General features: G+C 48.1%; 1 pseudogene; it reads left to right on the forward strand.

Annotated features, from left to right (window-relative positions):
• Positions 1-579: 579 nt before the first annotated feature.
• LOC134937743 (5S ribosomal RNA) lies at positions 580-698 on the forward strand (annotated as a pseudogene).
• Positions 699-72,089: the final 71,391 nt, after the last annotated feature.

Genomic DNA, 72,089 nt, shown 5'->3' on the forward strand with positions numbered 1-72,089 from the left:
TATTTGTGTTATAGGCGTTTATATGATTTCCTCACTGCCTATTTCATTTATTTGAGTAACCAGAGGGTGACTTCACTTTTGATATATTACATGTCTATACTTGACTTAGGCAGTATGCCCTATTAAATGTGTGTGCTGGGCTAACTGTCATTACCTATCCCCTCAATTCAACTCATACTTATTGAACACAGCACTTCTCATCAGAAGCAATTTTTTTCACCTATAATTATTTTAGGTTTCTTTTTCTGCCATATACTCATGTTCTATATATGCTAAGAATGTACAGTCATTTTTGTATCTTACTTACTTTTGACCCATTTTCCTTATTATTGGACATTTGTTCCCAAAATATTAAAACGGTCAATTAACCTTACAAATTCTAATCTGTAACTCTATCTTTCCTCCCTATCTGGCTAGCATTCAGTGGACTCTCATCCCCGATCCAGGGTACACGGCGCCACTAAGTGACGGCTGTCTTACCCTGCCTAACGGGGAAAGTAGATCCACGTATAACTTATCCTATCTTTTCTATTATTCTTAATTTTCATATATAGGTGCACTCTCATTGGTAGATATCCTCCCTACTATCATACCACGCTGCCCATGCCCGATCTTGTCCGATCTTGGAAGCTAAACAGCATTGGGCTGGGTCAGTACCGGGAGGGGAGACTCCCTGGGAATACCCGGTGTTGTACGACAGGAACTATTCCCATTCTCCTGAAGGGTGGACACCAACAGCAGTATCACCACTAATCTGTATTTTTTCTGCTCCCTTTCCTATATCTTTTTCCTTAGTAGGACCTTTTGACATACATTCCGTATGCATGCCTGGTGGAACTAGTGGTAATCAGGAAAGTGCATAGTAATTGACCTAATTCAGTGGTCTCTCTATGTTGAAATATGTACACTGACCTCCCCTTTGGGTCCCATTAATACAGAATATCTGTACTGGTCAGGAGAAACGGTTGTCAGACTATCCAGTGTCTGCAATCCTTCTAATCTCTCTCTCACGATTTAATGACCAGAACATTTTTAAAATTTTTCAATATATTTTTCTGTATACTAAAAAATTCTTTTTTGGATCGTAGATGGGTATTTTGTTTTAATTCAAAAGTAATGGAACTTGTCAAGAAAGTGAATCTAAAGCTAAACAAGGACAAATGTGAATTTGGCGTGAATACACTTACCTTTATGGGCGACGTGGTCTCGGATCAAGGTGTAAAACCAGACCCAAGGAAAATATCAGCCATAGTGAACATGGAACATCCTAACAACAAAGACGACGTCAGAAGATTCCTAGGAATGATTACTTACTTATTTATTATTACCAGTTATTTATATTAGTGATGAGCGGGTTCGGTTCCTCGGAATCCGAACCCCCCCGAACTTCAGCCTTTTTACACGGGTCCGAGGCAGACTCGGATCTTCCCGCCTTGCTCGGTTAACCCGAGCGCGCCCGAACGTCATCATCCCGCTGTCGGATTCTCGCGAGGCTCGGATTCTATCGCGAGACTCGGATTCTATATAAGGAGCCACGCGTCGCCGCCATTTTCACACGTGCATTGAGATTGATAGGGAGAGGACGTGGCTGGCGTCCTCTCCGTTTAGAATAGAAATAGATAGAGAGTGAGAGTGAGACACTTGATTTACTGGAGCTTAGGAGTACTCAGAGAGTGCAGAGTTTACTAGTGACTGACCAGTGACCACCAGTGCAGTTTTATTATTATTTAATATAATCCGTTCTCTGCCTGAAAAAAAACGATACACAGTGACACAGTATACCATATCTGTGCTCAGCCTCAGTATGCTGCATCATCTATGTATATCTGACTGTGCTGAGTGCTCACTGCTCACACAGCTTAATTGTGGGTGAGACTGGGGAGCAGTTATAGCAGGAGTACATTAACAGTGCACACTTTTGCTGCCAGAGTGCCACTGCCAGTGTGACTGACCAGTGACCACTGACCACCAGTATATTGTGATTGTCTGCCTGAAAAAGTTAAACACTCGTCGTGTGGTGTTTTTATTCTATAAACGCATTCTGCTGACAGTGTCCAGCAGGTCCGTCATTATATAATATATACCTGTCCGGCTGCAGTAGTGATATATATATATTTTTTATATCATTATCATCCAGTCTATATTAGCAGCAGACGCAGTACGGTAGTCCACGGCTGTAGCTACCTCTGTGTCGGCAGTCGCTCGTCCATCCATAATTGTATGCCACCTACCTGTGGTGTTTTTTTTTTTCTATCTTCTTGATACTAGTAGCTTACTTTAGGAGTCTGCAGTGCTGACAGTGTCCAGCAGGTCCGTCATTATATAATATAAACCTGTCCGGCTGCAGTAGTGATATATATATATTTTATATCATTATCATCCAGTCTATATTAGCAGCAGACGCAGTACGGTAGTCCACGGCTGTAGCTACCTCTGTGTCGGCAGTCGCTCGTCCATCCATAATTGTATACCACCTACCTGTTGTGTTTTTTTTCTTTCTATCTTCTTGATACTAGTAGCTTACTTTAGGAGTCTGCAGTGCTGACAGTGTCCAGCAGGTCCGTCATTATATAATATATACCTGTCCGGCTGCAGTAGTGATATATATATATATTTTATATCATTATCATCCAGTCTATATTAGCAGCAGACGCAGTACGGTAGTCCACGGCTGTAGCTACCTCTGTGTCGGCAGTCGCTCGTCCATCCATAATTGTATACCACCTACCTGTTGTGTTTTTTTTCTCTATCTTCTTGATACTAGTAGCTTACTTTAGGAGTCTGCAGTGCTGACAGTGTCCAGCAGGTCCGTCATTTTATAATATATACCTGTCCGGCTGCAGTAGTGATATATATATATTTTTTATATCATTATCATCCAGTCTATATTAGCAGCAGACGCAGTACGGTAGTCCACGGCTGTAGCTACCTCTCTGTCAGCAGTCGCTCGTCCATCCATAATTGTATACCACCTACCTGTGGTGTTTTTTTTTTTTTCTATCTTCTTGATACTAGTAGCTTACTTTAGGAGTCTGCAGTGCTGACAGTGTCCAGCAGGTCCGTCATTATATAATATATACCTGTCCGGCTGCAGTAGTGATATATATATATTTTTTATATCATTATCATCCAGTCTATATTAGCAGCAGACGCAGTACGGTAGTCCACGGCTGTAGCTACCTCTGTGTCGGCAGTCGCTCATCCATCCATAATTGTATACCACCTACCTGTTGTGCTTTTTTTTTTTCTATCTTCTTGATACTAGTAGCTTACTTTAGGAGTCTGCAGTGCTGACAGTGTCCAGCAGGTCCGTCATTATATAATATATACCTGTCCGGCTGCAGTAGTGATATATATATATTTTTTATATCATTATCATCCAGTCTATATTAGCAGCAGACACAGTACGGTAGTCCACGGCTGTAGCTACCTCTGTGTCGGCAGTCGCTCATCCATCCATAATTGTATACCACCTACCTGTTGTGTTTTTTTTTTTTCTATCTTCTTGATACTAGTAGCTTACTTTAGGAGTCTGCAGTGCTGACAGTGTCCAGCAGGTCCGTCATTATATAATATATACCTGTCCGGCTGCAGTAGTGATATATATATATTTTATATCATTATCATCCAGTCTATATTAGCAGCAGACGCAGTACGGTAGTCCACGGCTGTAGCTACCTCTGTGTCGGCAGTCGCTCGTCCATCCATAATTGTATACCACCTACCTGTTGTGGTTTTTTTTTCTCTATCTTCTTGATACTAGTAGCTTACTTTAGGAGTCTGCAGTGCTGACAGTGTCCAGCAGGTCCGTCATTTTATAATATTTACCTGTCCGGCTGCAGTAGTGATATATATATATTTTTTATATCATTATCATCCAGTCTATATTAGCAGCAGACGCAGTACGGTAGTCCACGGCTGTAGCTACCTCTGTGTCGGCAGTCGCTCGTCCATCCATAATTGTATACCACCTACCTGTGGTGTTTTTTTCTTTCTATCTTCTTGATACTAGTAGCTTACTTTAGGAGTCTGCAGTGCTGACAGTGTCCAGCAGGTCCGTCATTATATAATATATACCTGTCCGGCTGCAGTAGTGATATATATATATTTTTTATATCATTATCATCCAGTCTATATTAGCAGCAGACGCAGTACGGTAGTCCACGGCTGTAGCTACCTCTGTGTCGGCAGTCGCTCGTCCATCCATAATTATATACCACCTACCTGTTGTGTTTTTTTTTTCTATCTTCTTGAAACTAGTAGCTTACTTTAGGAGTCTGCAGTGCTGACAGTGTCCAGCAGGTCCGTCATTATATAATATAAACCTGTCCGGCTGCAGTAGTGATATATATATATTTTTTATATCATTATCATCCAGTCTATATTAGCAGCAGATGCAGTACGGTAGTCCACGGCTGTAGCTACCTCTGTGTCGGCAGTCGCTCGTCCATCCATAATTGTATACCACCTACCTGTGGTGTTTTTTTTTTTCTATCTTCTTGATACTAGTAGCTTACTTTAGGAGTCTGCAGTGCTGACAGTGTCCAGCAGGTCCGTCATTTTATAATATATACCTGTCCGGCTGCAGTAGTGATATATATATATATTTTTTATATCATTATCATCCAGTCTATATTAGCAGCAGACGCAGTACGGTAGTCCACGGCTGTAGCTACCTCTGTGTCGGCAGTCGCTCGTCCATCCATAAGTATACTAGTATCCATCCATCTCCATTGTTTACCTGAGGTGCCTTTTAGTTGTGCCTATTAAAATATGGAGAACAAAAATGTTGAGGTTCCAAAAATAGGGAAAGATCAAGATCGACTTCCACCTCGTGCTGAAGCTGCTGCCACTATTCATGGCCGAGACGATGAAATGCCATCAACGTCGTCTGCCAAGGCCGATGCCCAATGTCATAGTACAGAGCATGTAAAATCCAAAACACCAAATATCAGTAAAAAAAGGACTCAAAAATCTAAAATAAAATTGTCGGAGGAGAAGCGTAAACTTGCCAATATGCCATTTACCACACGGAGTGGCAAGAACGGCTGAGGCCCTGGCCTATGTTCATGGCTAGTGGTTCAGCTTCACATGAGGATGGAAGCACTCAGCCTCTCGCTAGAAAAATGAAAAGACTCAAGCTGGCAAAAGCACAGCAAAGAACTGTGCGTTCTTCGAAATCACAAATCCACAAGGAGAGTCCAATTGTGTCGTTTGCGATGCCTGACCTTCCCAACACTGGACGTGAAGAGCATGCGCCTTCCACCATTTGCACGCCCCCTGCAAGTGCTGGAAGGAGCACCCGCAGTCCAGTTCCTGATAGTCAGATTGAAGATGTCAGTGTTGAAGTACACCAGGATGAGGAGGATATGGGTGTTGCTGGCGCTGGGTAGGAAATTGACCAGGAGGATTCTGATGGTGAGGTGGTTTGTTTAAGTCAGGCACCCGGGGAGACACCTGTTGTCCGTGGGAGGAATAGGGCCATTGACATGCCTGGTGAAAATACCAAAAAAATCAGCTCTTCGGTGTGGAAGTATTTCAACAGAAATGCGGACAACATTTGTCAAGCCGTGTGTTGCCTTTGTCAAGCTGTAATAAGTAGGGGTAAGGACGTTAACCACCTCGGAACATCCTCCCTTATACGTCACCTGCAGCGCATTCATCAAAAGTCAGTGACAAGTTCAAAAACTTTGGGCGACAGCGGAAGCAGTCCACTGACCAGTAAATCCCTTCCTCTTGTAACCAAGCTCACGCAAACCACCCCACCAACTCCCTCAGTGTCAATTTCCTCCTTCCCCAGGAATGCCAATAGTCCTGCAGGCCATGTCACTGGCAATTCTGACGAGTCCTCTCCTGCCTGGGATTCCTCCGATGCATCCTTGCGTGTAACGCCTACTGCTGCTGGCGCTGCTGTTGTTGCTGCTGGGAGTCGATGGTCATCCCAGAGGGGAAGTCGTAAGACCACTTTTACTACTTCCACCAAGCAATTGACTGTCCAACAGTCCTTTGCGAGGAAGATGAAATATCACAGCAGTCATCCTGCTGCAAAGCGGATAACTGAGGCCTTGGCATCCTGGGCGGTGAGAAACGTGGTTCCGGTATCCATCATTACTGCAGAGCCAACTAGAGACTTGTTGGAGGTACTGTGTCCCCGGTACCAAATACCATCTAGGTTCCATTTCTCTAGGCAGGCGATACCGAAAATGTACACAGACCTCAGAAAAAGACTCACCAGTGTCCTAAAAAATGCAGTTGTACCCAATGTCCACTTAACCACGGACATGTGGACAAGTGGAGCAGGGCAGGCTCAGGACTATATGACTGTGACAGCCCACTGGGTAGATGTATGGACTCCCGCCGCAAGAACAGCAGCGGCGGCACCAGTAGCAGCATCTCGCAAACACCAACTCTTTCCTAGGCAGGCTACGCTTTGTATCACCGCTTTCCAGAATACGCACACAGCTGAAAACCTCTTACGGCAACTGAGGAAGATCATCGCGGAATGGCTTACCCCAATTGGACTCTCCTGTGGATTTGTGGCCTCGGACAACGCCAGCAATATTGTGTGTGCATTAAATCTGGGCAAATTCCAGCACGTCCCATGTTTTGCACATACCTTGAATTTGGTGGTGCAGAATTATTTAAAAAACGAGAGGGGCGTGCAAGAGATGCTGTCGGTGGCCAGAAGAATTGCGGGACACTTTCGGCGTACAGGCACCACGTACAGAAGACTGGAGCACCACCAAAAACGCCTGAACCTGCCCTGCCATCATCTGAAGCAAGAAGTGGTAACGAGGTGGAATTCAACCCTCTATATGCTTCAGAGGTTGGAGGAGCAGCAAAAGGCCATTCAAGCCTATACAACTGAGCACGATATAGGAGGTGGAATGCACCTGTCTCAAGCGCAGTGGAGAATGATTTCAACGTTGTGCAAGGTTCTGCAACCTTTTGAACTTGCCACACGTGAAGTCAGTTCAGACACTGCCAGCCTGAGTCAGGTCATTCCCCTCATCAGGCTTTTGCAGAAGAAGCTGGAGACATTGAAGAAGGAGCTAACACAGAGCGATTCCGCTAGGCATGTGGGACTTGTGGATGGAGCCCTTAATTCGCTTAACAAGGATTCACGGGTGGTCAATCTGTTGAAATCAGAGCACTACATTTTGGCCACCGTGCTCGATCCTAGATTTAAAACCTACCTTGGATCTCTCTTTCCGGCAGACACAAGTCTGCTGGGGTTCAAAGAACTGCTGGTGACAAAATTGTCAAGTCAAGCGGAACGCGACCTGTCAACATCTCCTCCTTCACATTCTCCCGCAACTAGGGGTGCGAGGAAAAGGCTCAGAATTCCGAGCCCACCCGCTGGCGGTGATGCAGGGCAGTCTGGAGCGACTGCTGATGCTGACATCTGGTCCGGACTGAAGGACCTGACAACGATTACGGACATGTCGTCTACTGTCACTGCATATGATTCTCTCCCCATTGAAAGAATGGTGGAGGATTATATGAGTGACCGCATCCAAGTAGGCACGTCAGACAGTCCGTACTTATACTGGCAGGAAAAAGAGGCAATTTGGAGGCCCTTGCACAAACTGGCTTTATTCTACCTAAGTTGCCCTCCCACAAGTGTGTACTCCGAAAGAGTGTTTAGTGCCGCCGCTCACCTTGTCAGCAATCGGCGTACGAGGTTACATCCAGAAAATGTGGAGAAGATGATGTTCATTAAAATGAATTATAATCAATTCCTCCGTGGAGACATTGACCAGCAGCAATTGCCTCCACAAAGTACACAGGGAGCTGAGATGGTGGATTCCAGTGGGGACGAATTGATAATCTGTGAGGAGGGGGATGTACACGGTGATATATCGGAGGATGATGATGAGGTGTCTGTAGAGCCAGTTTGTGCAAGGAGAGATTAATTGCTTCTTTTTTGGTGGGGGTCCAAACCAACCCGTCATTTCAGTCACAGTCGTGTGGCAGACCCTGTCACTGAAATGATGGGTTGGTTAAAGTGTGCATGTCCTGTTTATACAACATAAGGGTGGGTGGGAGGGCCCAAGGACAATTCCATCTTGCACCTCTTTTTTCTTTCATTTTTCTTTGCGTCATGTGCTGTTTGGGGAGTAGTTTTTGGAAGGGCCATCCTGCGTGACACTGCAGTGCCACTCCTAGATGGGCCAGATGTTTGTGTCGGCCACTTGGGTCGCTTATCTTAGTCACACAGCTACCTCATTGCGCATCTTTTTTTTCTTCTTTGCGTCATGTGCTGTTTGGGGAGTAGTTTTTTGAAGGGCCATCCTGCGTGACACTGCAGTGCCACTCCTAGATGGGCCAGGTGTTTGTGTCGGCCACTAGGGTCGCTTAGCTTAGTCACACAGCTACCTCATTGCGCCTCTTTTTTTCTTTGCGTCATGTGCTGTTTGGGGGGTGTTTTTTGGAAGGGCCATCTTGCGTGACACTGCAGTGCCACTCCTAGATGGGCCAGGTGTTTGTGTCGGCCACTTGGGTCGCTTATCTTAGTCACACAGCTACCTCATTGCGCCTCTTTTTTTCTTTGCGTCATGTGCTGTTTGGGGGGTGTTTTTTGGAAGGGCCATCCTGCGTGACACTGCAGTGCCACTCCTAGGTGGGCCAGGTGTTTGTGTCGGCCACTAGGGTCGCTTAGCTTACTCACACAGCTACCTCATTGCGCCTCTTTTTTTTCTTCTTTGCGTCATGTGCTGTTTGGGGAGTAGTTTTTGGAAGGGCCATCCTGCGTGACACTGCAGTGCCACTCCTAGATGGGCCAGGTGTTTGTGTCGGCCACTTGGGTCGCTTATCTTAGTCACACAGCTACCTCATTGCGCCTCTTTTTTTCTTTGCGTCATGTGCTGTTTGGGGGGTGTTTTTTGGAAGGGCCATCCTGCGTGACACTGCAGTGCCACTCCTAGATGGTCCAGGTGTTTGTGTCGGCCACTTGGGTCGCTTATCTTAGTCACACAGCTACCTCATTGCGCATCTTTTTTTTCTTCTTTGCGTCATGTGCTGTTTGGGGAGTAGTTTTTTGAAGGGCCATCCTGCGTGACACTGCAGTGCCACTCCTAGATGGGCCAGGTGTTTGTGTCGGCCACTAGGGTCGATTAGCTTAGTCACACAGCTACCTCATTGCACCTCTTTTTTTCTTTGCGTCATGTGCTGTTTGGGGGGTGTTTTTTGGAAGGGCCATCCTGCGTGACACTACAGTGCCACTCCTGGATGGGCCAGGTGTTTGTGTCGGCCACTTGGGTCGCTTAGCTTAGCCACACAGCTACCTCATTGCACCTCTTTTTTTCTTTGCGTCATGTGCTGTTTGGGGAGTAGTTTTTTGAAGGGCCATCCTGCGTGACACTGCAGTGCCACTCCTAGATGGGCCAGGTGTTTGTGTCGGCCACTTGGGTCGCTGAGCTTAGTCATCCAGCGACCTCGGTGCAAATTTTAGGACTAAAAATAATATTGTGAGGTGTTCAGAATAGACTGAAAATGAGTGGAAATTATGGTTATTGAGGTTAATAATACTTTGGGATCAAAATGACCCCCAAATTCTATGATTTAAGCTGTTTTTTAGGGTTTTTTGAAAAAAACACCCGAATCCAAAACACACCCGAATCCGACAAAAAAAATTCGGTGAGGTTTTGCCAAAACGCGTTCGAACCCAAAACACGGACGCGGAAACGAACCCAAAACCAAAACCCGAAAAATTTCCGGTGCTCATCACTAATTTATATAGCGCACACATATTCCGCAGCGCTTTACAGAGAATATTTGGTCATTCACATCAGTCCCTGCCCCAGTGGAGCTTACAATCTATATTCCCTATCACATGTACACGCACACACAGTCATGCTAGGGTTAATTTTTGTTGGAAGCCAATTAACCTACCAGTATATTTTTGGATTGTGGGAGGAAACTGGAGTACCCGGAGGAAACCCACGCAAGTACGGGGAGAATATACAAACTCCACACAGTTAGGGATATGGTGGAAATTGAACCCATGACCTCAGTGCTGTGAGGCAGTAATGCTAACCATTACACCATCCGTACTGCCCAACTTAGGAAAGTTTATTTCTCAACTCTCTGAACGAACAGCCTCTCTTAGATGGTTGTTGGACAAAGATAACGAGTGGATGTGGTCACATGAACAAGAAGAAAGTTGGCAAAACTTGAAACAGATCATTACAGAGCAACCAGTGCTAAAATTCTTTGATCCTGCGAAAAGAATAAGAATTTCAGCAGATGCTTCGCAATTTGGCCTAGGCTCAGTGCTGTTACAAGATCATGAGGATACATGGCAACCAGTAATCTATGCATCAAGAGCACTGACAAGTACTGAATCAAGGTATGCTCAGATAGAAAAAGAACTTCTAGCGATCACATATGCATGTGAGCGATTTCATCAGTTTGTGTATGGTCAAACATTTACAGTGGAAACTGACCACAAGCCATTGGTAGCTATAATGACTAAATCATTACATGACTGTCCCATGAGAATTCAACGAATGCTTATCAGACTACAGAAATATGATGTACACTTGCTGTACTGTCTTGGCAAATACATGTACATTGCTGATACACTTTCTCGTACTGTGGACAAAAGTGAATGTTCCAAAAGTCTGATGGATGAAGAGATAGAAGCCTATGTTAATTTGATCATAGCTTCTCTACCAGTGTCTCTTGCAAAACAAGAACAGATTAGGAAAGAAACTGAGACAGATGACACAATGAAAGTGTTGAAAGATATCATTCTGAAAGGTTGGGCAGCAGAAAAACATGCGTGCCCGCTGTCTATCCATGATTATTGGATGTACCGCAGTGACCTTACAGTTGTCGATGGTATTATTTGCAATGGCAATAGGTTTGTCATACCTGCACGACTAAGAAAAACTATGCTGTGTAAGATACATGAAGGCCACTTAGGATAAGAAAAATGTAAGCGGAGAGCGCGTGAAGTTATGTATTGGCCAAGAATGAACCAAGACATAGCACAGACTACAGCTACATGTGAATTATGTCTTACGTATAGACCGAAACAACAAGTCGAGTCACTGAGTCCTCACACAGTGCCAGAGAGACCGTACCAGAAAGTTGGCGCAGATTTGTTTGATTGTAATGGGAAAACGTACATTGTTGTGACTGTTTATTACTCTAACTACCCTGAGGTGAAGACACTACATACAATTACTAGTAAAGCCGTAATCAATTACATAAAGTGAATCTTTGCAAGGCATGGTATTCCTATGGAAGTGTTCACCGACAATGGTCCTCAGTTTTCCATTGCTGAATTTAGACAAATTGCTGATGAGTGGGAATTTGTCCATACTACGTCAAGTCCCCACTATCCACGCTCAAATGGGTTGGTGGAAAGTTCAGTAAAAACTGTAAAGAGTTTCATGAAAAAAGCTCAAGAAGGTAAAGAAGATTTCTACAAAAGTCTTTTAATCTACCGCAGTACACCTTTACAGAATGGACTTTCTCCTGCACAAATGGTGATGGGAAGGAGGATTATAGCAAATCTCCCAATACATGATGAACTGCTTAATACACATAACTCAGCGTTGGTCAGACTGAGTAAGGAACGTCAACAGGCGAAACAAACTGTTCCATGACAGGTGAGCAAAAATCTTATCTGATCTAAAATCGGGTGACCAAGTCCGTCTCAGAGATCACGAGAAAGGTATTTGTGTGCATAAAGGTATTGTGCAAGCACAAGTAGCACCAAGATCTTATACTATACGTACAGAGCGTGGAACGGAAGTAAGAAGAAATTGGGTGGATTTAAGATCTCAACCTAACCATAAAGAAGACAACATGACTGAAGAATACCCTTCATCTGACATGTATGATGATCCTGATAATGGTGAACAAACCACGATTCTAGAAAGGTCCAACATGGTCGATGAAACACAGACTGTGTATGAAAGACCCAAAAGGGAACTATGCAGACCTGAGAGACTCATTGAAATGTGTTAGATGATGTTCTTAATATGACGTTGTTAATTGTTGCATTGAAGCGTACAGGGCTTATCTTTACAGAAAAGAGGATGTGATGTTAGTGTATTAGAATGCTTAATATTTGTAGACACTCCCTTACTAATGTGTGTAAGCCTGAATCTTCAGTGATGGTCCCTGAGACCAGGGGGATGCTGGGAAGTGGGTGGTCCAGTGTGCAGTGTGCCTGCAGTTGGTGATGGAATAAAAACAGCACAGCAGTGAACTCACGTCTCTGTGTCCTGATGACTGGATTTACAAACATATGAACAAAACATGCCCGACAGTCCATGCGGGGGAGCTGACGGTCCAGGTGTAGGATGGTTTAAAGTGTCCCGAAGCTCCGGGGGAAAGGTGATGTGGGTGATAGTGTTGTCTGATGGGTAGGGTGGGGGGGGGGGGGGGATGGTAGCGGCGGCCAGCACCTGATGGTCCATGGAAGGGAGGGGGGATGGTAGTGGGGGCCAGTGGTTTGAGGGGGTTTCCATGGAGAGGGCTCAGAAGATCAGCCCCGTGGAGAGCGCTCACCCAGCAGCACTTCCAAGCAGATGGTAGCGGCTTCCAGAAAAGCCAACGACTGGATTAGGGTAGGATAGTTATATATCTGGATTTATGGGATGCAGTTAATATACTGGCTGTGGGATCCCAGTGTTCAGGATACCAACACTGGAATCCTGACAGCTGGTGAAATGCCGGCGGTCTGAATCCCGAGGACAGCCCCATATTCCCACTTGGGTGGTGGGTCCACGCCGCCACCCGAGTGGGAATAAAACCCGAAGCATGGCGAATTACATATGTATTCCAGATTTACTTGCTATATAAATACGGGAAGCACCACGCTTGTTAAAAAAAATTAGCATCTTTTAATATATTTCTTTCTAATATATGTTTATCACTACAACTAGTCTGATGTATATAATAGAGTGCTTTCATTGTATTGTATATAGTAGAACGGGTGTGGTATGGAAGGTCGACAGTAACTAGGTCGACAGGGTGTCTAGGTCGACAGGGTCTTTAGGTCGACATGTTCTAGGTCGACAGGTCAAAAGGTCGACATGAGTTTTTTATGTTAGTTTGGTGTCGTTTACTCCGTAGAGTGACCGGGAGCCCCAATTAGTGCACCGCGTCCCCTCGCATGGCTCGCTTCGCTCGCCATGCTTAGTGCATGGTGCCTTCGCTCCGCTACTGCTTCGCTCGGCACAGATTACCGTTACAATCATAGTCCATGTGGATCGTTAAGTTCGAAAAGGTTCAAAAAAAGATTTAAAAAAAAAACCTCATGTCGACCTTTTGACCAGTCGACCTAGAACATGTCGACCTAAAGACCCTGTCGACCTAGACACCCTGTCGACCTAGTTACTGTCGACCAATAGTGGTCGACCTAGACATTGTCGACCTAGTTACTGTCGACTTAGAGACCGGATCCCAGTAGAACATCCTGCCCATTTGCAAAAGTTTTTTTTCTCTACTGCTTAAGGTTGGACAAAATGAGTCTACAGCTACCTCCCCACTCTCCTAATACTGCCAATAAACCTGGGTATACACTAAACGATATGTCACCCTATCCCACAGATAGCAGCGATATATCGGTTACATTGTCTAGTGTGTACCCATAATATGCATGCTCCAGTGGCTCGCTAGCAATATCCTCCGTCCACCCTGCAACAGGGCTGACGGGGATATCGCTAGCGATGACATGCGGCTCCCTCCGTCGGACCTGGCATTCTGGGTCCCATCATCCACAATGTTGTGCTGGTTACACATCATTTAGTGTGTACCCAGCTTTAAAACACTGTGTGCACTGTGCAGTGTTGGGTGGAGAGTGCCAGTAGTATGCATCCAGTAATGTGGAATAGGAGAGCATGAATTAGCACAATCCAGGCTTGCCGACTTTCGACAGGTCGACTGAACAGGGCCAGGGGCATGGAGACACTTTCATAACCACATCCCCCACCATGCAGTGCCCACTTAACCAACACTGGAAATCGGGCCCAAGATCGTCCACTTTCAAGGGTGCTGCTGCCGGCTCTAGGAGGCTTGCCTACCTTTCCGGGGGAGGGGGTTCTAAATTTATATTATTTTGTAAAGGAAGTCCTTTGTCGCTTGTCTTTCAGGGTAACAGGTGCAGTAATGGTGCATACACACTGGAGGTAATTCCAAGTTGATCGCAGCAGGAATTCTGTTAGCAGTTGGGCAAAACCATGGCCCTCATTCCGAGTTGTTCGCTCGCAAGCTGCTTTTAGCAGCATTGCACACGCTAAGCCGCCGTCTACTGGGAGTGAATCTTAGCTTAGCAAAATTGCGAACGAAAGATTCTCTAAATTGCGAATAGAAATTTCTTAGCAGTTTCTGAGTAGCTCGATACTTACTCTGCCACTGCGATCAGTTCAGTCAGTTTCGTTCCTGGTTTGACGACACAAACACACCCAGCGTTCGCCCAGACACTCCCCCGTTTCTCCAGCCACTCCCGCGTTTTTCCCAGAAACGGCAGCGTTTTTTCACACACACCCATAAAACGGCCAGTTTCCGCCCAGAAACACCCACTTCCTCTCAATCACACTCCGATCACCAGAACGAAGAAAAAACCTCGTAATGCCGTGAGTAAAATACCAAACTTCTTAGCAAATTTACTTGGCGCAGTCGCAGTGCGAACATTGCGCATGCGCAATTAGCGGAAAATCGCTGCGATGCGAAGAAAATTACCGAGCGAACAACTCGGAATGAGGGCCCATGTGCACTGCAGGGGGGGCAGATATAACATGTGCAGAGAGAGTTAGATTTGGGTGGGGTGAGTTCAATCTGCAATCTAAATTGCAGTGTAAAAATAAAGCAGCCAGTATTTATCCTGCACAGAAACAAAATAACCCACCCAAATCTAACTCTCTCTGCAAATGTTATATCTGCCCCCCCCTGCAGTGCACATGGTTTTGCCCAACTGCTAAAAAATTTCCTGCTGCGATCAACTTGGAATTACCGCCACTATGCGATTCGCTCCAGGAGCGATATCGCATAGTGTTTCCACTCCTGGTCCGGGCCACCGATATAGTTCATACACACTGTGCGTTATTGCTAGCGATATCGCACAGTGATGTCATGGCCGTGCTACGTATGCAGCTTTAGAGGTGACACAGGAATACGAAAACAATGCAGTATACACACTGGGTGATAATGTAAACGATATCACTCAGGAGGGTAAAAATGTGTGTATGCACCTTAAGTCTCTGCTGTCACTCTCTCATTCAGTGCAGGGGCGCTATTTGCTATAATGTATTTGTGAATCCTTGTTTGATCTTTGTCACTGTGTAAGAGGGTGGCGGTGCGGTGTGGAGCCTGCTGCCGTGCAGGTGTAGTTTCCCTACTCACCAGGCGCTGCACTCTCTCATCTTCAGGTACCGGAATCTTCAACAGACCTGGAAATCTTCATTCGGATCCGGACACGGCGATTCCCTCTCGGAGCTGACGGACGAACGAGCTGAGGAGAAAATAGACTACCTTAAGGGGGGTATCAACCCTTCTTCCACCGAAAAAAAGGGATACCCCAGGGGTGACGGCGACCTTCACCGGTTGGCTGAAAGGTCATCACAGGCACAAAGCCTCAGCCACCCAGAATTCACACACTCGCACTCTCGTGCGTAGTGTGATGAAGAGGTTCTCACGTCCCTGAGCAAACCCCTATACCGGCACTCGGGGACAGACAAAGGGACAAACGTACACAGATGCTACTCACCGTCAGTTCCACACTGCAAACGTCTTCTCCTCTTACAGGTCCCTGTAAGGAGGCAAACAAACAAACAGCCGTGCAGGGCCTAACTCCAACCTAGTGTAACACCCCTATACTAACTACAACGGCAGAGCCCTCAAACTAGCTCTGTGGGTGTGGTGCACAAAACTAAACACAGACTTAAACTTACACCTTGCCCTGCACGGTAGCACACATATCCAATCACAATCACAGTGCAAGCAACTACCATGGTGCTGTCCCTTTGATCACTTATATACCTTCTCTCTGGGGAGTGGGCGCCGTACAGCTCACCCACCTCCCGTACACTGTCTTTCCAGGGGCTCAGGCCGAGCGGACCTGCCTACCTAAACACCTCGGGGTGGACTGGACCTAGCGCCCAGTGCCACCTGTATTCACCTTCGGGGGAACCTCTCATTGATTGGGCCTAGTGCCCCCTATTTGCGCACAGGTCAGAGGCCCGACATCACCCACGGGCCTAGCGCCCGCCTAACTCATCACTCGTTGGGTGACCTGGGCCTAGTACCCAGGGTCACCTTATATTAGAGATGTGCACTTGAAATTTTTCGGGTTTTGTGTTTTGGTTTTGGGTTCGGTTCCGCGGCCGTGTTTTGGGTTCGACCGCGTTTTGGCAAAACCTCACCGAATTTTTTTTGTCGGATTCGGGTGTGTTTTGGATTCGGGTGTTTTTTTCAAAAAACACTAAAAAACAGCTTAAATCATAGAATTTGGGGGTCATTTTGATCCCAAAGTATTATTAACCTCAAAAACCATAATTTCCACTCATTTTCAGTCTATTCTGAATACCTTACACCTCACAATATTATTTTTAGTCCTAAAATTTGCACCGAGGTCGCTGGATGACTAAGCTAAGCGACCCTAGTGGCCGACACAAACACCTGGCCCATCTAGGAGTGGCACTGCAGTGTCACGCAGGATGGCCCTTCCAAAAAACCCTCCCCAAACAGCACATGACGCAAATAAAAAAAGAGGCGCAATGAGGTAGCTGTGTGAGTAAGATAAGCGACCCTAGTGGCCGACACAAACACCTGGCCCATCTAGGAGTGGCACTGCAGTGTCACGCAGGATGGCCCTTCCAAAAAACACTCCCCAAACAGCACATGACGCAAAGAAAAAAAGAGGCGCAATGAGGTAGCTGTGTGAGTAAGATAAGCGACCCTAGTGGCCGACACAAACACCTGGCCCATCTAGGAGTGGCACTGCAGTGTCACGCAGGATGGCCCTTCCAAAAAACACTCCCCAAACAGCACATGACGCAAATAAAAATGAAAGAAAAAAGAGGTGCAAGATGGAATTGTCCTTGGGCCCTCCCACCCACCCTTATGTTGTATAAACAGGACATGCACACTTTAACCAACCCATCATTTCAGTGACAGGGTCTGCCACACGACTGTGACTGAAATGACGGGTTGGTTTGGACCCCCACCGAAAAAGAAGCAATTAATCTCTCCTTGCACAAACTGGCTCTACAGAGGCAAGATGTCCACCTCATCATCATCCTCCGATATATCACCGTGTACATCCCGCTCCTCACAGATTATCAATTCGTCCCCACTGGAATCCACCATCTCAGCTCCCTGTGTACTTTGTGGAGGCAATTGCTGCTGGTCAATGTCTCCACGGAGGAATTGATTATAATTCATTTTAATGAACATCATCTTCTCCACATTTTCTGGAAGTAACCTCGTACGCCGATTGCTGACAAGGTGAGCGGCGGCACTAAACACTCTTTCGGAGTACACACTTGTGGGAGGGCAACTTAGGTAGAATAAAGCCAGTTTGTGCAAGGGCCTCCAAATTGCCTCTTTTTCCTGCCAGTATAAGTACGGACTGTGAGACGTGCCTACTTGGATGCGGTCACTCATATAATCCTCCACCATTCTTTCAATGGGGAGAGAATCATATGCAGTGACAGAAGACGACATGTCCGTAATCGTTGTCAGGTCCTTCAGTCCGGACCAGATGTCAGCATCAGCAGTCGCTCCAGACTGCCCTGCATCACCGCCAGCGGGTGGGCTCGGAATTCTGAGCCTTTTCCTCGCACCCCCAGTTGCGGGAGAATGTGAAGGAGGAGATGTTGACAGGTCGCGTTCCGCTTGACTTGACAATTTTGTCACCAGCAGGTCTTTGAACCCCAGCAGACTTGTGTCTGCCGGAAAGAGAGATCCAAGGTAGGTTTTAAATCTAGGATCGAGCACGGTGGCCAAAATGTAGTGCTCTGATTTCAACAGATTGACCACCCGTGAATCCTTGTTAAGCGAATTAAGGGCTCCATCCACAAGTCCCACATGCCTAGCGGAATCGCTCCCTTTTAGCTCCTCCTTCAATGCCTCCAGCTTCTTCTGCAAAAGCCTGATGAGGGGAATGACCTGACTCAGGCTGGCAGTGTCTGAACTGACTTCACGTGTGGCAAGTTCAAAAGGTTGCAGAACCTTGCACAACGTTGAAATCATTCTCCACTGCGCTTGAGACAGGTACATTCCACCTCCTATATCGTGCTCAATTGTATAGGCTTGAATGGCCTTTTGCTGCTCCTCCAACCTCTGAAGCATATATAGGGTTGAATTCCACCTCGTTACCACTTCTTGCTTCAGATGATGGCAGGGCAGGTTCAGGCGTTTTTGGTGGTGCTCCAGTCTTCTGTACGTGGTGCCTGTACGCCGAAAGTGTCCCGCAATTCTTCTGGCCACCGACAGCATCTCTTGCACGCCCCTGTCATTTTTTAAAAAATTCTGCACCACCAAATTCAAGGTATGTGCAAAACATGGGACGTGCTGGAATTTGCCCAGATTTAATGCACACACAATATTGCTGGTGTTGTCCGATGCCACAAATCCACAGGAGAGTCCAATTGGGGTAAGCCATTCCGCGATGATCTTCCTCAGTTGCCGTAAGAGGTTTTCAGCTGTGTGCGTATTCTGGAAACCGGTGATACAAAGCGTAGCCTGCCTAGGAAAGAGTTGGCGTTTGCGAGATGCTGCTACTGGTGCCGCCGCTGCTGTTCTTGCGGCGGGAGTCCATACATCTACCCAGTGGGCTGTCACAGTCATATAGTCCTGACCCTGCCCTGCTCCACTTGTCCACATGTCCGTGGTTAAGTGGACATTGGGTACAACTGCATTTTTTAGGACACTGGTGAGTCTTTTTCTGACGTCCGTGTACATTCTCGGTATCGCCTGCCTAGAGAAGTGGAACCTAGATGGTATTTGGTAACGGGGGCACACTACCTCAAGAAATTGTCTAGTTCCCTGTGAACTAACGGCTGATACCGGACGCACGTCTAACACCAACATAGTTGTCAAGGCCTCAGTTATCCGCTTTGCAACAGGATGACTGCTGTGATATTTCATCTTCCTCGCAAAGGACTGTTGGACAGTCAATTGCTTGGTGGAAGTAGTAAAAGTGGGCTTACGACTTCCCCTCTGGGATGACCATCGACTCCCAGCAGCAACAACAGCAGCGCCAGCAGCAGTAGGCGTTACACGCAAGGATGCATCGGAGGAATCCCAGGCAGGAGAGGACTCGTCAGAATTGCCAGTGACATGGCCTGCAGGACTATTGGCATTCCTGGGGAAGGAGGAAATTGACACTGAGGGAGTTGGTGGGGTGGTTTGCGTGAGCTTGGTTACAAGAGGAAGGGATTTACTGGTCAGTGGACTGCTTCCGCTGTCGCCCAAAGTTTTTGAACTTGTCACTGACTTATTATGAATGCGCTGCAGGTGACGTATAATAGAGGATGTTCCGAGGTGGTTAACATCCTTACCCCTACTTATTACAGCTTGACAAAGGCAACACACGGCTTGACAAATGTTGTCCGCATTTCTGGTGAAATACTTCCACACCGAAGAGCTGATTTTTTTGGTATTTTCACCAGGCATGTCAACGGCCCTATTCCTCCCACGGACAACAGGTGTCTCCCCGGGTGCCTGACTTAAACAAACCACCTCACCATCAGAATCCTCCTTGTCAATTTCCTCCCCAGCGCCAGCAACACCCATATCCTCCTCATCCTGGTGTTGTCACAACTGAGGGCCTGAGCTGACGGGAGGCAGCCTCAGTTGTAGGGGCTGAGATGTAACGGAACCTGGGAGGTTGTATCAGACCCCTAGACATGTAAGTAACATGTAGAATAACTGCCCGAAGGCGTGACCACGACAACCAGGATAAAAGTCAATGATGTTTATTATGACAAACTCCGTAACACAGCAGCAGTAAAAGGAAACATAAAAGTCAACAGAGGATAAATACAATTCCTGGGTACTACAGGGTGGCAAGGGCCACAGGCACTGGTAGTGTGAGACAGTTCTTATAATCTTCTAGTTGGAAAGTCCTTACCAGGCCTGACTGTAGCAATGGAGAGAACCCAGGATCGTACCAGCTGATGTTCCAGGAAAGGCTGGGCTGCTGAAGGTAAAACGGCTGCTGTGGATACTGGCTGGAACCAGACTGTTGTTGGTACGGAGTGGATACTGGCTGGAACCAGTTAAATAATAAACGAACTTGAGAGCGATGAAATAATAATGAAGTTTGGAGTTTGAGAGCGGTGATATAATAATACCGGTGGAGAGTGGTAAACTGCAGAAAAGGACACCGGCCCTTTAAGAGAAGCTATACACTGCTGGAAGCTGGGCTGGAAGCAGGTGATTGTTTGAGAGCGGTGAAATAATAATACCGGTGGAGAGTGGTAAACTGCAGAAAGGACACCGGCCCTTTAAGAGAAGCTGTACACTGCTGGAAGCTGGGCTGGAAGCAGGTGATTGTTGTAGCTGGAAACAGGTGAGTCCAGAATGGATCGGAGAGTCAGGCTACACCGCAGATGGAATGCTGGTGCGGGTCTCTATAGCAGAAGTCTGGAGACAGGAGCTGGAACCTGGAAGACAACCACAGGAGAGAGACAAACTGGAACTAGGTTAGACAACCAAAGCACTGACGCCTTCCTTGCTCAGGCACAGCATACTTATACCTGCAGCAAGGAAGGGGTTGGCTAGGCAATTATGCAAATCAACAATACAGACAGCAGATTGGTGGAAATAATCAGATGACAAAATCCAAGATGGCTGCGCCCATGCAGACACTTGGAGGGAAGTTTGGTTTGTAATCCATGTGAGAATTGAAACAGTAATGGCGACGCCGGCCACAGGAGACAGGAGACGCCAGACTGACAAGCGCACATTTAACCACGCGGGCACAGCGGAGGCCGCGGCTGATGAAATCACCACTCTGACATTCTGCATGTGGAAACTCAGGAACAGCGGGATCCGGTCCTGGAACGCTGAGCCAGCCTTAGGAGGCATCTGAAGGGTAAGTAATGGCGTCCAGATACCCGGATCGTGACAGCACCCCCCCCTTTAGGAGTGGCCCCAGGACACTTCTTAGGCTTTAAAGGAAACTTTGCGTGGAAATTTCGGACCAAGGCAGGAGCATGGACGTCTGAGGCATTGGTCCAAGAGCGTTCTTCAGGACCATAGCCCTTCCAGTCAATGAGGTATTGTAACTGACCGTAACAGAAACGTGAGTCCAAAATCTTGGCCACCTCGTACTCGACTCCCCGTTGAGTCTGAACTTTGGGAGCTGGAGGAAGTGCGGAATGAAACCGATTCAGGATCAGCGGTTTCAACAAAGAAACATGAAATGTCCTGGGTATTTTCAAGAAGGATGGTAACTGTAACCTGTAGGCAACAGGATTGATGACTTGTTCAATCTTGAAGGGTCCGATGTAGCGAGGTGCAAATTTCATGCTGGGAACTCTCAACCTCAAATTCTTCGTGGACAGCCACACACGATCACCCACCTTGAGAGCAGGAACCGCTCTACGCTTCCTATCGGCAAACTTCTTATACCTGAATGAGGCTTTAAGCAGGGCTGCGCGGACGTTCCTCCAGTTATTTGAAAACTGACGCAAGGTGACATCCACTGCTGGAACAGAAGTTGCGGGAAGCAGTTGGAATTCTGGGACTTTAGGGTGGAATCCATAATTAATGAAGAATGGTGTAGAAGAAGATGAGGAATGGTATTGATTGTTGTGGCTGAACTCGGCCCAAGGAAGGAGTTGAACCCAGTCATCTTGAGAGGAAGACACATATATACGGAGGAAGGCCTCCAAGTCCTGATTCACCCTCTCGGTTTGACCATTGGTCTGAGGATGGTAAGCCGTGGAAAACTTTAACTTGACTTGGAGGGCTTGACACAAACTTCGCCAAAATTTGGCTACAAATTGTACTCCACGATCCGAGATGATCTCTTCAGGAAGACCGTGAAGTCGGAAGATCTCTTGTATAAACACTTGAGCCAACTTGGAAGCTGACGGAAGACCGGTGAGAGGGATGAAATGTGCCATCTTGGTGAACCGGTCAACTACCACCCAGATGGTATTAAACTTGTTGCAGATAGGTAGATCGGAAACAAAGTCCATCGACAAATGGGTCCAAGGTCGACGGGGAACAGATAATGGAACCAGTTGCCCCGCAGGCGACTGGCGGGAGACTTTGTGTTGGGCACACTTTGGGCAGGAGGCAATAAATTCCATAACGTCCTTCTTCAGAGTTGGCCACCAGTAGGACCTAGAAATAAATTCAAGGGTTTTCTGAATGCCTGTATGTCCAGCAAAACGGGAAGCATGGGCCCAATGCATGAGCTTCTTCCTTAGAACTGGCTTAACAAAACTTTTCCCTGGTGGAGGCGTAGAGTCCATCCCTACCGTGGAGAATGCCAACGGATTAATAATAGGATGCTTGTCTGCAGACTCGGACTCATTTTCTTGCTCCCATGAGCGGGAAAGGGCATCGGCCTTACGATTCTGAGAACCCGGACAGAACTGGAGTTTAAAGTCAAACCTAGAGAAGAAAAGTGCCCATCTGGCCTGACGAGGATTCAGACATTGTGCGCCTTTGAGATATAAAAGATTTTTGTGGTCGGTAAGTATGGTGATTGAGTGGGAAGCTCCCTCCAACAGGTATCTCCACTCCTCCAGAGCGAGCTTGATGGCTAGCAACTCCTGATCGCCAATGGCATAGTTGCGCTCAGCTGGGGAGAACTTCCGGGAGAAGAAACTGCAAGGATGTAGATGTCCATCTTTGGCCCTCTGGGATAACACTGCTCCTACTCCAACGGAGGAGGCATCTACCTCTAAGATAAAAGGAGAGTCGGTGTCGGGCTGTTTCAGAACTGGTGCAGAGATGAACCGTTGCTTCAGAAGGTGAAAGGCCTGTGTAGCTTCCTCGGACCACTTGGACGGATTAGCACCTTTCTTGGTTAATGCAGTGATAGGCGCCACGATGGTGGAAAAGTCTCGTATAAATTTTCTATAATAATTGGCGAACCCTAAGAACCTCTGGACCCCTTTGAGGCTTAAGGGTATAGGCCAATTCTGGATTGCTTGGAGTTTCTCAGGATCCATCTCTAGTCCGGAACCGGACACAATGTAACCTAGAAACGGAATGGTTTTAACTTCAAACACACACTTCTCCAATTTACAATAGAGGTGATTGACACGGAGACGGGAAAGAACCTCTTTTACCCAGAAACGATGATCTTCGAGATTATTAGCAAAGATGAGGATGTCGTCTAGATAAACCACGACATGGCGGTACAAGATGTCCCTGAAAATCTCATTCACGAAGTTCTGGAAGACTGCTGGAGCGTTGCTCAATCCGAAGGGCATGACAAGGTACTCATAATGTCCGTCACGGGTGTTAAAGGCGGTCTTCCACTCGTCACCCTCACGGATTCGGATGAGATTGTAGGCACCCCTCAAGTCCAGCTTTGTGAAAATAGTTGCACCACTAACTATCAAAGAGCTCGGTAATCAGGGGTAAAGGGTATCGGTTCTTGACGGTAATGTCGTTCAGACCTCTGTAGTCGATGCACGGACGCCGACCACCGTCTTTCTTCTTAACGAAGAAGAAGCCTGCGCCGGCTGGAGAAGAAGATGGTCGGATGAAACCCTTCGCCAGGTTCTCTTTGATGTACTCTTCCATGGAGTGTGTCTCAGGCAGAGACAACGGATAAGTTCGGCCTCGCGGTGGAACCTTCCCTGGAATGAGGTCGATTGGGCAGTCCCATTCTCTATGAGGAGGAAGGATATCAGCAGAGGCTTTACTGAACACGTCCGTGAAGTCTTGATATGGAGGAGGCGGAACATCAGATGACCTGGGGAAGGAAGAACAAACAGGAAGAACTTTGGCTAAACAAGTCTCAGCACAGGAGGGACCCCATGCCAGTATTTGCGTAGTCGTCCAGTCAATTGATGGGTTGTGGAGACGGAGCCATGGAAGGCCTAAAACCACTGGATGTGTGGCTCTTGGAATCACTAAAAAAGAAATATACTCAGAATGAAGAACTCCCACTCTCAGACGAACTGGAAGAGTCCTTAAGGAAATGACTGCGTCAAAAATCTTGCTGCCATCCACGGCAGTCAAAGAGATGGACGAGGACAGTCTCTCGGTGGGTAGGGACCACCGTTTAACATAAGCTTCGGTTATGAAATTCCCAGCTGCTCCGGAATCAAGGAGGGCAATGACGTTCCTGTAACGTTGAGCAATTTGGAGCGACACTGGGAGGTTACAGTCATGAGGAGATGGAGAGGAGATCATTACTCCTAGCCGGCCCTCTCCTTGGCGAGCTAGGATCTGGAGTTTCCCGGACGTTTGGGACAGGCATTGATAGTGTGCGACGGAGCTGCACAGTAGAGACAGAGAGACTCAGAGAGACGTCTTCGGCGCTCAGCGGGAGATAGACGGGAACGACTAATTTGCATAGGCTCATCCTTGGATGGAGATGGTTGACGAGGAGGAGGAGCAGAAGATTTAGGAGTAGATGATCTTCCTCGCTCGGTTGCTCTCTCTCTGAAACGTAGATCAACCTTCGTGCAAAGAGAAATTAGCTCATCCAACTTAGAGGGCAAGTCTCTGGTAGCTAACTCATCCTTCATGCGTTCTGATAAGCCATGCCAGAATGCAGCATACAGGGCCTCGTCGTTCCATGCCAGTTCGGATGCCAGGATTTTAAACTGTATAAGATACTGTCCCACAGTACGTGTTCCCTGGCGTAAACGGAGAATCTCAGATGAAGCAGATGTTATCCGGCCTGGCTCGTCGAAGATGCGCCTGAATGTAGCTACAAAGTCAGTATAGGAGGATAGCAGGGGATCAGACTTCTCCCATAAAGGTGATGCCCAGTCAAGGGCTGAGCCACTGAGAAGGGAGATGATATAGGCAATTTTGGTACGGTCACTGAAGAAATTGCCAGGTAGAAGCTCAAAGTGGATTTCACATTGATTGAGAAATCCCCTGCAGAACCTTGGAGATCCATCAAATTTTGCTGGCGTTGGAAGATGAAGATGTGGACTGGAAATGGGTAAGGTGGGTGGGGTTACAGCTGGTGTTACTGTAGTGGACGCACCGGACGTGCCAGGTCCACGGAGGGTCGTTTGAATCCCATCCAGCCGTGTAGAGAGATCCTGGAGACAGCGGATGATGTGGCCCTGTGCAGCCTCCTGATGTTCAAGTCGGGCTGCCAGTTCTTGCATCGGCCTGGCCGCTTGATCCTGGTCTCCGGCTGGATTCATTAGGTCAGTGCTTACTGTCACAACTGAGGGCCTGAGCTGACGGGAGGCAGCCTCAGTTGTAGGGGCTGAGATGTAACGGAACCTGGGAGGTTGTATCAGACCCCTAGACATGTAAGTAACATGTAGAATAACTGCCCGAAGGCGTGACCACGACAACCAGGATAAAAGTCAATGATGTTTATTATGACAAACTCCGTAACACAGCAGCAGTAAAAGGAAACATAAAAGTCAACAGAGGATAAATACAATTCCTGGGTTCTACTGGGTGGCAAGGGCCACAGGCAATGGTAGTGTGAGACAGTTCTTATAATCTTCTAGTTGGAAAGTCCTTACCAGGCCTGACTGTAGCAATGGAGAGAACCCAGGATCGTACCAGCTGATGTTCCAGGAAAGGCTGGGCTGCTGAAGGTAAAACGGCTGCTGTGGATACTGGCTGGAACCAGACTGTTGTTGGTACGGAGTGGATACTGGCTGGAACCAGTTAAATAATAAACGAACTTGAGAGCGATGAAATAATAATGAAGTTTGGAGTTTGAGAGCGGTGAAATAATAATACCGATGGAGAGTGGTAAACTGCAGAAAAGGACACCGGCCCTTTAAGAGAAGCTATACACTGCTGGAAGCTGGGCTGGAAGCAGGTGATTGTTTGAGAGCGGTGAAATAATAATACCGGTGGAGAGTGGTAAACTGCAGAAAGGACACCGGCCCTTTAAGAGAAGCTGTACACTGCTGGAAGCTGGGCTGGAAGCAGGTGATTGTTGTAGCTGGAAACAGGTGAGTCCAGAATGGATCGGAGAGTCAGGCTACACCGCAGATGGAATGCTGGTGCGGGTCTCTATAGCAGAAGTCTGGAGACAGGAGCTGGAACCTGGAAGACAACCACAGGAGAGAGACAAACTGGAACTAGGTTAGACAACCAAAGCACTGACGCCTTCCTTGCTCAGGCACAGCATACTTATACCTGCAGCAAGGAAGGGGTTGGCTAGGCAATTATGCAAATCAACAATACAGACAGCAGATTGGTGGAAATAATCAGATGACAAAATCCAAGATGGCTGCACCCATGCAGACACTTGGAGGGAAGTTTGGTTTGTAATCCATGTGAGAATTGAAACAGTAATGGCGACGCCGGCCACAGGAGACAGGAGACGCCAGACTGACAAGCGCACATTTAACCACGCGGGCACAGCGGAGGCCGCGGCTGATGAAATCACCACTCTGACATTCTGCATGTGGAAACTCAGGAACAGCGGGATCCGGTCCTGGAACGCTGAGCCAGCCTTAGGAGGCATCTGAAGGGTAAGTAATGGCGTCCAGATACCCGGATCGTGACAGGTGTACTTCAACACTGACATCTTCAATCTGACTATCAGGAACTGGACTGCGGGTGCTCCTTCCAGCACTTGCAGGGGGCGTGCAAATGGTGGAAGGCGCATGCTCTTCACGTCCAGTGTTGGGAAGGTCAGGCATCGCAACCGACACAATTGGACTCTCCTTGTGGATTTGGGATTTCGAAGAACGCACAGTTCTTTGCGGTGCTTTTGCCAGCTTGAGTCTTTTCATTTTTCTAGCGAGAGGCTGAGTGCTTCCATCCTCATGTGAAGCTGAACCACTAGCCATGAACATAGGCCAGGGCCTCAGCCGTTCCTTGCCACTCCGTGTGGTAAATGGCATATTGGCAAGTTTACGCTTCTCCTCCGACAATTTTATTTTAGATTTTTGGAGTCCTTTTTTTACTGATATTTGGTGTTTTGGATTTTACATGCTCTGTACTATGACATTGGGCATCGGCCTTGGCAGACGACGTTGCTGGCATTTCATCGTCTTGGCCATGACTAGTGGCAGCAGCTTCAGCACGAGGTGGAAGTGGATCTTGATCTTTCCCTAATTTTGGAACCTCAACATTTTTGTTCTCCATATTTTAATAGGCATAACTAAAAGGCACCTCAGGTAAACAATGGAGATGGATGGATACTAGTATACTTATGGATGGACCAGCGACTGCCGACACAGAGGTAGCTACAGCTGTGGACTACCGTACTGTGTCTGCTGCTAATATAGACTGGATGATAATGAGATGAAATTAATATATATATATATATAATATCACTAGTACTGCAGCCGGACAGGTATATATATTTATTATGTAATGACTGATGACGGACCTGCTGGACACTGTCAGCTCAGCAGCACCGCAGACTGCTACAGTAAGCTACTATAGTACTATGTATCAAGAAGAAAAAAAAAAAAAAAAAACACGGGTAGGTGGTATACAATTATGGATGGACCAGCGACTGCCGACACAGAGGTAGCTACAGCCGTGGACTACCGTACTGTGTCTGCTGCTAATATAGACTGGATGATAATGAGATGAAATTAATATATATATATATATAATATCACTAGTACTGCAGCCGGACAGGTATATATATTTGTTATGTAATGACTGATGACGGACCTGCTGGACACTGTCAGCTCAGCAGCACCGCAGACTGCTACAGTAAGCTACTATAGTAGTATGTATCAAGAAGAAAGAAAAAAAAAAACCACGGGTAGGTGGTATACAATTATGGATGGACGAGCAACTGCCGACACAGAGGTAGCTACAGCCGTGGACTACCATACTGTGTCTGCTGCTAATATAGACTGGATGATAATGAGATGAAATCAATATATATTATATCACACTAGTACTGCAGCCGGACAGGTAGATATATTTATTATGTAATGACTGATGACGGACCTGCTGGACACAGTCAGCTCAGCAGCACCGCAGACTGCTACAGTAAGCTACTATAGTAGTATGTATAAAGAAGAAAGAAAAAGAAAAAAAACACGGGTAGGTGGTATACAATATTATATATATATTATATACAATTATATATATATATATATATATATATATTAAACTGGTGGTGACTGGTGGTCAGGTCACTGGTCACACTATCAGCAACTTGCAAGTAGTACTCCTAAGCAGACAATCACAATATATATTATACTGGTGGTCAGTGTGGTCACAATGGCAGTGTGGCACTCTGGCAGCAAAAGTGTGCACTGTACGTTATATGTACTCCTGGGTCATGCTCTCTGACTCTAACTGCTCCCCACTGTCAGTGTCTCCCCCACAAGTCAGATAATATACAGTCACACTATCTATCACTTCAGCAAGTAACTAGTACTCCTCCTAATGCTCCCCAAAATTACTACTGTGTCTCTCTCTACTGTCTCACTCTCTTCTCTATAAACGGAGAGGACGCCAGCCACGTCCTCTCCCTATGAATCTCAATGCACGTGTGAAAATGGCGGCGACGCGCGGCTCCTTATATAGAATCCGAGTCTCGCGATAGAATCCGAGCCTCGCGAGAATCCGACAGCGGGATGATGACGTTCGGGCGCGCTCGGGTTAACCGAGCAAGGCGGGAAGATCCGAGTCGCTCGGACCCGTGTAAAAAAACATGAAGTTCGGGCGGGTTCGGATTCCGAGGAACCGAACCCGCTCATCCCTACCTTATATCCACCTAATTTGCCAAAATGAACTAGAGCCTAATGCCCTCTAATGCCCCACAGGCCTATTGCCTGATATGCCCCTCGGGCCTACTGCCCGCCTACTACGCCGCTAAGGTGGCTTGGGCCTAACGCTCAAACCACCAAATCAAATGGTGACCCCAAACTCCTATCGGCGCCACAGGCCTAGTGCCTGAACTGTGCCCCCGGGCCTAATGCCCGTCCCTGATCGTCTAGGGAGGAAAGGGAAGGGGGGTGGAAGTTGCCTCACTGAGGCCTCACCTGCACCGGGGGTCTCCGGCGCCCTCTTCTGCCGCTGACCCGTCCTGGCCAGTGGCGCCACCTCCGCTCTTCAGCGTCCAGCCGCCGCTGGACATCTTCCTTCCGCAGCCCGACGTCTTCTGGCCTCTTCAGCGGCCACCGGAGCTCTTCACCGCTCTTCAGCGCGGCCTCCCGTCTTCTCCTGGCGGCGTCCTCTTCTTCAGCGCTCCTGCGCGCGGCTGTCCCATTCGGCTCCCGCCCGGCGTCTTCTGCGCTCTTCCGCGTGCTTCCTTTCTTCGGCTCCCGCCCGGCGTCTGACGTCAGATGCCGGGGGCGGGGCCTAAGACGCGGCGAGCGCCGATTGGCTTGCCACGCCCTCTGCTGATTGGCGGCGCTGGGTTTGAAAGGCCACGGGCAGCGCTTTTCATTGGCGGCCAGATTGGCGCCAAGTTCAAAGCGCCGCTGCCGCACCGCTACCCACCGCCTTTGACAATCTGGTGCAGGGAAACGTCTGATCCCTGCACCAGACACCCGCTGCTGCAATACGCCGACAGGCGCTGGGGACAGACAAGCTGCCCCAGCGCTACCCACAGCTAGGGTCTGCATCTCTCAGACAGCCTTGAAGTGCCGCCCGTTTATTTTTTAAAGTGTTAAATGGGTTACTGTGTGTGTGTGTGTGTGTGTGTGTGTGTGTGTGTGTGTGTGTGTGTGTGTGTGTTTCTATGTAAAGAGGTGTCAGTAATGTAGTGTAGGGTATAGAAGGGTCAGTAATGTAGTGTGAGGTATAGAGGGGTCAGTATTGTATTGGTAGGTACAATGGGGTCAGTGTTGTAGTGCAGGGTGTACTATAGAGGGGTCAGTAATGTAATGGTGAGCATTTAATACTGTAGTAAAGAGTATAAGGATATATGAACTGGGGGTATTATTATGTTGTTCATGCCCCTTTCCCAGGAAAAAATGTCCCTTTTCTCTTACGTCCTAGAGGATGCTGGGGACTCCAAAAGGACCATGGGGTATAGACGGGTTCCGCAGGAGACATGGGCACTTTAAGACTTTAAATGGGTGTGAACTGGCTCCTCCCTTTATGCCCCTCCTCCAGACCTCAGTTAGATTCTGTGCCCAGAGAGACTGGACACTAACAGGGGAGCTCTCCTGAGTTTCTCTGTAAAAAGACTTTTTGTTAGGTTTTTTTGTGTTCAGGGAGCACTGCTGGCAACAGGCTCCCTGCAGCGTGGGACTGAGGGGAGAGAAGCAGACCTACTTCTGTGAGTTCAAAGGCTCTGCTTCTTAGGCCACTGGACACCATTAGCTCCAGGAGGGTCCGATCACTTGGTGCGCCTAGCTGCTCGTTCCCGGACCCGCGCCGTCACCCCCCTCACAGAGCCAGAAGAAAGAAGCCGGGTGAGTATTAGTGCAGGGCGCAGGGGGTGCGCCCTGGGCAGCATGTTTACTGAAGTTTTTACAATAACACTGGCTAAAATATATATGTTTAGGCACTAGATATAGCCCCTGCCAGTATAAATATTTTACATTTGAGCGGGACTACAGCGTGCCAGTGAGGGGGCATGGCTAAGCCCTCACAGCTTACCAGCGCCATTTACTCTTCACAGGATGCAGAGATGCGGGCCCGGACCTCCACACTCCTGCACAAGTAACAGGGTGAAAAACGGGGGGGGGGGCACAGTAAATTGGTGCGATTATCCATTGATAAAAACAGCGCAAACAGGTCTGAGGCAGTGTGTATTTGCTCTCAGTACCGGGATGGGCGCTGAGGTGTGAGCTGGTAAACTCCCTCTGTGTGTCTCTAACAGTCTTTCTGTGGGTCTGTCTCCTATAGCCAGTGTGTTTGTGCGTGTCGGTATGTGTGTGTCGACATATCTGAGGGTGAGTTCTCCTCCCCGGAGGAGGTTACTGTGGGGGCGGATAAGGCACTGGGAGTGACTCTGGCGGCACCGCCGACTGCTGACTGGGTGGATATGTTGAGTATATTGAATGCAAATGTGGCGTTATTGACTAAAAGGCTGGATAAATCTGATTCTCAGACACAAACATGGAGGAAATCCATGGAGGACGCCTTGTCTCAGGTCCAGACCCCCTCAGGGTCACAAAAGCGTTCATTTTCCCAGATGGCGGATACTGATACCGACACGGACTCTGATTCCAGTGTCGACTATAGTGAGGCCAGTTTAAATCCGAAACTGGTTAAGAGTATTCAGTACATGATTGTGGCAATAAAAGACATTTTGCATATTTCAGAAGAACCTACTGTTCCTGATACAAGGGTTTGTTTGTATAAGGGTAAAAAGCCTGAGGTGACGTTTCCCCCCTCTCATGAGCTGAACACTCTTTCTGAAAAAGCTTGGGAATCTCCAGACAAAAGGTGGCAGATTCCCAAGAGAATTCTAATGGCATATCCTTTCCCCTCTGACGACAGGGAAAAGTCGGAGCCATCTCCTAATGTGGACAAGGCTCTATCACGACTGTCCAAAAGGTGGTGCTTCCGTCTCCTGACACAGCTGCCCTAAAGGACCCTGCGGATTGTAGGCAGGAAACTACCTTAAAATCCATTTATGCCACTACGGGTGCGCTGCTCAGACCTGCCGTGGCGTCGGCATGGGTGAGTAGTGCTATTGGTAAGTGGGCAGATAATTTGGCGTCTGACATGGATACCCTGGATAGGGATAGCATTCTTTTGACTCTTGGTTATATCAGGGACGCTGCAGCTTACCTAAAGGATTCGGTGAGGGATATTGGCCTCTTGGGATCAAGGGCCAATGCCATGGTCGTCTCGGCCAGGAGAGCGCTGTGGCTCCATCAATGGAATGCTGATGCCGACTCTAAGAAAGCTATGGATGCTCTCCCGTATAAAGGTGGTGTCTTGTTTGGTGACGGCCTCGCTGATCTGGTGTCTACAGCTACAGCGGGTAAGTCATAATTTCTTCGTTATGTTCCTGCACAACAGAAAAAGATGCCGCATTATCAGATGCAGTCCTTTCGGCCTAATAAATACAAAACAGGAAGAGGGTCATCCTTCTTTGCCTTAAAGGGTAGAGGAAGGGGAAAAAGGTCGCCTGCTGTGCCAGGTTCCCAGAAGCAGAAGTCCTCCCCGGCTTCTGCCAAGTCCACCGCATGACGCTGGTGCTCCTCTACGGGAGTCCGTACCAGTGGGGACACGTCTCCGACTCTTCAGTCAGGTCTGGTTTCACTCGGGCCTGGATCATTGGGTGTTAGAAATAGTGTCCCAAGGGTACAAACTGGAGTTTCAAGACGTGCCCCCCCACCGATTGTTCAAATCAGCCTTGCCAGTTTCTCTCCCAGAAAGGGAAGTAGTGTGCGCTGCGATACAAAAGCTGTGTCAACAGAGTGTCATTGTCACGGTACCCCCGTCTCAATGGGGAGAAGGGTTTTATTCAAGCCTGTTTGTCGTACCAAAGCCGGATGGGTCGGTCAGACCGATCCTGAACCTAAAATCCGTCAATCTATATTTGAAAAGTTTTAAGTTCAAGATGGAATCTCTTCGAGCAGTGATCTCCAGTCTGGAAGGGGGGGGATTTTATGGCGTCAGTCGACATAAAAGATGCCTACTTACATGTCCCAATATATACTCCGCATCAAGCTTTCCTGAGGTTTGCAGTTCAGGATTGTCATTACCAATTTCAGACGTTGCCGTTTGGTCTTTCCACGGCTCCGAGAGTCTTCACCAAAGTAATGGCGGAAATGATGGTACTCCTACGCAAGCAGGGTGTCACAATTATCCCGTACTTGGACGATCTCCTGATAAAGGCGAGATCAAAGGAGCAGTTGCTAAGAAACGTGGTGCTCTCCCTGACAGTTCTGCAACAACATGGTTGGATCCTAAATTTGCCAAAGTCACAGTTGATGCCGATGACACGGCTGTCTTTCTTGGGCATGATCCTGGACACGGAACTACAGAGAGTGTTTCTCCCAACGGAAAAAGCTCTGGAAATCCAGAACATGGTCAAGGAAATACTGAAACCGGCAAGAGTGTCGATTCATCAATGCACTCGGGTGTTGGCGAAGATGGTTGCAGCCTACGAAGCCATTCCGTTCAGCAGGTTTCATGCCTGGGTGTTTCAGTGGGACCTGTTAGACAAGTGGTCCGCGTCTGCACATGCACCGGAAAATAAGCCTATCTTCCAGGACCAGAATATCTCTCCTGTGGTGGCTTCAAAGTTTTCACCTCCTAGAGGGACGCAGGTTTGGGATCCAGGATTGGGTCCTGGTGACCACGGATGCAAGTCTCCGAGGCTGGGGAGCAGTCACACAGGGAAAAAATTTCCAGGGAAAATGGTCAAGCTAGGAAGCTTGTCTACACATAAACGTTCTGGAATTAAGAGCCATCTACAATGGCCTTCTACAAGCGGAACACTTTCTTCGAGGTCTACCTGTCCTGATTCAGTCGGACAACGTAACAGCAGTGGCGTACATAAACCGCCAGGGCGGAACAAAGAGCAGAGCGGTGATGGCGGAGGCCACAAAAGTTCTCCGCTGGGTGGAAAAGCATGTAAGCGCTCTGTCAGTGGTCTTCCTTCCGGGCGTGGACAACTGGGAAGCAGATTTCCTCAGCAGACACGATCTCCATCCAGGAGAGTGGGGTCTTCATCAAGAGGTCTTTGCAGAAGTGACAAGTCGTTGGGGAATTCCTCAAATAGACATGATGGTGTCTCGCCTCCACAAGAAGCTTCAGAGATATTGTTCCAGGTCGAGGGACCCTCAAGCCAGTGCAGTGGACGCCCTAGTAACTCCCTGGGTGTTTCAGTCGGTATATGTGTTTCCTCCACTTCCAATCATTCCAAGAGTGATAAGGATCATAAGAAGAACAAGAGTTCAGGCGATACTCATTGTTCCAGATTGGCCATGGAGGGCCTGGTATCCGGATCTTCAGGAATTACTCATAGAAGATCCCTGGTCTCTTCCTCTCAGAGAGGATCTGTTACTGCAGGGGCCGTGCGTCTTCCAGGACTTACCGCGGTTGCGTTTGACGGTGTGGAGGTTGAACGCCAAATCCTAGCTCGAAAGGGTATTCCCGGGGAAGTCATCCCCACTCTGCTTAAGGCTAGAAAGGAGGTTACGGCGAAGCATTATCACCGTATTTGGAGAAAGTATGTGTCTTGGTGTGAATCCAAGAAGGCTCCTACGGAAGAGTTTCAGCTGGGTCGTTTCCTCCATTTTTTGCAGGCAGGTGTGGATGCAGGCCTAAAATTAGGTTCCATTAAAGTGCAGATTTCGGCCTTATTTATTTTCTTTCAAAAATAATTGGCCGCCCTTCCAGAGGTTCAGACTTTCGTGAAGTGTGTACTCCACCCTTCACGCATCCTCTACGGACTAGGAGAAAAGGATTTACCGGTAGGTATTAAAATCCAATTTTCTCTTACGTCCTAGAGGATGCTGGGGACTCCAAAAGGACCATGGGGTCTATACCAAAGCTCCAGAGCGGGCGGGAGAGTGCGGACGACTCTGCAGCACCGATTGAGCAAACATGAGGTCCTCATCAGCCAGGGTATCAAACTTGTAGAATCTAGCAAAAGTGTTTGAACCCGACCATGTAGCTGCTCGGCAAAGTTGAAGTGCCGAGACCCCTCGGGCAGCCGCCCAAGAAGAGCCCACCTTCCTGGCAGAATGGGCCTTTACTGACTTCGGCAACGGCAACCCAGCCGAAGAATGAGCGTGCTGAATCGTATTACAAATCCAGCGTGCAATAGTCTGCTTGGAAGCAGGATTTCTAATCTTGTTGGAAGTATACAGGATAAACAGAGCTTCCGTTTTCCTAACCAGAGCCGTTCTGGCGACATAAATTTTCAAAGCTCTTACGACATCAAGAGATTTTGGAACTGCCACAGCATCCATAGCCACAGGCACCACAATAGGTTGATTTATGTGAAACGAAGAAACCACCTTCGGCAGAAATTGTTGACGAGTCCTCAATTCCGCTCTATCGACATGAAAAATCAAATATGGGCTTTTGTGAGACAAAGCCGCCAATTCTGACACTCGTCTGGCAGACGCCAAGGCCAAAAGCATGTCCACTTTCCAAGTGAGAAACTTTAACTCAACCTTACGCAAAGGTTCAAACCAGTGAGACATAAGAAACTGTAACACCACTTCAAGATCCCACGGTGCCACGGGTGGCACAAACGGAGGATGGATATGCAGCACTCCCTTCACGAAAGTCTGAACCTCAGGAAGGGCGGCCAATTCTTTTTGAAAGAAAATAAATATAAAGCCAAAATCTGCACCTTGATGGAACCCAATTTCAGGCCTGCATCCACGCCTGCCTGCAAAAAGTGGAGGAAACGACCCAAGTGAAACTCCTCCGCAGGAGCTGCTTTGGTTTCACACCAAGACACATATTTTCTCCAAATACGGTGATAATGTTTCACCGTGACCTCCTTCCTAGCCTTAAGGAAAGTGGGGATGACCTCCCCGGGAATACCCTTCCGGGCTAGGATCTGGCGTTCAACTTCCACGCCGTCAAACGCAGCCACGGTAAGTCCAAGAACACGCATGGCCCCTGGAGTAACAGGTCCTCTCTTAGAGGAAGCAGCCAGGGATCTTCCACTAGTAATTCCTGAAGATCCGGATACCAGGCCCTCCGAGGCCAATCTGGAGCGACGAGTATAGCCTGAACCCTTGTTCGTCTTATGATCCTCAACACCCTGGGAATGAGAGGAAGCCGAGGGAACACATACACCGACCAAAACACCCACGGAGTTACTAGGGTGTCCACCGCACAGGCTTGAGGATTCCTCGACCTGGAACAATAATTCGGAAGCTTCTTGTTGAGGCGAGGCGCCATCATGTCTATCAGAGGAATGCCCCAACGCCTTGTCACTTCTGCGAATACCTCTTGATGAAGAGCCCACTCTCCCGGATGGAGATCGTGTCTACTGAGGAAGTCTGCTTCCCAGTTGTCCACGCCCGGGAGGAAGACTGCTGACAGAGCGCTCACGTGCTGTTCCGCCCAGCGGAGAATTCTTGTGGCTTCCTCCATCGCCGCCCTGTTTCTTGTTCCGCCTTGGCGGTTTACGTACGCCACCGCTGTTATGTTGTCCGACTGGATCAGGACAGGAAGACCCTGAAGGTTTCTCGCTTGCAGGAGGCCATTGCAAATGGCTCTTTACTCGAGAACATTTATGTGGAGACAAGACTCCTGGCTTGACCATCTTTGCTGGAAACTTATTCCTTGCGTGACTGCCCCCCAGCCTCGGAGACTTGCATCCGTGGTCAACAGAACCCAGTCCTGGATTCCGAATCGGCGTCCCTCTAGAAGATGAGAGCCTTGCAGCCACCACAGGAGAGAGATCCTGGCTCTGGAAGATAGACTTATTTTCCGGTGCATGTGCAGGTGAGACCCGGACCATTTGTTCAGCAAGTCCCACTGGAACACCCGAGCATGAAACCTGCCAAACGGAATGGCTTCGTAAGTCGCGCCCATCTTCCCTAGCACACGAGTGCTTTGATGAATCGACACACTTGCTGGTCTCAGAAGTTCCTTGACCATGGCCTGGATTTCCAGAGCTTTGTCCGCCGGAAGAAACACTCTCTGTAGTTCTGTGTCTAGGATCATGCCCAAGAAGGGCAGCCGATTTGTCGGGGTCAACTGAGACTTCGGCAAATTTAGAATCCAACCGTGATGTCGCAGAACCGACAGGGAGAGTTCCACATTTCTTAGCAACTTTTCCTTTGATCTCGCCTTTATCAGGAGATCGTCCAAGTATGGGATAATTGTGACCCCTTGCTTGCAAAGGAGTACCATCATTTCCGCCATAACCTTGGTGAAAACCCTCGGGGCCGTGGAAAGTCCAAACGGCAACGTCTGAAATTGGTAATGACAATCCTGCACTGCAAATCTCAGGAATGCCTGATGAGGAGGATATATCGGGATGTGTAAGTAAGCATCCTTTATGTCGACTGACGCCATGAAATCCCCCCCTTCTAAGCTGGAGATTACAGCTCGAAGAGATCATCTTGAACTTGAACGTTTTCAAGTATGGATTGAGGGACTTTAGGTTCAGAATCGGTTAGTGATGAGCGGGTTCGGTTTCTCGGAAACCGAACCCCCCCGAACTTCACCCTTTTTACATGGGTCCGAGCCATACTCGGATTCTCCCATATGGCTCGGTTAACCCGAGCGCGCCCGAACGTCATCATCCCGCTGTCGAATTCTCGTGAGATTCGGATTCTATATAAGCAGCCGCGCGTTGCCACCATTTTCACTCGTGCATTGGAAATGTTAGGGAGAGGACGTGGCTGGCGTCCTCTCCGTTATTGTTGAACTTGATTGTGCATTATTGCTTAATTGTGGGGAGGGCTGGGGAGCAGCTGTATAATATAGGAGGAGTACAGTGCAGAGTTTTGCTGATCAGTGACCACCAGTTATCCGTTCTCTGCCTGAAAAAAAACGCTCCATATCTGTGCTCAGTGTGCTGCATATATCTGTGCTCACACTGCTTAATTGTCGGGACTGGGGAGCAGCTGTATTATATAGCAGGAGTACAGTGCAGAGTTTTGCTGACAGTGACCACCAGTATACGTTGTCTGCCTGAAAAACACTCCATATCTGTGCTCAGTGTGCTGCTTTATTGTGGGGACTGGTGACCACCAGTATAATATTATATAGGAGGAGTACAGTGCAGAGTTTTGCTCACCAGTGACCACCAGTATATAATATATAGCATTACGGTACAGTAGGCCATTGCTGTACCTACCTCTGTGTCGTCATTAAGTATACTATCTATCTAGATTCTATACCTGTGGTGCATTTCAGTTGTGCAGTTTGCTGACACAGTGACCACCAGTATATATAGCAGTACGGTACGGAAGGCCACTGCTGTACCTACCTCTGTGTCGTCATTAAGTATACTATCCATCTACATTCTATACCTGTGGTGCATTTTAGTTTTGCAGTTTGCTGACTAAGTGACCACCAGTATACTATATATAGCAGTACGGTACGGAAGGCCACTGCTGTACCTACCTCTGTGTCGTCATTTAGTATACTAGCCATCTACATTCTATACCTGTGGTGCATTTTAGTTTTGCAGTTTGCTGACACAGTGACCACCAGTATACTATATATAGCAGTACGGTACGGAAGGCCACTGCTGTACCTACCTCTGTGTTGTCATTAAGTATACTATCCATCTACATTCTATACCTGTGGTGCATTTTAGTTTTGCAGTTTGCTGACACAGTGACCACCAGTATACTATTTATAGCAGTACGGTACGGAAGGCCACTGCTGTACCTACCTCTGTGTCATCATTAAGTATACTATCCATCTAGATTCTATACCTGTGGTGCATTTTAGTTTTGCAGTTTGCTGACACAGTGACCACCAGTATATATAGCAGTACGGTACGGAAGGCCACTGCTCTACCTACCTCTGTGTCGTCAAGTATACTATCCATCCATACCTGTGGTGCATTTCAGTTGTGCGCAGTATATATAGTAGTAGGCCATTGCTATTGATACTGGTATATAAATCCACACATTAAAAAATGGAGAACAAAATGTGGAGGTTAAAATAGGGAAAGATCAAGATCCACTTCCACCTCGTGCTGAAGCTGCTGCCACTAGTCATGGCAGAGACGATGAAATGCCATCAACGTCGTCTGCCAAGGCCGATGCCCAATGTCATAGAAGAGAGCATGTAAAATCCAAAAAACAAAAGTTCAGTAAAATGACCCAAAAATCAAAATTGAAAGCATCTGATGAGAAGCGTAAACTTGCCAATATGCCATTTACGACACGGAGTGGCAAGGAACGGCTGAGGCCCTGGCCTATGTTCATGGCTAGTGGTTCAGATTCACATGAGGATGGAAGCACTCATCCTCTCGCTAGAAAAATGAAAAGACTTAAGCTGGCAAAAGCACAGCAAAGAACTGTGCGTTCTTCTAAATCACAAATCCCCAAGGAGAGTCCAATTGTGTCGGTTGCGATGCCTGACCTTCCCAACACTGGACAGGAAGAGCTTGCGCCTTCCACCATTTGCACGCCCCCTGCAAGTGCTGGAAGGAGCAACCGCAGTCCAGTTCCTGATAGTCAAATTGAAGATATCACTGTTGAAGTACACCAGGATGAGGATATGGGTGTTGCTGGCGCTGGGGAGGAAATTGACAAGGAGGATTCTGATGGTGAGGTGGTTTGTTTAAGTCAGGCACCCGGGGAGACACCTGTTGTCCGTGGGACGAATATGCCTGGTCAAAATACAAAAAAAATCAGCTCTTCGGTGTGGAATTATTTCAACACAAATGCGGACAACAGGTGTCAAGCCGTGTGTTGCCTTTGTCAAGCTGTAATAAGTAGGGGTAAGGACGTTAACCACCTCGGAACATCCTCCCTTATACGTCACCTGCAGCGCATTCATCATAAGTCAGTGACAAGTTCAAAAACTTTGGGTGACAGCGGAAGCAGTCCACTGACCACTAAATCCCTTCCTCTTGTAACCAAGCTCCTGCAAACCACACCACCAACTCCCTCAGTGTCAATTTCCTCCTTACCCAGGAAAGCCAATAGTCCTGCAGGCCATGTCACTGGCAAGTCTGACGAGTCCTCTCCTGCCTGGGATTCCTCCGATGCATCCTTGAGTGTAACGCCTACTGCTGCTGGCGCTGCTGTTGTAGCTGCTGGGAGACGATCGTCATCCCAGAGGGGAAGTCGGAAGACCACTTGTACTACTTCCAGTAAGCAATTGACTGTCCAACAGTCCTTTGCGAGGAAGATGAAATATCACAGCAGTCATCCTGCTGCAAAGCAGATAACTCAGGCCTTGGCAGCCTGGGCGGTGAGAAACGTGGTTCCGGTATCCACCGTTAATTCAAGGCAACTAGAGACTTGATTGAGGTACTGTGCCTCCGGTACCAAATACCATCTAGGTTCCATTTCTCTAGGCAGGCGATACCGAAAATGTACACAGATGTTATGCACACCAGTGCCTGCAGGAAAGTACTGGTGTCAGAACTGTTATGCACTCCAGTGCCTGCAGGAATGTACTGGTGTTTGAACTGTTATGCAAAACAAATGGACTCACAGACAGACTGGGGAATATGACATAACGTACACAGAAGGTGATAGGGTAACAAAATACACACAAAGTGAACAGAGAAGCCCAGAGGCTAAGGAACTGAGTATCTCCCTTGTATTAGAACTGCTCAGATGGGAAAAGCAAGATGTTGTGTTTTAATACGTAGAGAACCCGAAATGCTGTTGCTAAGGGCAACAGCAAAACCCTAAAGGGTTACCAACGGGTGTGGCAGTAAACTCCTTGGTCAGAGATGGAATGATAGACACAAGGAGAGTCTCCACAATCCTAATTCTCACTTGCAGTGCACAGGTTCAGCTTACTGCCACTAAACTGACCCCTGACACCTAGCACAGTGAGACAGGATTAGACAGGCAAGTCTTAGAATACAGCCACAAACTTGCTAAGTTCACAGAGTAGTAACAGAACCCCAGCAAGCTAAACGACTGACTCCAGTCTTACTGCTAGGTCTGGATTGGCAGAGTGTAATACCAAATCCCCAGGCCTATTTGCAGTAAGCAACAAACAAATACAAAGCTACACAGTACTGGCTAACTTTCATGAACTGACTAACCAACAAAGATTCAGCAGCATCTGCTTACCCTGAGAAGAGGCCTTATAAAGCAGGTGCTGTCCACGCCCCACTCAGACCTCACAGACTGTGAGCACAAAAACCAGCACCGGATCCCCTGCCGTGCACAGAGCCTATAACCACTGCACAGCAAAAGACCCGAACCGGAGTATCAGCTGCGCTCAGGTTACTCCGCTAGCACTTGTCTCCCGGTTGCCATGATGACGTGGCAGCACAGGGCAGGAGACCCTAACAGTACCCCCCCCTCTGACGAGGGGTCAAAGAACCCCTACCACCGGGTTTATCGGGGAACTGCGAGAAGAAAGAGCGTATCAGTCTTGGGGCATGAAGATCACAACTGCGCACCCACGACCGCTCCTCCGGGCCATACCCCTTCCAGTGCACCAAAAATGACAGCCGACCCCGAACCACCTTGGAGTCAAGAATCCTTTCAACAACAAACTCCCTCTGGCCACGTATCAGAAGAGGGGAAGGTCTTCCACTGGAAGAAGGATTACTAATCGCCCGTTTTAAAAGGGAACAATGAAATGTTTTATTGATACCCAAAGAACGGGGCAGATCTAACTGAAATGCCACCGGATTGATAACCCTGGTGATCTTATAAGGGCCGATGAACCGGGGGCCTAACTTATGAGATGGCTGTCTCAACTTCAAATTCTTGGTAGACAACCAGACGAAGTCTCCTAATTTGAAGCTGCAGGGTCTTTTCCGCTTATCAAAAACCCTTTTGGTCACTAATGACACAGACACAAGGGCTTTCTTCACTTTCCGCCAAATACCTCTAAGGACCGAAACCACAGAGGAACCACCAGGCGTGGAGTCCAGGGGGTCAAAAGAATTGGCCTTAGGATGATGCCCATACACACAAAGGAAGGGAGAGATCCCTGTAGCAGAGTGAGCCGCGTTGTTATAGGCAAACTCCGCCATGGACAGATGAGCAACCCAGTCAGTCTGACACTTGGAGACATAACACCTGAGGAACTGCTCCAAGGACTGGTTCACCCTTTCAGTCTGCCCATTAGACTGCGGATGGTAGCCTGACGACAAGCTGACAGAAATCTGGAGATCGGAACAAAATGCCCTCCAGAATTTGGCCACAAACTGGGATCCGCGGTCAGAGACCACATCAAGTGGCAACCCGTGGAGACGCACAACATGCAGCATAAATAATTCAGACAGGCGTCTGGCCGATGGCAGCCCAACCAGTGGAACGAAGTGCGTCATCTTCGAAAACCTGTCAACGACAACCCAGATGGCTATCATCCCCGAGGATTTGGGCAAGTCCACCACAAAATCCATTGAAATGTGGGTCCATGGCTTAGATGGGATAGAGAGTGGATGTAATGGGCCAACAGGAACCCCTCTAGGAGTCTTATTTCGGGCACAGATGTCACATGCCCGAACCCACTGATCCACATCCTTAGCCACCGAGGGCCACCACACCGCCCTAGATAGCAACTCCCGAGTTCTGGCAATACCCGGGTGACCTGCCGACTTCTTGGCATGGAATTCCAGGAACACTCGCTGTCTTAACCTAGGAGGCACAAACAAAAGACCTACCGGAAGGTCTGGAGGAGCCTGCTCCTGTGCTCTAAGGACTAATGATAAGAGGTCCTGGGTAATGCCCACTTTAATACATGATGGGGAAACAATGGGCAACGGCTCCTCGGTGGTCTCCTGGATTGGAGCAAAACTCTGCGAGAGCGCATCAGCCTTGATGTTTTTTGACCCAGGGCGATATGTTATCAAAAAATTAAAGCGAGCAAAAAACAAAGCCCATCGTGCCTGCCTGGCATTGAGACGCTTCGCTGACTCTAAATATGCCAGATTCTTATGGTCAGTGAGAATTGAGACCACAAACTTAGCCCCCTCAAGCCAGTGTCTCCACTCCTCGAGTGCATCCTTAATAGCCAACAATTCCCGGTTACCCACGTCATAATTCATCTCGGCAGGCGAAAATTTACGGGAAAAGTAAGCACAGGGATGAAGGCGATTATCAGACACTCCCATCTGAGAAAGCACTGCCCCAATACCCATCTCAGAGGCATCCACCTCCACCACAAAAGGACGCTCTGGATCTGGGTGTCGCAGCACCTTGGCCGAAACAAATGCCCTTTTGAGACGGGCAAAAGCCGCTTTAGCCTCACAAGACCAGTGAGCAACATCCGCCCCTTTCTTAGTGAGTGCCACCAAGGGCGCCACTATAGACGAAAATCCAGCGATAAATCGTCTATAAAAATTCACAAAGCCCAGGAAACGCTGAAGCGCCTTCAAACTAGTGGGCTGCACCCAATCCAGGACTGCCTGTACCTTGGAACCCTCCATTTGGAAACCTTCTGGGGAGATAATATATCCTAGAAATGCGATTTGCTGAACTTCAAATTCGCACTTCTCCAGCTTCGCCCCAAGCCGGTGGTCTCTGAGTTTCTGGAGGACTAAGCGTACATGCTTCCGATGTTCCTCCAGGGAATGGGAGAAGATTAGGATGTCATCTAAGTATACAACTAAGAATCTATCCAAATATTCCCTGAGCACATCATTCATGAAATCCTGGAAGACTGCCGGGGCATTACAGAGCCCAAAAGGCATCACCAAATATTCATAATGCCCTGAGTGGGTATTAAAGGCAGTCTTCCATTCATCCCCCTCTCTTATTCGGATTAGATTGTACGCACCGCGTAGGTCAATCTTAGAAAAAATGGTGGCAGTACGAAGCTGGTCAAACAAGACCGAAATGAGAGGCAGTGGGTATGAGTTTTTAATCGTGATACAGTTCAATTCCCTGAAGTCGATGCAGGGTCGCAACGAACCGTCCTTTTTACCCACGAAGAAGAACCCCGACCCAACTGGAGACTGTGAAGGTCTGATAAATCCCTTAGCCAAGTTCTCCTGAATGTACTCTGCCATAGCCTGAGTCTCAGGACGTGACAGGGAGTACAACCTGCTCTTGGGAAGCTTAGCATTTGGCAACAAATCAATGGCACAGTCATAGGGGCGATGGGGAGGTAGTACCTCTGCAACTTTTTTGGAGAACACGTCCGCAAAATCTGCATAACACCCTGGCAATCCTGGCAAACTTAGCTGCGAGAGCCTGACTGGAAGGCTCAAGCAACTCCTGAAACAATCAGTACCCCAACTAAGAATCTCCCCAGAGACCCAGTCAAATTGAGGATTGTGGGCCCTTAACCAGGGTAACCCCAACACCAATGGGGCAAAAGTACAGACAGTCACATAAAAGGACAATTTTTCAGAGTGTGTGGCTCCAATAAACAAAGAAATCTGGCTAGTGCAAGAGGTAATTTTACCTTGGGATAATGGTTCCCCGTTTAACCCACAAATCTCAATTTCCGATGCCAAGGGTACTAAGGGAACAGAGTGTTTCAGGGCGAATTGGCGGTCCATAAAAACCCCGTCGGCCCCACTGTCCACAAAGGCCTCAGTCTTGACAGTTTGACCGAGGATCTTCAAGGTCACCGGAATGATAAAAGTCTTCTTGGGAAATTCTGACTTCTGGCCTGACAGGATATTTCCCATCACCCTCAGGCCCTGAAGTTTTCCGGCTTTTCTGGGCATGATACTACCACATGACCTTTATTCCCACAGTACAAACACAACCCCTGCTGTCTCCTCCGCGTCTTCTCACGCGAGGAGAGGCGGGTAGCCCCAATCTGCATAGGCTCCTCAGAAAATTCCTCAGAGTCTGAGGTTCCCTTGGGAAGGAAGGAAATCTCAGTCTCCCTTTCAAGCCTACGCTCTCTCAGCCGTCTATCCACCCGGATGGATAACTGCATGAGCTGATCCAAGCTATCAGGCAAGGGATATTGTACCAGTTGGTCCTTTATCTGGTTAGAAAGACCTCTTCGGTACTGGTGTCTCAGGGCTGGGTCATTCCACTGGGTATCATGGGCCAACCTCCGAAACTCCGTACAGTAAACCTCAACTGGCCTTCGCCCTTGCTTAAGGATCGAAATCTGAGCCTCGGCTGAGGCCGTCTTGTCAGGGTCATCATACAACATGCCCAGTGCCGTAAAAAAAGCATCAACACTTTTAAGCGACGGACAGTCAGGCTGCAACCCATATGCCCAGACCTGTGGGTCTCCTTGTAGCAAGGAAATCACTATGCCCACCCGCTGAATCTCCGACCAAGAAGACTGAGGCCTAAGCCAGAAGTATAGCTTGCAGCTCTCCTTGAAACAAAAGAACTGCGAGCGATCTCCAGAAAAACGATCCGGGAGATTTACTTTCGGCTCCTTAACCCCTGCAGGTGCTGCTGCTGCGGGAGCTCCGCCAGCAGCCTGGGAGGTGTGCATTTTAATGGACAAATCATTAAATTGTCGAGTCAGGACCTGCACCTGATCGACCACCTGTTGCAACGTATTTTGAGGGGTATGCTCCATATTCCCACAAAATTTCAACAGGAGTATTAGGCTGCTGAATATGTTATGCACACCAGTGCCTGCAGGAAAGTACTGGTGTCAGAACTGTTATGCACTCCAGTGCCTGCAGGAATGTACTGGTGTTTGAACTGTTATGCAAAACAAATGGACTCACAGACAGACTGGGGAATATGACATAACGTACACAGAAGGTGATAGGGTAACAAAATACACACAAAGTGAACAGAGAAGCCCAGAGGCTAAGGAACTGGGTATCTCCCTTGTATTAGAACTGCTCAGATGGGAAAAGCAAGATGTTGTGTTTTAATACGTAGAGAACCCGAAATGCTGTTGCTAAGGGCAACAGCAAAACCCTAAAGGGTTACCAACGGGTGTGGCAGTAAACTCCTTGGTCAGAGATGGAATGATAGACACAAGGAGAGTCTCCACAATCCTAATTCTCACTTGCAGTGCACAGGTTCAGCTTACTGCCACTAAACTGACCCCTGACACCTAGCACAGTGAGACAGGATTAGACAGGCAAGTCTTAGAATACAGCCACAAACTTGCTAAGTTCACAGAGTAGTAACAGAACCCCAGCAAGCTAAACGACTGACTCCAGTCTTACTGCTAGGTCTGGATTGGCAGAGTGTAATACCAAATCCCCAGGCCTATTTGCAGTAAGCAACAAACAAATACAAAGCTACACAGTACTGGCTAACTTTCATGAACTGACTAACCAACAAAGATTCAGCAGCATCTGCTTACCCTGAGAAGAGGCCTTATAAAGCAGGTGCTGTCCACGCCCCACTCAGACCTCACAGACTGTGAGCACAAAAACCAGCACCGGATCCCCTGCCGTGCACAGAGCCTATAACCACTGCACAGCAAAAGACCCGAACCGGAGTATCAGCTGCGCTCAGGTTACTCCGCTAGCACTTGTCTCCCGGTTGCCATGACGACGTGGCAGCACAGGGCAGGAGACCCTAACAACAGACCATAGAAAAAGAGTCACCAGTGTCCTAAAAAATGCAGTTGTACCCAATGTCCACTTAACCACGGACATGTGGACAAGTGGAGCAGGGCAGACTCAGGACTATATGACTGTGACAGCCCACTGGGTAGATGTATTGCCTCCCGCAGCAAGAACAGCAGCAGCGGCACCAGTAGCAGCATCTCGCAAACGCCAACTCGTTCCTAGGCAGGCTACGCTTTGTATCACCGCTTTCCAGAAGAGGCACACAGCTGACAACCTCTTACGGAAACTGAGGAAGATCATCGCAGAATGACTTACCCCAATTGGACTCTCCTGGGGGTTTGTGACATCGGACAATGCCAGCAATATTGTGCGTGCATTACATCTGGGCAAATTCCAGCACGTCCCATGTTTTGCACATACATTGAATTTGGTGGTGCAGAATTATTTAAAAAACGACAGGGGCGTGCAAGAGATGCTGTCGGTGGCCCGAAGAATTGCGGGCCACTTTCGGCATTCAGCCACCGCGTACAGAAGACTGGAGCACCACCAAACAGTCCTGAACCTGCCCTGCCATCATCTGAAGCAAGAGGTGGTAACGAGGTGGAATTCAACCCTCTATATGCTTCAGAGGATGGAGGAGCAGCAAAAGGCCATTCAAGCCTATACATCTGGCCATGATATAGGCAAAGGAGGGGGAATGCACCTGACTCAAGCGCAGTGGAGAATGATTTCAACGTTGTGCAAGGTTCTGCAACCCTTTGAACTAGCCACACGTCAAGTCAGTTCAGACACTGCCAGCCTGAGTCAGGTCATTCCCCTCATCAGGCTTTTGCAGAAGAAGCTGAAGACATTGAAGGAGGAGCTAAAACAGAGTGATTCCGCTAGGCATGTTGGACTTGTGGATGGAGCCCTTAATTCGCTTAACCAGGATTCACGGGTGGTCAATCTGTTGAAATCAGAGCACTACATTTTGGCCACCGTGCTCGATCCTAGATTTAAAACCTACGTTGTATCTCTCTTTCCGGCAGACACAAGTCTGCAGAGGTTCAAAGACCTGCTGGTGAGAAAATTGTCAAGTCAAGCGGAACGTGACCCGTCAACATCTCCTCCTTCACATTCTCCCGCAACTGGGGGTGCGAGGAAAAGGCTAAGAATTCAGAGCCCACCCGCTGGCGGTGATGCAGGGCAGTCTGGAGCGAGTGCTGACATCTGGTCCGGACTGAAGGACCTGCCAACGATTACTGACATGTCGTCTACTGTCACTTCATATGATTCTCTCACCATTGAAAGAATGGTGGAGGATTATATGAGTGACCGCATCCAAGTAGGCACGTCAGACAGTCCGTACGTATACTGGCAGGAAAAAGAAGCAGTAGGGAGGCTCTTGCACAAACTGGCTTTAATCTACCTAAGTTGCCCTCCCTCCAGTGTGTACTCCGAAAGAGTGTTTAGTGCAGCAGCTCACCTTGTCAGCAATCGGCGTACGAGGTTACTTCCAGAAAATGTGGAGAAGATGATGTTCATCAAAATGAATTATAATCAATTCCTCCGTGGAGACATTCACCAGCAGCAATTGCCTCCACAAAGTACACAGGGACCTGAGATAGTGGATTCCAGTGGGGACGAATTAATAATCTGTGAGGAGGGGGATGTACACAGTGAAAGGGGTGAGGAATCGGAGGATGATGATGAGGTGGACATCTTGCCTCTGTAGAGCCAGTTTGTGCAAGGAGAGATTGATTGTTTTTTTTTTGGTGGGGGCCCAAACCAACCAGTCATTTCAGTCACAGTCGTATGGCAGACCCTGTCGCTGAAATGATGGGTTCGTTAAAGTGTGCATGTCCTGTTTATACAACATAAGGGTGGGTGGGAGGGCCCAAGGACAATTCCATCTTGCACCTCTTTTTTCTTTAATTTTTCTTTGCATCATGTGTTTTTTAGGGACAATTTTTTTGAAGTGCCATCCTGCCTGACACTGCAGTGCCACTCCAAGATGGGCCAGGTGTGTTATGAGCCATGGCTGTTGCTCATTCCTGTTTTGAATTTTATGTTAATACTTCTGTTTATGTTCCCCGTGGGTGTCATGGGGTGTTCGGAGCTCACCCTTAAAGAGAGGGTACTTTTATGAACCACAGGTAGTGGTTCATTCCTATTCTATGTTTATAAGTTGTCTTGCAGGCCAGGATTTCCCGTTGCTCTGGTTTAAGAAGATTCTTGTTTGCTGCCGGTGGTGAGTCTGTGTAATTGCAGCTTGTTCCCATGTGTTCAGCCTCACCTGTCTGTTGATTGCACCTCTCAGTTGTGCAGCAGGGCAGCTGCACGACATAATTAATTAAGACTCTCTGTTATATTCTGGCTCAGTGCAATTCACAGACGCTGGTGATATTTCCAAGGTTCCAGAGTTCTTGAGTTCTGAGCTAGTCCCTGCCAGTTCCTGAGCTCCTGTCTAGCAGTGTCTGTCTAGCTGGTTCCTGTGTTCTGCCGTGAAGTGTTCCTGTCCAGGAGTCCTGTGGCTTTGTCTGTGCCTAGTGGAGTTTCTGGCTTCTTGGTGTCCACCGGTCTGTCGTTTGGGATTCTGCCTGTCCTCCGGTTCTGAGAGTCTGTGTCGGCTACATTGGGGGTTCCTGTCCGTTTGCCAGTGTTTGTACCGGTTCCGTGAGTAGCGGCTTTGCCGCGTCCGTCGGCCTAGGCCGCAGTATTCTTTGGTTATATTTTGTTACTGGTGTTTTGCAGAGGGTTCTGCTTATGCTGTCACCGCCGGTACACAACAGTATTGTGTCGGCGAGTGGACAGCATTTCCTTGGTTGTTCTTTTCCTTTGGCGGCGTGCCGCACATATATTTAGTTTTAGGGTAGTTAGTAGCCCCTAGCTTTCTGTTGTTTTAGTCAGAGGTCCCCTTGTTATTATCCTGTCTCGGTTCACGCCTTGTCTCACGCTAAGACCTGGGGGCATCGGAGTTGGGCAGACATAATCCGCCCTTCAAACGCGGCTGCCGTGGGCCCAAGAAACCATAGTCACTCAGGCGTGAACTGACCACACGGGTAAAACAACGGAGGTAGGGTGCTAGGGGCTATTTCCACACCACACCTTATTTCAGCGTCACGTTCTGGTGCTCAGGACTCACTACGCAACATCTCCCTTGTTCTGAGCACCAGGAACCTAACATTATCACCAGCCATACAACAAAAAAGAAATAAAGCTTTTTCTTTTTTGGCCCAGTCCAGTGTCTTGTCTAGAATCCAGTCCTGTCTAGAATTCAGTGTGCAGAATCCAGTCCGGTGTTTAGAATCCAGTCCTGTCTAGAATTCAGTGTGCGGAATTCAGTCCGGTGTTTAAAAATCCAGTCCTGTCTAGAATTCAGTGTGCAGAATCCAGTCCGGTGTTTAAAAATCCAGCCCAGTCTTGTCTTGTCTAGTTTAAAAGTCCAGTCCAGTCTTGTCTTGTCTAGAATCTTGTCTAAGAAATCTTGTCTTAGAATCTTGTCTTAGAATCATGTCTGGAATCATGTCTAGAATCTTGTCTAAGAATATTGTCTAAGAATCTTGTCTAGAATCTTGTCTTAGAATCGTGTCTAGAATCGTGTCTTGTCTTGTCTAGTTTGAAATCTTCCTATGCCTACTATGCAAGCCCTGCAAGCATCTCTCTCAGCCCTGAACTCTGCTTTCAGTGCTTTGAAACCTGAGCGGCTGGAAGTTTTGCAGCAATCCTTAAAGCAACTGCAAAACCTTCTGACCAAAATTTTGCTTATTTTGCCAGAAGTTGTTGAGAGTTCATCCTATAAAGAGACTCTTGCTCACAGTATGGTGACAAGTGAATCCTCAGGTTTAATTAAAGAGAAAAGGTTTAAAAGTTTTCTGCGGCCCAGGCTCTCAGAAGAGGAGCGTCTGCGTCGCAGAAACTTAGATTTATGCCTATATTGTGGGGATTTAGGCCACTATCTGCAGACCTGTGAGTTGCGCAAGCCAAAGTGTGGCGACAAGTCCTGCCCTCTGGCCAAGTTTAGTCAGGATACAAGACCTACTCCTGTCTCTACTGTGGCAGAGGTACTTGTCACACAACCCACACTAAAAAGCACTCTGTCCTATAATTGGGGTCCTTGGGCTAGGGAGCCCCATTATAGATTCAGGAACCAAAGGAGAATGTTTCTCTCCTCTCTTGATTTTCCTGTTGAAGCAGAGTTGCAAGCCCCTGGAGTGGTGCCCGATGCCCAGGGTCCTGGAGTGGTGCCCGATGCCCAGGGTCCTGGAGTGGTGCCCGATGCCCAGGGTCCTGGAGTGGTGCCCGATGCCCAGGGTCCTGGAGCGGTGCTCGGTGCCCAGAGTTCTGGAGCGGTACCCGGTGCCCAGAGTCCTGGAGCGGTACCCGGTGGCCAGAGTCCTGGAGCGGTACCCGGTGGCCAGAGTCCTGGAGCGGTACCCGGTGGCCAGAGTCCTGGAGCGGTACCCGGTGCCCAGAGTCCTGGAGCGGTACCCAGTGCCCAGAGTCCTGGAGCGGTACCCGATGCCCAGAGTCCTGGAGCGGTACCCGATGCTCTAGGTTATAGAGGGACATCGAATATTATAGCTCAGGTGTCAATACCAGAAGGGGTCTCAGAAGCTGTTACCACCAGGTAGAGACTTGAAAAGCGCAACTCCAGAGAAGGTGTCTAAAACCATAGTTCTAGAAGGGAACTCGAGAAGCAAAACCCCAGAAGGGATCTTTGAAGTAATATCCCCAAGTGGGGTCTCGAGAGACAAAGCCCCACAGAAGGGTCTAGAAGTCGCTTCCCCAGGAAAGGACTCAAGAGGCATAGCGTTAGTGGAGGTTCTGAAGGTTATAGCTTCAGCAAAAGTCCCGAAAGTCACTGCCCCGGGTGGGGTTCAGAAAGTCACTACCCCAGGTGGGGTTCCGAGGGCCACTGCCCCAGGTGAGGTTCCGAGGGCCACTGCCCCAGGTGGGGTTCAGAAAGTCACTGCCCCAGGTGGGGTTCAGAAAGTCACTGCCCCAGGTGGGGTTCAGAAAGTCACTGCCCCAGGTGGGGTTCAGAAAGTCTTAGCCTCGAGTAAGGTCAATAGTGACCAGGTCCTAGCAAAGCACTCTAGTCAGTCAGATGGGAAGGAAGCAGATCCTGACTCTGTTGATATCTCAACATCTATAATCTTTGATGGGGACTTAGTCCAATTTCTGGCGCTTTACAAACACTATTACACCATTTTGTTGTTTAGACCATTTCTGGGCATCACTTCAGAGAACCTTGTGCTCTATCTGATATATTCCTTTAGAGGAGAGCCTTTTGAGTGGGCAACCAGCCTAATGAAAGCTGAAGATCCCATTCTTCAGGATCCCCCGGCATTCAGTGATGCAGTTATTAAGAGATATGCTTCCAAAGAAATTGGTTCAGGTTCCTCTAGGTCACCCGTCTTATCTGCTGAGAGTTCACCGTATTCTGTAAATTCGGCACAAGAGTCTCAGCCCGTTGTTTTGACTGCAGGATGTGCTTTTCTCTCTTCTTCTAATGGTAGTACTTTGCCTGAAAGTTCAGCTCCCAAGGTTAAGAAACCAATCTCTGATTTGAACCCAGCCTTGCTGGGAGGTACCATCAGTTCAGACAATGTTTGGGGAATTACCTTGGTCAGACCTCAAGAACTTTGTAAAAAGAAGAAGAAGAAAAAGAAATGATTATTGACTCTTGCCTTGTTAAAAAATAAAAAAAATAAAAGATTTTTTTTTCCTTGTCTTGTGTCCAGTGGCCACCGTCAAGAGTGGGGGCACCGTTACAAGCTGTTGCCACAGCTTGTTTCTGTTAGACCAGTGTGTCAGGTTTTTTTTTGTATCCCTTGTTTTGGGAAAGTCTGAATTTTGGGGTCCTTTGACCCCTCCTCAAGGGGGGGGGGTAATGTTATGAGCCACGGCTGTGGCTCATTCCTGTTTTGCATTTTATGTTAATACTTCTGTTTATGTTCCCCGTGGGTGTCATGGGGTGTTCGGAGCTCACCCTTAAAGAGAGGGTACTGTTATGAACCACAGGTAGTGGTTCATTCCTATTCTATGTTTATAAGTTGTCTTGCAGGCCAGGATTTCCCGTTGCTCTGGTTTAAGAAGATTCTTGTTTGCTGCCGGTGGTGAGTCTGTGTAATTGCAGCTTGTTCCCATGTGTTCAGCCTCACCTGTCTGTTGATTGCACCTCTCAGTTGTGCAGCAGGGCAGCTGCACGACATAATTAATTAAGACTCTCTGTTATATTCTGGCTCAGTGCAATTCACAGACGCTGGTGATATTTCCAAGGTTCCAGAGTTCTTGAGTTCTGAGCTAGTCCCTGCCAGTTCCTGAGCTCCTGTCTAGCAGTGTCTGTCTAGCTGCTTCCAGTGTTGGTTCCTGCGTCGATTCCTGTGTCGGTTCCTGTGTCCTGCCGTGAAGTGTTCCTGTCCAGGATTCCTGTGGCTTTGTCTGTGCCTAGTCGAGTTTCTGGCTTCTTGGTGTCCACAGGTCTGTCGTTTGGGATTCTGCCTGTCCTCCGGTTCTGAGAGTCTGTGTCGGCTACATTGGGGGTTCCTGTCCGTTTACCAGTGTTTGTACCGGTTCCGTGAGTAGCGGCTTTGCCGCGTCCGTCGGCCTAGGCCGCAGTATTCTTTGGTTATATTTTGTTACTGGTGTTTTGCAGAGGGTTCTGCTTATGCTGTCACCGCCGGTACACAACAGTATTGTGTCGGCGAGTGGACAGCATTTCCTTGGTTGTTCTTTTCCTTTGGCGGCGTGCCGCACATATATTTAGTTTTAGGGTAGTTAGTAGCCCCTAGCTTTCTGTTGTTTTAGTCAGAGGTCCCCTTGTTATTATCCTGTCTCGGTTCACGCCTTGTCTCACGCTAAGACCTGGGGGCATCGGAGTTGGGCAGACATAATCCGCCCTTCAAACGCGGCTGCCGTGGGCCCAAGAAACCATAGTCACTCAGGCGTGAACTGACCACACGGGTAAAACAACGGAGGTAGGGTGCTAGGGGCTATTTCCACACCACACCTTATTTCAGCGTCACGTTCTGGTGCTCAGGACTCACTACGCAACATCTCCCTTGTTCTGAGCACCAGGAACCTAACAAGGTGTTTGTGTCGGCCACTTGTGTCGCTTAGCTTAGTCACACAGCGACCTTGGTGCGCCTCTTTTTTTCTTTGCATCATGTGCTGTTTGGGGACAATTTTTTTGAAGTGCCATCCTGCCTGACACTGCAGTGCCACTCCTAGATGGGCCAGGTGTTTTTGTCGGCCACTTGTGTCGCTTAGCTTAGTCACACAGCGACCTTGGTGCGCCTCTTTTTTTCTTTGCATCATGTGCTGTTTGGGGACTATTTTTTTGAAGTGCCATCCTGCCTGACACTGCAGTGCCACTCCTAGATGGGCCAGGTGTTTGTGTCGGCCACTTTTGTCGCTTAGCTTAGCCATCCAGCGACCTCGGTGCAAATTTTAGGACTAAAAATAATATTGTGAGGTGTTCAGAATAGACTGGAAATGAGTGGAAATTATGGTTATTGAGGTTAATAATACTATGGGATCAAAATGACCCCCAAATTCTATGATTTAAGCTGTTTTTTAGGTTTTTTTGTAAAAAAAACACCCGAATCCAAAACACACCCGAATCCAACAAAAAATTTTCGGTGAGGTTTTGCCAAAACGCGTCCGAATCCAAAACACGGCCGCGGAACCGAATCCAAAACCAAAACACAAAACCCGAAAAATGTCCGGTGCACATCACTAGAATCGGTCTGACCGAGCCGTCCGGCTTCAGCACGACAAAGAGGCTCGAACAGAACCCTTCCCCCCGTTGGGACGGGGGAACCGGGACAATGACCCTCTGTTGACACAGCTTTTGTATCGCAGCATTTACTACTGCTCTTTCCAGAAGAGAAACTGGAAGGGCCGACTTAAAAAAGCGGCGGGGGGGGGGGGGGGGGGGGCGCATCTCCTGAAACTCCAGTTTGTACCCTTGGGCCACTACGTCTAAAATCCAAGGATCCAGGCCCGATTGGGACCAGACCTGACTGAAGACTCGGAGACGGCCCCCCACCGGCACGGACTCCCGCAGGGGAGCCCCAGCGTCATGCGGTGGACTTGGTAGAGACGGGGGAGGACTTTTGGTCCTAGGCGCCTGACACTGCAGGCGATCTCTTTCCCCTTCCTCTACCCTTGGAAGCGAGGAAGGACGAACCCCTACCTCTTTTGTATTTATTAGGCCGAAAGGACTGCATCTGCTGATGGGGTACCTTTTTCTGTTGTGTGGGAACATAAGGAAGAAAAGATGACTTACCAGCAGTAGCGGTAGACACCAGGTCAGCAAGGCCGTCACCAAACAAGACACTACCTTTAAAGGGGAGAGCTTCCATATTATTCTTGGAGTCGGCATCAGCATTCCATTGATGAATCCACAGCGCCCTCCTGGCCGAGACCGCCATGGCATTAGCTCTTGATCCCAAGAGGCCAACATCCCTCGCTGCATCCATTATGTAATCAGCAGCGTCCTTGATATAACCAAGAGTCAAAAGAATGTTATCCTTATCAAGGGTATCCATATCAGAAGCCAAATTGTCAGCCCATTTAGCAATAGCACTACTCACCCATACCGACGCCACAGCAGGTCTGAGCAATGCACCAGTATTAACAAAAATGGACTTCAGTGTCGTCTCCAGCTTGCGATCCGCCGGATCCTTGAGCGCAGCCGTGTCAGGAGACGGTAGCGCCACCTTCTTCGACAACTGGGATAGAGCCTTGTCGACATTGGGAGACGACTCCCATTTCTCCCTGTCATCAGAGGAAAAAGGATACGCCATAAATATTCTCTTGGGAATCTGCCACCTCTTATCCGGCAACTACCAAGCCTTTTCACAAAGAGCATTCATTTCATGAGAGGGGGGAAACTTCACCTCGGGCTTTTTCCCTTTAAATAAACAAACCCTCGTGTCAGGAACAGCAGGTTCCTCAGAGATATGTAAAACATCTTTAATAGCCACAATCATGTACTGAATACTCCTAACTACCCTTAGGTGTAAAGTAGCCTCATTGAAATCGACATCGGAATCAGAGTCCGTGTCGGCATCTGTATCTACCATCTGGGTAAATGAACGTTTCTGTGACCCCGAGTGGGTCTGTACCTGAAACAAAGCGTCCGCCATGGATTTCCTCCATGTTTGTGTCTGAGAATCCGATTTATCCAGCCTCTTAGACAATAAAGCCACATTTGCATTCAATGTACTCAGCATATTTACCGAATCGGCAGTCGGCTGTGCCGACAGAGCCATTCCCAAATCCTTTTCTGCGCCCCCAGTAACTTCCTCCGGGGAGGAACACTCAGCCTCAGACATGTCGACACGCAGTACCGACACACCCACACTCTCAAACCAGGAGACAGACCCACAGGGAGAAACACAGAGGGAATATGCCAGCTCACACCCCAGCGCCCATATACTACCAGCGATAATATACGTGAATAGCGCTGTATTTAACCACAAAAAAGCACCAAATTGTATTTTCTGCTGGTGCTTTTTTGTGGTTAAATACAGCGCTATCCACGTATATTATTGCTGGTAGTATATGGGCGCTGGGGTGTGAGCTGGCATATTCCCTCTGTGTTTCTCCCTGTGGGTCTGTCTCCTGGTTTGAGAGATAAAAATACATTCTATAGAATGATAAAGGGCTTCCAAGGTACGCTTTACCACACCATCATTTAACTAAATTAAAAGGAAAATTGCAGATCTGCTGCTTAAAAGCAGTACGATTATCAGCTGCTTCTAATTAAAGCAGCCATATATGGAAGCAGTTACCTTTCCGACTGGCGGGATCCCGGCGGTCGAAATACCGACGCTGGGATCCCGAAGGACGCCGCAATACCAGCATCTAAATACCGACGCTGTACAAGATACCGCGGTCACATTAGCGACAGCCGGAATCACGAACGTCCATCCAGCAGGATGTGCTGGCGTTCTGCCACGCTGGGCGGAGGTTAGGTTTAGGCATGAGAAGGGGGGTTAGGAACCGGGGAGGGAGGGTTAGGATTAGGCACATAGAAGCGGAGGTTAGGGTTAGGCACCAAGCGGGGAGGGTTAGGTTTAGCCAGCGGGGAAGGGAGGGTTAGGATTAGTCACCACCGGGGGAGGGTTAGGGTTAGGCATCACCAGGGATTTAGGCACCCACAAGGGAGGGCTAGGGTTGGTGTCGGGGAGGGTTAGGGTACTTTAGTTAGGGTACTGTTGGGATTCTGATGGATGGGATGCCACTGTCGGTATCCTGACCACCGGCATCCCATCCACTGGGAAATCGTACTGACTGTAATTAGCGCAGCCATATGTATATATTTTATTTTTACATTTATACATACACACATACTGACGGGGGAATGTTGGGGAATGCATGTGGACCCTACAGGTCTGGCTCAACACTAGCGGCTGGTGCTGCTACAGCCATGGAATGGGTAGGGAGAACAGGAGAATGACACTATCTATGTCCCATCATGTAGTGAAGGTGACGACATCCCAGTGGGAGCTGGAGCACAAACACAGTGCGTAAGGGGCAATATTGTGTGGCATAATGTGTTTAAGGGGGGAGTACTACTTTTAGTGTTACATGAATAAGGGGTACTGTTGTGTGGCGTAACATGAATAAAGGACACTACTATGCAGAGTATTGTGAGGGCACTTATGTGGCGTCACTTCAATTGAGGGTACGATTGTGTGCGAGTGACCCGTCATGACGCTACACACATGGAAAGACATGGAGCCTACACAGTGAAGAGGGTGAGGAGGTACGTGCTTGGTGGTCAGTGCCGTTTCTTGGGGCGGGCATGCCATGCAACCGCACGGGCGCCCGCCGCAGCACGTCTGTGGGTCCTTGCTTCCTTCTCCTCCTTCTTCCCGAGTACTCCGCTCGGGGGGCGGAGTTTCGCGGAATGACACGGTTGCGTCATGACGTCACGACGCAATCGCTTCATTCCGTGAAACTCCGTCCCCGAGCAGAGTACTGATGACAAGAAGAGGGGGAGCCAAGCTACTAGAAGGATGAGGTGACCGGCGTGAGGAGGGAGAGACGAGGCCGTAGAGCGGGAAGAACCTCTGCAAATGTAAGTCTCTCTCTCTCTCTTTCTCTCTCTCTTTCACTCTCTCTCTCCCCCTCCCTCTCCCTTCCTTCCCCCCCACTTGACACGTGCCTGTCTAATGTGTAAAATGGGGACTCTTGCCTGCCTAATGTGTAAAATGGGGACTCTTGCCTGTTGTAATGTCTAAAATGGGGACTCTTGCCTGCCGTAATATGTAAAATGGGGTCACTTGCCTGCCATGATGTGTAAAATGGGGACTCTTGCCTGCCGTGATGTGTAAAATGGGGACACTTGCCTTTTGTAATGTGTAAAATGCAGACTTTTGCCTGCCGTAATATGTAAAATGGGGACACTTGCCTGCCATGATGTGTAAAACGGGGACTCTTGCCTGCCATGATGTGTAAAATGGGGACACTTGCCCAGTAGCGGATCTTGCCACGGGCAAACAGGACTTTTGCCCAGGGCGCCGGCTTCCGGAGGGCGCCAGCGCCATCCGGAGGGCGCCGCACCATGGCAAGATCCGCTGCTGCTGTGCCCCCCGCTGCCCGCTCTGTCCCCCTACCGCTGCCCCCCGCTGTGAAGGGAACTAGACGCGTAGCATCTAGTTTCCCTTCGTGGAGAGGACCTTTGCTGTGCGGTGCACGATGACATCACCGCACATCATTTCAGCGGCGCTACTACTGTACAGGGGGCGTAACTGACCACGCCCCTATTGGCCGCTCGGGGCGCTGGAAGCCCAAGAACCGGCCCTGCACTTTGCCTGTTGTAATGTGTAAAATGGGGACACTTGCCTGCGTAATGTGTAAAATGGGGAATTAATGTATCAAGGGCATTGCGGTGTATGGCATAATAAATAAATATATATATATATATATATATATATATAATTTTCCTGTGGTCGCCGTGATCTGTTGGTGCAAGGTCAAAAACTGGTGTGTAAGGTAGTCTTTTCAGATGACTCCACACCCATTATAATGAGGCCACGCCCCCTTGCCGGGAGCGCGTGCACACTTTTTTCTTTTTATATCTACGGGGGGCGCATTTTTTTATGTCAATGGGGGGGCACATTTTTAAATCTCGCACTGGGAGCCAAATTGGCTAGAAACAGCCCTGCTTGTGGTGCATCGGCTGCCTACACCTGTCTGACCTAAATTCCTGCATGGTGGGGATGGGTACCTGGGGGTAAACGTGGGTTGTTAATGGGGGTGGAGGTGAATAGTCATATTGGGGTGATTAAAGTGTTTGTGGAAGTTTTGATCCCATCTAAAGCTATTTAATTTTTTTCCCAATGGTCAGGTTATATTAAGTTTGTGAAAAACATTGTTGCTGGTAAGATATTACTCTTCATATTTATAGCATTGTATTGGAAGCAGAGAGAGGTGGCAGTCCAGGGACTGGCACATTGTAGAGAAATACTTGTCACCCCATGACATCACATTGCTTGGTGGTGACAAGTAGTTTTTCTACATAGGGGTATATTCAATTAGAGTCGGAAACTGCCGTCTTGTCCGAAAGACGGCAGTTTCCGACTGGAATAGGTCGGATGGGGTTCCGACCTATTCAATCCGGGCTCAGTTTTTCAGAGAAGTCGGGAAATCCAAATTGTTAGAATGCTGTCAGAATACACGAGCCGCCGAGCCGCGTGTATTGTCGGAAGCGAGCCAAACCCGACAGGTTTTAGCCCCCTTTCCGACAATGTCAATCCGACTTTTATAAAAGTCGGATTGACACTGTCGGGAACGGGCCAAACCTGTCGGGTTTGGCCCAGCATTGAATAGAGTGTTGTCGGGGAAAGGACCCGACACCAATTGAATATACCCCATAGTCTGTATGCACACTCCCATTTATGGCACAATTCACTTAGAAATGTGCGGAGACAGAATTCACATGATAATTCTTGCTGGTATAAAAGGCGTTAAGTGTAGATGAAAATGGTGAAATCTGCCTGTACACCCAAAAGTAGACAAACTAATATTGGATAATCGTATAGGAATCTGGTAGTGGCCATAATAAATGTATTTTGGGTTCCTCCAATTGTGTCAAATGGGTGTTATGCAGAGGCAGAACTCTGGGAGGCAACAGAGTCATCTGCCGCCGGGCTCCTGCTCTGAAGGGGGCACCTCTCCTCCCACTCTGTGACTTCATTGAATTAAGTCAATTGATACAGTCTTTTCAGTGGCAGACTTCCTCACTGGTCCCTGCACCTTACAAATCACACCCTCTTTATTATACTAGTATTAGTATCATAGCCAGGATTAGAAACCACAACCTATTACACTGGAAGCAGACACCTTACTGATGAAGCTGTTTGCTCCTGTATAGGAAATCTGAGAATTTTAACTATATGAAGATACTTCTCTAACAATTACACGTAACTTCATATAGTTAGAATTCTCATACTTCTTCTACAGGAGCAAATAGCTCCATCAATAAAGTGTCTGATGTTATACTGATGTCAGTATAAAAAGGTCATGGGTTCTAGCCTCTGGGCAACTGTGACAAACTTACGCCACTGGTGTTATGCATTTATTTTTTTTAAAACCGTGAAAATTTTTTAAAGAAAGCAAGTTTTTCTTCAAAATTAATGCTCCATTAAATTAAGTGTACATAAAAATGGGTATGCGTATATATTTGTGTCATTTAAATCCACTTTTAAAAATAAAGGAAAAACACCTGTAACATACACCTGCAATGTTAACATCACCTGTCCCATTCATTTAAAACCCCCACGTACCTGTCCTGCACCTTTAAACCCATTATGCTCAATACTGCACTTTTTCATCCCAACATAAAATTGGGCAAAATAAAAGAAAAGAAATTCTAAGTGCCTAATTAGTCATAAGGGAGGGAGTACCAGGAGTTCTGAACTAAGGTGGTCATTCCGAGTTGTTAGCTCGTTGCAGATTTTCGCTATGCTGCAATTTGTTGCTAAATGCGCATGGTGCATGCGCTTAGTTATTTAACTGAAAACTTAGCAGTTTTGCTGTTGTTCGTGCTACGCTTTTCAGTCGCTCTGCTGATCGGTGAGTGATTGACAGGAAAGGGGCGTTTCTGGGTGGAAACTGAGAGTTTTCCGGGAGTGTGCTAAAAAACGCAGGCGTGTCAGGCAAAAACGCAGGAGTGTCTGGAGAAACGGGGGAGTGGCTGACCGAACGCAGGGCGTGTTTGTGACGTCAAACCAGGAACTAAACAGACTGAGGTGATCGCAATCTAGGAGTAGGTCTGGAGCTACTCAGAAACTGCTTGAAAATGTTTAGTAGCAGCTCTGCTACTCTTTCGTTTGCTATTCTGCTAAGCTAAGATACACTCCCAGAGGGCGGCGGCCTAGCGTTTGCAATGCTGCTAAAAGCAGCTAGCGAGCGAACAACTCGGAATGACCTCCTAAGGGCCTAATTCCGAGTTGATCGCAGCAGCAAATTTGTTAGCAGTTGGGCAAAACCATGTGCACTGCAGGGGGGCAGATATAACATGTGCAGAGAGAGTTAGATTTGGCTGGGGTGTGTTTAAACTGAAATCTACATTGCAGTGTAAAAATAAAGCAGCCAGTATTTACCGTGCACAGAAACTAAATAACCCACCCAAATCTAACTCTCTCTGCAAAAGTTATATCTGCCCCCCCCCCCCCCCCTGCGCTGCACATGGTTTTGCCCAATTGCTTACAAACTTGCTGCTGCGATCAGCTCAGAATTACCCCCAAACTCCCAACATTTTTACCTTAAAATAGAGATTTTCTCCAACTTGTCACCTACTCCTGAGGTGGTGAAAAAGAAAAATCACATTAAACCTTATGGGGCTACAATTGAATTGGGTGATAACCACTTTTCTCATACGTCCTAGAGGATGCTGGGGATGCTTCAAGAACCATGGGGTATAGACGGGATCCGCAGGAGACATGGGCACTTTAAGACTTTAAATGAGCGTGTGAACTGGCTCCTCCCTCTATGCCCCTCCTCCAGACTCCAGTTAGATTCTGTGCCCAGGGAGACTGGTCACAAACAGGGGAGCTCTCCTGAGTTTTTCTGAAAAAAGACTTATGTTAGGTTTTTTATGTTCAGGGAGCACTGCTGGCAACAGGCTCCCTGCTTCGAGGGACTGAGGGGAGAGAAGCAGACCTACTTCTGTGAGTTCAAAGGCTCTGCTTCTTAGGTTACTGGACACCATTAGCTCCAGAGGGTTCGATCACTTGGTACGCCTAGCCGCTCGTTCCCGGAGCCGCGCCGTCACCCCCCCTGGCAGAGCCAGAAGAAAGAAGCCGGGTGAGTAAAAGAAGAAACGAAGACTTCAGTGACGGCAGAAGACTTCAAGTTCCTGAGGTACCGCACAGCGGTCGCGCTGCGCGCCATGCTCCCAAACACACAGCGGCACTAACAGGGTGCAGGGCGCAGGGGGGGCGCCCTGGGCAGCATGGGGACCTGAAAGGACTGGCAAAAGTATATGTAAAGTGCCTAGGCACTCAATATAGACCCCCGCCAGTATAAAAATCTTAAAATGAGCAGGACTGAAGCGCGCCGGTGAGGGGGCGTGGCTTAGTCCCCACAGCTCTGATCAGCACCATTTTATCTTCACAGAAGCTGCAGAGACGCTGGCCCTGACCTCTACACTGCTGTACGAGTAACAGGGTGCAAAACGGGGGGGGGGGGGGCAAAGTAGATTTGGTGCTATTATCTTTATTATAAAAGCGCTAGCAGGTCTGAGGCATTGTATTTAAAGTTTCAGTACCGGGTTGGGCGCTGGGTTGTGAGCTGGTAAACTCCCTCTGTGTCTTTCTAACAGGCTTTGCTGTGGGTCTGTCCCCTATAGCCCAGTGTGATTGTAGGTGTCGGTACGTGTGTGTCGACATGTCTGAGGCTGAGTGCTCTTCCCAGGAGGAAGCCGGAGTGGGGACAGAAAAGGAGGTGGGATTGACCCTGTCGGCACCGCCGGCTGCTGAATGGGTAAATATGTTGAGTGTTTTGAATGCAAATGTGGCTCGGTTGACTAAGAGATTAGATAAATCAGAGTCTAAGAACCAGACATGGAGGAAATCCATGGAAGATGCATTGTCACAAGCTCAGACCCTTTCGTGGTCACAGAAACGTGCATTTACCCAGATAGCAGATACAGATACCGACACTGACTCTGATTCCAGTGTCGACTATAGTGATGCCAGATTAAATTCTAAACTAGCTTTGAGCATTCAGTACATGATTGTGGCTATAAAAGATGTATTACATATCACGGAGGACCCTGCTGTTCCTGATGCTAGGGTCTGTATGTTTAAAGGAAGGAAACCTGAGGTAACGTTTCCTCCCTCTCATGAACTGAACGCTCTTTTTGAAAAGGCTTGGGAAAATCCTGACAAGAAGGTACAGGTTCCAAAAAGAAATCCATTGGCATATCCGGGGACAGGGAAAAGTGGGAGTCAACCCCCACAGTGGACAAAGCTCTATCGCGTCTGTCCAAGAAGGTGGCGCATCCGTCTCCAGACACGGCAGCCCTAAAGGATCCTGCAGGAAAATACACTAAAATCCATTTATGTCACTACAGGTGCGCTGCTCATGCCTGCTGTTGCTTCGGCATGGGTGAGTAGCGCTATTGAAAAATGGGCAGATAACTTGTCATCTGAGATAGATACCCTGGACAGGGATAACGTGCTTTTGAGTCTGGGTCATATCAGGGACGCTGCAGCATATTTAAAAGAGGCTGCAAGGGATATTGGCCTTTTGGGGTCAAGGGCCAATGCCATGGCTGTCTTGGCTAGAAGGGCATTGTGGATTCATCAATGGAATGCTGATGCTGACTCGAAGAAGGCTATGGAGTTTTTACAGTTTAACGGTAGTGTCTTGTTTGGTGACGGCCTCACTGACCTGGTATCTATGGCTACCGCGGGTAAGTCGTCATTTTTACCTTATGTTAATGCGCAACAAAAGAAAACGCCCCACTATCAGATGCAGTCCTTTCGGCCCAATAAATACAAAAAAGGACGAGGATCCTCCTTCCTTCCTGCGAGAGGAAGAGGAAAGGGAAATAGGTCACAGGCTGTGGCAAGTTCCCAAGAACAGAAGTCCTCTCCGGCTTCTACCAAATCCACCGCATGACGCTGGGGCTCCTCTGCGGGAGTCCGCACCAGTGGGGGCACGTCTCAAACTCTTCAGTCAAGTATGGGCTCGCTCGGCCCTGGATCCTTGGATATTAGAAATAGTGACCCAAGAGTGCAAATTAAAGTTTCAAGACGTGCCCCCTCACCGATTTTTCAAATCAGCCTTGCCAGCTTCTCTTCCAGAAAGGGAGGTGGTATGCGCTGCGATACTAAAGCTGTGTCAAAATCAAGTCATTGTCACGGTACCTCCGTCACAACAGGGGGAGGGTTTTTATTCGAGTCTGTTCGTGGTACCAAAGCCGGATGGCTCAGTCAGACCGATTCTGACCCTAAAAATCCCTCAATTTCTTTCTAAAAAAATTCAAATTCAAGATGGAATCTCTCCGAGCAGTGATCTCCAGTCTGGAGGAGGGGGATTTTACTTACACGTTCCCATATATCCTCCACATCAGGCTTACCTGAGGTTTGCTGTTCAAGATTGTCATTACCAATTTCAGACGTTGCCGTTTGGCCTGTCCACAACTCCGAGGATTTTCACCAAGGTTATGGCGGAAATGATGGTTCTCCTGCACAAGCAGGGAATCACAATTATCCCGTACTTGAACGATCTCCTGATAAAGGCGAGATCCAAGGAGCAATTACTGAAAAACGTTACGCTCTCACTGACAATTCTGCAACAACATAGTTGGCTCCTAAACTTGCCAAAATCACAGTTGGTTCCGACAACACGTTCCTGGGTATGATTCTGGATACAGAATTACAGAGTTTTTCTTCCAGAGGCAAAGGCTCTGTAAATACAGAACATGGTAAAACAGATTCTGAAACCGGCAAGAGTGTCGATTCTTCAATGCACTCGGTTGCTGGGGAAGATGGTGGCGGCCTACGAGGCCATTCAGACTTCCTCAGCAGACATGATCTCCATCCAGGAGAGTGGGGTCTTCATCAAGAGGTCTTTGCAGAAGTGACAAGTCGTTGGGGAATTCCTCAAATAGACATGATGGCGTCTCGCCTCAACAAGAAACTTCAGAGATATTGTTCCAGGTCGAGGGACCCTCAAGCAATAGCAGTGGATACCCTAGTGACACCATGGGTGTTTCCGTCGGTCTATATGTTCCCTCCACTTCCACTCATTCCAAAGGTGATAAAGATCATAAGAAGAACAAGGGTTCAGGCGATACTCATTGTTCCAGACTGGCCAAGGAGGGCCTGTATCCAGATCTTCAGGAGTTGCTCATGGAAGATCCCTGACCTCTTCCTCTAAGAGAGGACCTGTTACAACAAGGATCGTGCGTGTATCAAGACTTACCGCAGCTGCGTTTGACGGCATGGCGGTTGAACGCCAAATCCTAGCCCGAGAGGGTATTCCTAGTGAAGTCATTCCCACACTTCTTCAGGCTAGAAAAGAAGTAACGGCAAAGCATTACCACCGTATTTGTAGAACATATGTATCTTGGTGTGAATCCAAGAAGGCTCCTACGGAGGATTTTCAGCTGGGGCGTTTGCTCCATTTTTTGCAAGCAGGTGTGGATGCGGGCCTAAAGTTAGGCTACATTAAAGTACAAATTTCGGCCTTATCAATCTTCTTTCTGTTAGGCGCCGGGGTCCGCAATGTCCGCGCGGCCCGGCGCCTAGCAACTAGGGACGCCGTGCGCATTCAGCCGGGCGCGCTGAGCCGCACGGACCCTAGCAACGGGGACGCCACGGACGGACCGCGTTCCCCCTTGCAGGGTCTAGTTACACACGCACACACACTTGTCTTCTGGCCGTGCAGCAAGGCAGCTGCACGGCATTAATACCAATCAGGCTCTGAACAGCTGATTGGAGGACTCCCTGCTAAATACCTTCTCAGTGCTTCTCACAGACGCCGGTAATAGCTTCCTGCATGCTGCTTTGGTTTGCTGAGAGTCTGTTCCAGTCCTGCTGTATCCGGTCATTCCTGTCCTCAGAAGTCCTGTATCCGGGAGTTGTCATCTCATCCCAGGAAGTCGTTGGGTCCCCAGTAGTCCTGACTGATCACCTTTGAATATCGAGTGGTGTTTTGTGAGTTGCGGCTCTGCCGTGTGTTGCGGCTCAGCCGCTTTATCTTTACATATTTTGTCTTTGGAGCATTTGCGGAGGGTTCCGCTTCCACAAGTCCTCTCTGGAACTCGGCGGTGCCGGGTAGGAGAAGTGGACAAGTGGATATTTTGTTTGTCCTTTTCCCTGGCGGTTTTTCCGCACATATTCTAGTTTTTATTAGCTTGTAGCCCCTGGCCTGGTTGTTTAGTCAGAGGGCCCCTTGTTATCACCCTGTCTCGGATTTCCCTTTGTCTCTCATTAAGACCTGGGGGGGCATCGGAGTTGGGCAGACGTAATCTGCCCTTCAAACGCGGCTGCCATGGGCTCAAGCAACCATAGTCTCGCAGGGGATTTCTGACAGCACGGGCGAGACAACGGAGTTAGGGCGCCAGGGGCTATTTTCCATTCCCGCTCCCTTCCCCAGCATTACGTTCCAGTGCCCTGGTCCTCGCAATAAGATCTCCTCAGACCAGAGTGCTGGAATCATAACATTATTACCGGCCATACCAAAAATTAAAATTAAACAGGGCTTTAATTTTTTCCTCTCATTCAGTTTTTGTTAAAAATTTTTGGCCTCATGAATCCGACAGGTTTAGGGCCAAACCCTGGCCAGCTCTTAGTCAATCAGATTCAAGAACTTACTCAGATGGTTCAGGATCTTTCTCTTCGGGTGAGGTCACAGGAAGATCTTTTGCGAGCCTCCCCAAGGGGAGTCCCTGAACCAAAGATGCATTTGCCTAACCGTTTTTCTGGTGATAGAAAATAATTTTTTAATTTTAAAGAATCCTGTAAACTATATTTTTGTTTAAGACCTACTTCCTCTAGTACTGAATCTCAGCGGGTTGGGATTATTATTTCTTTACTCCAGGGGGATCCTCAGACCTGGGCATTCGATTTAAGAGCAGAGGATCCTGCGTTGTTGTCAGTAGACGCTTTCTTTAAATCTTTAGGGCTTTTGTATGATGACCCAGATAGAGAGGCGTCCGCTGAAAGTCAGCTGCGCGCTCTCAAACAAGGTAGAAATCCTGCAGAGGTTTATTGTACTGAGTTTCGCCGTTGGTCGAACGACTGTGGCTGGAGTCAGTCAGTCAGTTTTGCCTCGGCTTATCAGAGTCTATTACAGACAGTCTCCTCCAGTACCCCGCTCCTGAGACTCTCGATAAACTCATGGAGCTTTCTATTAAGATTGATTGTCGTCTCAGAGAGCGGAGAGCTGAAAGAGGAACATCTGTAAGGTCAAGTCCTTGTGTTTATTCCATTCCAGAAGACGTCGAGGAGCCCATGCAGATGGGTCTCTCCCGGCTGTCTCCTGAGGAAAGGACCAGAAGGCAAAATTCCGGTCTTTGTTTGTACTGTGGTGGTAAGGGACATTTTGCTCGTAACTGTCCGAACAAGTCGGGAAACGCTTTGACAAGGTGAATTGTGAGGGGGTTCACCTAGGTCTGCAGCTTATCTCCTCGAATAACTCTCTTTTAGTCCCAGTTAAGGTTTCCTTTGACAGCCTCAGTTCTTTGGTGTCGGCTTTTGTTGACAGTGGAGCTGCAGGAAACTTTATGGATTTAACTTGGGCTAAGGCCTTAGGCATTCCACAGTTACCATTGGATAGGTGTGTCACCATGCATGGCTTAGATGGGAGTCCGCTTTCCAATGGGGTTATTACCCACCGTACACCTCCCGTAGTACTTACAGTAGGAGCCTTACATTCCGAAAATATCGAATTCTATCTAACACATTGCCCAGCAGTTCCAGTTGTTATGGGTCACCCTTGGCTGGCCTTTCATAATCCCAACATTGATTGGCGGTCCTGGGAGATTTCCCAATGGGGTACATTTTGTGCTAAGGAGTGTATTTAGTTTCCAGTCAGAGTCGCAGCTATCATTTCAGAACTCATTCCTGGGGAATACCAGGAGTTTGCCGATGTATTCTCCAAAGGCAATGTGGACATTCTGCCTCCCCATCGGCCTTGTGATTGTGCTATTGAGCTAGTTCCTGGTGCCGCATTGCCAAAGGGGAGATTATATTCATTGTCCGGGCCAGAAACTTCGGCTATGAATGACTATGTTCAGGAGAGCTTACAGAAAGGATTTATTAGACCATCAAAATCCCCTTTAAGTGCTGTTTTTTTCTTTGTGGAGAAGAAGGATGGCTCGCTTAGACCATGCATAGATTTTAGAGCCCTGAATAAGATCTCAGTTAAAAACACCTATCCTTTGCCGTTGATTTCTGTACTCTTTGATCAGTTACGTTCTGCTGTAATTTTTTCTAAAATTGACCTGAGAGGAGCTTACAACCTCATCCGAATTAAATCTGGAGATGAGTGGAAGACGGCTTTCAGTACTCAGTCGGGTCACTACGAATACCTGGTGATGCCGTTCGGCCTGTCTAATGCTCCAGCAGTTTTTCAAGACCTCATAAATGATGTGCTCCGTGACTTCTTAGGGAAATTCGTGGTCGTTTATTTAGACGACATCTTGATTTATTCTGAATCGATGGAACAACATATCACCCAGGTGCGTCTGGTTCTTCAAAAGTTACGTGAGAATCATTTATATGCCAAGCTGGAGAAGTGTGAATTTCACGTCACGGAAGTATCTTTTTTAGGGTACATAATTTCCCCTCAGGGATTTTCGATGGAACCTAAGAAGCTCCAGGCCATCCTTAATTGGGCGCAACCCACCAATTTAAAAGCAATTCAGCGCTTTTTAGGGTTTGCGAATTATTATAGGAGGTTCATTCATTCTTTTTCTGACCTGGTTGCTCCCATTGTAGCTCTGACAAAGAAAGGAGCGGATCCTACCAACTGGTCGCATGAAGCTGAGTTATCCTTCCGGGCCCTGAAACAAGCCTTTGTCTCAGCTCCAGTCCTAAGACATCCTAATCCGGAATTGCCCTTTGTTGTGGAGGTTGATGCCTCAGAAGTTGGAGTGGGGGCCGTCCTTTCTCAAAAGGATCCGGAGGCTCTGGAGTTACATCCTTGTGCCTTTATGTCCAGGAAATTCTCCTCCGCTGAATCCAACTATGACGTTGGTAATCGGGAGTTACTGGCGGTAAAGTGGGCTTTTGAGGAGTGGAGGCATTGGCTGGAAGGAGCAAAGCATACTATTTCGGTATTGACTGACCATAAGAACCTGCAATACATTGAATCAGCTAAACGGCTTAATGCCCGGCAGGCACGTTGGGCATTATTTTTTACTCGTTTCAAATTTATAATCACTTTCAGGCCTGGTTCCAAGAATACTAAAGCTGATGCCCTGTCACGTAGCTTTCTTCCGGTTCACAATAACAATCCTGTTGTTACCCCAATACTTCCATCTTCGGTCATCCGGGCAGGCCTCACACAGGATTTATTTACCCAGTTAAACCAGCTTCAACATCAAGCTCCTAGATTTACTCCTGCTGGTCGTCTTTACATTCCTGAATTTTTGAGAGCTACTGTTTTAACTGAATTCCATGACAACAAAGTTTCAGGGCATCCGGGAATCACTAAAACATTGGAGTTAGTCTCTCGCTCAGTATGGTGGCCTAGTATTTCTAAAGACGTTAGGGAATTTGTTTATTCATGTCAGGTTTGTGCACAGCATAAGGTTCCCCGTTCCTTGCCTATAGGGCAACTTATGCCCTTAAGTGTCCCTCTCAGGCCATGGTCTCATATTTCCATGGATTTTGTGGTTGACCTTCCCCTTTCAGCTGGATTCCGAGTCATATGGGTGGTAGTGGACCGTTTTAGTAAAATGGCTCATTTTATTGCTCTTCCCCGATTGCCTTCTGCTCAAGGGTTGGCAGTTTTGTTCCTCCGCCATGTGTTCAGGCTTCATGGGTTGCCCACTGATATTGTTTCTGATCGGGGTCCACAATTCGTCGCACAATTCTGGAAATGTTTTTGTGCTTCATTAAAGATGAAACTGTCATTAACATCCGGTTACCACCCACAATCCAACGGGCAAACCGAACGAGTTAACCAGTCATTGAAACAATATCTGCGCTTGTATTCAGCCAAACTCCAGAATGATTGGTCCAAGTTTCTTCCTTTGGCTGAATTTGCTTACAATAATTCTTGTCATTCCTCCACTAAAGAGTCTCCATTCTTTTCAGTTTTTGGTTTTCACCCCAGAGCTAATTCTTTTTTTCATCATTCTCCAGTCTCCTCGCTGGCATTGACCTCCCATCTCAGAGCAATTTGGAAAAAAGTGCACCTTGCTCTCAGAAAAGCGGCCTTTCGAGAGAAGAAATTTTCTGATAGGCTCCGACGTCCTTGCACTTTTAAGGTGGGAGATAAGGTGTGGTTGTCAACTCGCAACATCAGGCTTCGACAATCCTCGGCTAGACTGGGACCCAAATTTATTGGACCATTTCTTATTATTAAAAGAGTCAACCCAGTTGCCTTTCGGCTACGTTTACCAAGATCTCTCAAGATTGGAAATACATTTCACTGTTCCCTGTTGAAACAATACGTTTCTTCCAGTAGATTTCCTCGGAGGATCTCTCAGGGTAGATCTCCAGTGGATGTACAGGGACAACAGGAGTTCTTGGTAGAGAAAGTTCTTGATTCCAAATTGTCCCGGGGTCGGTTTTATTTTTTAGTTCACTGGAAAGGCTATGGTCCGGAGGAAAGGTCTTGGGTCCTAGATAAGGATCTTCATGCCCCTAGGCTCAAGAGGGCATTTTTTCGGGAATTTCCTCAGAAACCTGGCTTTAGGGGTTCCTTGACCCCTCCTCAAGGGGGGGTACTGTTAGGCGCCGGGGTCCGCAGTGTCCGCGCGGCCCGGCGCCTAGCAACTAGGGACGCCGTGCGCGTTCATCCGCCGGCTTCCTAGCAACGCTAGACGCCGGGCGCGCTGAGCCGCACGGACCCTAGCAACGGGGACGCCACGGGCGGACCGCGTTCCCCGTTGCAGGGTCTAGTTACACACGCACACACACTTGTCTTCTGGCCGTGCAGCAAGGCAGCTGCACGGCATTAATACCAATCAGGCTCTGAACAGCTGATTGGAGGACTCCCTGCTAAATACCTTCTCAGTGCTTCTCACAGACGCCGGTAATAGCTTCCTGCATGCTGCTTTGGTTTGCTGAGAGTCTGTTCCAGTCCTGCTGTATCCGGTCATTCCTGTCCTCAGAAGTCCTGTATCCGGGAGTTGTCATCTCATCCCAGGAAGTCGTTGGGTCCCCAGTAGTCCTGACTGATCACCTTTGAATATCGAGTGGTGTTTCGTGAGTTGCGGCTCTGCCGTGTGTTGCGGCTCAGCCGCTTTATCTTTACATATTTTGTCTTTGGAGCATTTACGGAGGGTTCCGCTTCCACAAGTCCTCTCTGGAACTCGGCGGTGCCGGGTAGGAGAAGTGGACAAGTGGATATTTTGGTTGTCCTTTTCCCTGGCAGTTTTTCCGCACATATTCTAGTTTTTATTAGCTTGTAGCCCCTGGCCTGGTTGTTTAGTCAGAGGGCCCCTTGTTATCACCCTGTCTCGGATTTCCCTTTGTCTCTCATTAAGACCTGGGGGGGCATCGGAGTTGGGCAGACGTAATCCGCCCTTCAAACGCGGCTGCCATGGGCTCAAGCAACCATAGTCTCGCAGGGGATTTCTGACAGCACGGACGAGACAACGGAGTTAGGGCGCCAGGGGCTATTTTCCATTCCCGCTCCCTTCCCCAGCATTACGTTCCAGTGCTCCAGTCCTCGCAATAAGATCTCCTCAGACCAGAGTGCTGGAATGATAACACTTTCAGAAAGAATTGGCCTCCCGTCCAGAAGTTCAGACCTTCGTGAAAGGCGTACTGCACATCAAACCTCCCTTTGTGCCCCCAGTGGCACCATGGGATCTTAATGTGGTGTTGCAGTTTCTGCAATCTCATTGGTTTGAACCTTTACGTAAGGTTGAGTTAAAATTCCTTACTTGGAAAGTAGTCATATTGTTGGCCTTGGTATCCGCAAGGCGGGTATCTGAATTGGCGGCTTGGTCTCACAAAAGCCCCTATTTAATCTTCCATGCTGATAGAGCGGAGTTGAGGACTCGTCAGCAATTTCTACCAAAAGTGGTTTCATCGTTTCACGTAAACCAGCCTATTGTGGTGCCAGTGGCTACTGACGCCTTGGCGGAATCGAAGTCTCTCGATGTGGTCAGAGCGTTGAAAATCTATGTCGCCAGAATGACTCAAATTAGGAAAACAGAGGCTCTGTTTGTCCTGTGGGCTCCCAACAAGATTGGAGCTCCTGCTTCCAAGCAGACTATTGCACGTTGGATCTGTAATACGATTCAGCAGGCTCATTCTAGGGCAGGATTGCCGTTACCGAAATCGGTGAAGGCCCATTCTACCAGAAAGGTGGGCTCATCCTGGGCGGCTGCTCGAGGGGTCTCGGCATTACAGCTTTGCCGAGCTGCTACTTGGTCAGGATCAAACACTTTTGTGAAGTTTTACAAGTTTGATACCCTGGCTGAGGAGGACCTCTTGTTTGGTCAATCGGTGCTGCAGAGTCATCCGCACTCTCCCGCCCGTTCTAGAGCTTTGGTATAAACCCCATGGTTCTTGAAGCATCCCCAGCATCCTCTAGGACGTATGAGAAAATAGGATTTTAATACCTACCGGTAAATCCTTTTCTCTTAGTCCGTAGAGGATGCTGGGCACCCATCCCTGTGCAGACACTATCTGCAGTACTTGTTTAATAGTTATTGCTTGTGTTACACAATGGTTGTGTTTCAGTTATGGTCAGCCTGTTGCTGATTTTGTTCATGCTGTTGACTGGAATTCTGTTAATGCCATGTTGTGCAGCGTGTTTGTGGTGTGAGCTGGTATGTATCTCACCTTAGTTAAACAATAATTCC

Source organism: Pseudophryne corroboree, chromosome 6 (assembly GCF_028390025.1).
Source record: "Pseudophryne corroboree isolate aPseCor3 chromosome 6, aPseCor3.hap2, whole genome shotgun sequence".
Classification (NCBI taxonomy): Eukaryota; Metazoa; Chordata; class Amphibia; order Anura; family Myobatrachidae; genus Pseudophryne; species Pseudophryne corroboree.